General features: G+C 46.4%; 5 protein-coding genes across 6 annotated transcripts; 3 read left to right on the top strand and 2 right to left on the bottom strand.

Annotated features, from left to right (window-relative positions):
* The first annotated feature begins 11,520 nt into the window (after positions 1–11,520).
* LOC143482663 (homeobox protein Mohawk-like) lies at positions 11,521–20,701 on the top strand. 2 transcript variants are annotated; one of them, XM_076981094.1, is made up of 7 exons: positions 11,521–11,660; positions 11,882–12,153; positions 13,209–13,356; positions 13,729–13,882; positions 14,224–14,550; positions 18,327–18,357; positions 18,435–20,700. In XM_076981094.1, exons 2-7 carry the CDS (start codon positions 11,978–11,980, stop codon positions 18,625–18,627), a joined length of 1,029 nt encoding a protein of 342 aa, XP_076837209.1. In that variant the 5' UTR covers positions 11,521–11,660; positions 11,882–11,977; the 3' UTR covers positions 18,628–20,700. The 2 variants fall into 2 exon arrangements, with proteins under 2 accessions (XP_076837209.1, XP_076837210.1); XM_076981095.1 differs by having other exon boundaries at positions 11,553–11,642; positions 18,435–20,701.
* A 144-nt stretch (positions 20,702–20,845) lies between these two features.
* rab18b (RAB18B, member RAS oncogene family) lies at positions 20,846–26,855 on the bottom strand. The gene is made up of 7 exons (XM_076981096.1): positions 26,705–26,855; positions 25,628–25,683; positions 25,176–25,237; positions 24,630–24,702; positions 24,388–24,506; positions 24,206–24,272; positions 20,846–22,966 (listed from the first exon to the last, which is right to left on the bottom strand). The coding sequence occupies exons 1-7, from the start codon at positions 26,770–26,772 to the stop codon at positions 22,791–22,793; spliced, it is 621 nt and encodes a 206-aa protein (XP_076837211.1). The 5' UTR covers positions 26,773–26,855; the 3' UTR covers positions 20,846–22,790.
* Positions 26,856–28,176: 1,321 nt separating this feature from the next.
* On the top strand, positions 28,177–33,354 carry ptchd3b (patched domain containing 3b). The gene is made up of 4 exons (XM_076980866.1): positions 28,177–28,893; positions 29,338–29,459; positions 30,465–30,610; positions 30,852–33,354. The coding sequence occupies exons 1-4, from the start codon at positions 28,177–28,179 to the stop codon at positions 32,366–32,368; spliced, it is 2,502 nt and encodes an 833-aa protein (XP_076836981.1). The 3' UTR covers positions 32,369–33,354.
* On the bottom strand, positions 32,616–39,617 carry yme1l1b (YME1-like 1b). The gene is made up of 18 exons (XM_076980867.1): positions 39,439–39,617; positions 38,729–38,854; positions 38,365–38,545; positions 38,118–38,216; positions 37,899–38,008; positions 37,553–37,703; positions 37,327–37,410; positions 36,886–37,059; positions 36,582–36,734; positions 36,249–36,381; positions 36,083–36,145; positions 35,854–35,966; positions 35,532–35,687; positions 35,144–35,295; positions 34,909–35,035; positions 34,503–34,576; positions 34,176–34,262; positions 32,616–34,046 (listed from the first exon to the last, which is right to left on the bottom strand). Exons 1-18 carry the CDS (start codon positions 39,469–39,471, stop codon positions 33,903–33,905), a joined length of 2,160 nt encoding a protein of 719 aa, XP_076836982.1. The 5' UTR covers positions 39,472–39,617; the 3' UTR covers positions 32,616–33,902.
* Positions 39,618–40,238: 621 nt separating this feature from the next.
* Positions 40,239–54,757, top strand: LOC143482519 (E3 ubiquitin-protein ligase mib1-like). Its single transcript, XM_076980868.1, has 12 exons — positions 40,239–41,633; positions 41,770–41,941; positions 44,856–44,985; positions 45,810–45,914; positions 47,337–47,403; positions 47,774–47,978; positions 48,211–48,397; positions 49,015–49,159; positions 49,429–49,562; positions 51,287–51,394; positions 53,220–53,417; positions 54,413–54,757. The coding sequence occupies exons 1-12, from the start codon at positions 41,405–41,407 to the stop codon at positions 54,740–54,742; spliced, it is 2,010 nt and encodes a 669-aa protein (XP_076836983.1). The 5' UTR covers positions 40,239–41,404; the 3' UTR covers positions 54,743–54,757.
* The last annotated feature ends 14,964 nt before the right edge of the window (positions 54,758–69,721 follow it).

Here is a 69,721-nt window from a genome sequence, read left to right as displayed (position 1 = left end):
TCTCCTTTTCCTCTCAGTGTTTGTGTCTTATGTTTTGATGTTAATCACTCACAGACAAGATCTGCCTATAACAAGATGTGTTCTCAATTCTGATGAAATATGATGAGGCACAACCATTTTCAACCATCTTAACTACTGACTCCTGCATATTTCTGTAAATGTAAATGTGTTTCTTTTGCACGATATCGACTCGCTGTTTAGAAACACAGGCTGGCCGATCCATGTGGCAAGCACATTGTATCAGTGGTTTTTATTCCCCTAGTTCAAAATGCCAGATGGGTCAACGGTTCCCATCTTTCCTCAGGATCGTTACTTTTTATCTGAGGGGTGAGCTAGCTAGGAAGAGGACGGGAAGAGGCGCCTTGGACGTGATCGGCTCATCCTGAAGCCAGAGGAGGAAACAGAGTTTATTTTCTCCATTGCAGACTGTATTAACGTGGACTCACAAAGGGACGGGAGTGTCTCGGGTCATCTTGGCCCGGCGCCTAGACAACACAATGAAGGGAAATCCCAACACACCTGACTTTTACCTTTACGAAAGGCCAGAACAAATGGAATCTGAAATATATACAGAATAACTATAACTCTGGATAATAATCGTTGGCTACTGTTGATAAGTTATTAAGTTATTAGTTAAGTGTTAAATGCTTCAGAAGTTATATGGAAAGTGTAGAATATCTTGTTGTGTTTTGGTATATTGCAAATATGGTATTAGCTTTAAAAGAGATCACATTTTACTGTTGAAAGGTGGTTTGAGCGTTTCATTTTATGGCAGAGGTAATGGTAGATGCATCGGCCATCATAAGGTTTAACACGCTACCTGCCATCCCATTCAATACACTCTTCCTTGACGATGAAATGGGAGTGTCCCATAAGAGCTGGAGTTCAAAACCTTCTTCTGCAGGTTTATGCATTTATTGGTCACTCGTGTCCCATGCAGACACCGACGTCAATCCAATGTTGCCTCTGGTAATTGATTTAGAATCGCTCTGTACAAGAGAAGCTCAGAGAGAGAAACAAATAAAGTGTGTCTGGTTTTGAGAACGGAAGCGACGGGAGGACCATCGTGAACCGATGGAGATCAGGTTCCTTTTACGGGCTGATGTCATCATCCCTATGATGATGGTATCAGAACAGGCTGATACACGTTCGCTCTAAAGTGGACCGGCAGGAATATGCCCTGCTCTGACCACGGTGTGGAGTGCGGATGGGCGTAGTGCTATGTAATGTAGGGCTAGGTTTGAGGCTAACAAAGTGAAGTAAATATGTTTTAGTTAACCTCATGGGTCTTCTACCTGGGAACTTAGTCAGTTTAGTCAGAACCTAGTCAGAACCTAGTCGTGCATAGGCCAGGACAAAGAAACAATTGGAACTTTTAATGATTTTTAATTAATTTAATGACTTTTAATTATTAAGTAGAACAGACCTGCCACTAGCAGTGAGTCTGGCGAAACATCCCAGTGCTACACCGTGCCTGATTACAAATGGATAAGGTTACACCAACAATTGTGCATCGTAGCTCACCTGGTAGAGAAGCAGGAACAAGGTGCTAACCGCAGCACAGTCATGGGTTCAATCTCCACAAAGTACATGTGCTGCCACGCTGGTGAATATATGTAAGCCACTCTGGAAGAACGCACATGCCAAATAGCGTAATGTGTGTTCAAAGTCTGCGGTGAATGGAATTTTTTTCATGTGCCAGTCACTGATCGTGCAACCAAAACTGCAAATGAAAACCATTTTAACATGTGCTAAAGGCTTTAATACAGCTAGCCCCAAGACTGACTGGATGGAATGGTCTCCAATGGGCCGCACTTTCAGTTGGACAGCATATTGGGTTTGTGCTTCTTTGCCAAACCAGGCAGTGTTCCTGGACCAAGTTATTCCAGAACCTTCTCTTAAAGCCTGAAAAAGACTAGAACACCTTTGTTTTCTGAGCTCACCTAGGGTGCAGGGAACTTCATTATTATACTTATTTATCGTTGATTTTATGTTTTATTACAATACTTTCAACCACCTACTAAAAACGGCACCTATTCTTTAATGCAATTAATATTCCACTCTATAAGTATTTTCTAAGTCTGCTCTACTTAAATCTTCTGCAGACAGTTGAAACTGAGACAGACATAAAATGTAGTATAAAAGTCTTTTTTCCATCTGTCTCTACAGAGCCGTTTAAAAATATGTAATGAATAGTCATTTGTTCGATGAATGTTAAGAGTATTTTGAGTTTGCAAAATATGACACATCTAACAGACATGGCAGGGATTTCAATGTGCTCGGCACCAGAAAGCATACAATCAGTCTGTTTATATAACACAAATGAATCAATACCATAATGCCATCATCATGAAGAGGGAAAGATTTGTTTTGAAAGGACATTCAAAAAAATGTCCTCCGAAACAGGATGCTTTTATAACAGTTTTTTTTTAAAAACACTTTTCTTAAACTTGTCCCACTTTATGGTGTGTGTGTATGTGTGTGTGTGTGTGTGCGTCAACTGAATGAGGAAACAGTTCAGGAAACAGTGCATGCTAGCATTCGCTGGACATGCTATGATGTCAGCTGTGGATTAGCTAAAGCCAATTGCCCTTTACTGAGCTGAGTGATGTTCTAAAAAGGTTTTGAATACCGAGGCCGATGTCAATATTTATTATGGTATTCATTCGCAGATGGAAACAGGGGGTATGGGCCTCCACCAGGTACCAGCAGAACACCTAGTCTTTTCCATGGCATGATCAAATTGAATATATAAGCTTAAAAAAAACATTTCTCTAACCTTGTAGAGTCGAACCAAAATTCTGGCCAAATTCTGTACAAGTGTGTAATTATTCTGACAGCTGGACAGCTTCAATTAAACATTATTTATGAGAACTCTAGAAGAACACAAGTTGCTCACCAGAGGAGCGCTGATATTCTAAACATATTCGAAGCCAAATATAACAGATTCAGCATGAGTGAACCCTCCTCACAGTTGACTACGACAAATGAGACAGATTAGTTAGCCTCTCAAGGCAGGATGAAACCAACCACACCACCTGCTGGGAAGCGATACTGTAATCAATATTGCCCTCAACTGGACGGAACAGAGCGACCGTTGGCGTCATCATTCATCTTCGTAGCGGAACTACGCCACACAAGAAGAGTCGCTTTCATGCGAAAACCTCTGTTAAACTTTCATCTCGTCCCACAGACCCTTGGAACCCTGTCGTCCCTCACGGATGACTGGGTTGAGTCATGACTATTATCGCCGTGCACTCCATCCAATACTGAACAAGCGCTCGCTGGCCGACCAATCACATTCGCTGGTTTTGGATGCTAGTGATCCCACAGATAAAAATGAAAGACTTTTCTTCATGCGCAGTACTGATGCCATCACAAGCATGAGACGAGACCAGCAGTACAGCAGGAGAGGACATTCGTTCCAACCATCTGCTTTTAAACATAGTGTCAGGGAACTTTTTGATTTTCCAGAGAATCACAAGTAACTTATCGACAGCTACGAACTATCCGTACCTTTTATTTCCTTTAATGTTTGCAAATTGAACCAAAACACATTGAATCCAACTTGGACTTTGACATCTTACTAATCACCTGTCCAAAACGTGCAGACAGTGTGAGGTGGGTTAGCGTTTCATGACAAGGAGCAGGGGCTTTGTTATTTTCCTTGCACTGTAATTTACAGCAGCGTCCAATTGGTCCTCACTGGTGCAGAACTTCATGTGGCGTGCGGTATGAGCCAAAGGGCCCGCGTGTTAAATGGACCGGAACCAGGGAGAACAGTAAAGGCCATGGAGGCCTCCTGTTCACCTTTCACCTTCAGCCAAAAACTGCGATTACAAAAATGCGCAGTCCCATAGCTTGGTCTGTGTGCGTACATGCGTATGTTACATATGGGTGTTCTCAGGATGGCTGTGTGAAGTTCTTAATCGCAGTGATGGGATTAAGGCTGGCCTGAGGACAGATGTGCGACGCTCCATTGCTCAGGTCTGTGTGTTCTTATAACAGCAGAGAGTTTGGTAAAACACTTTGAAATACAATTTTCCTATCTAAAAAATGTAATTCATGATCGTTTGGAAATTATACATTTGTGACAGGATTATTTTACAAAAACAAATGCAGTAATCCAGATGTTCAAACTTTGGTTTTAAAATTAACAGCAAAATGTTGTATATCAAAGTGTATCTTTACAAATAAACTATGAAAGCAAAGCAAACTTGCTTAAATAGAAAAAAAAACAAGATGGTCACCATGTTGTTAAAAGTGGATACTTTAAGCTTAGTGTTATCGTGCACTTTAAAAAAATTAAACAAGCAGGCTCATGAGTCAGCCATTTATATGTTTCTTTGCCAAAAAAAGGCTGCAATTAATGCTTTTTTAAACATATCCCTAAAGAGGTTTATTTATTGTGGTTACAACCAGCCTGTCATTCTGCATATCCTCTTATATGAATATACTTACTCAGTGTGCTTTGGCATTGGTGTTGGCCAGAACCTGATTTCCAAAAAAAACACTCTTTAATGTGGCTGTTGTAATACAGCCATTCTAAGTGAGATGTGATTCCAAAAACATGACATTTCCTCTCCGGTGTCCTTATTGGGCATGTCCTCCCCAGACTGTAGATACAAACAGATAACATAAAAGACACTATGAGCATCATCCACCTCTATCCAGAGCAGACACCAACATCAGAAGTCCAATGGTAGACCCCAAAAAAACATCACTGCTCGCTCTCTCTCTCTCTCTCTCTCTCTGTCTGTCTAACAACTCTCCCACGTTCCAGCGTGTCAGGAGATCTCAGCGCTCAGACGATCCCATGCGAAATCGGCGAGTCCTCGGAGGAGGTGTGACTTAAGCTATGACTTCAGCGTCTTTGGTCGTCCGTGGTCTCACTGTGGGGATTTGGGGATGTTTTTTTTGCCTGTAGATTTCGAGGCGGTGAGAAAGGCCAGGCCCCACCTGGACGGTCCTCCACCAACCATTCCCCCCGTTCCCCTAAATAAATCCGATGGCCCACGCTGGCGAGGTACGGTTCTGAGCCAAATTTAGCAGTGCCAGGTGCCAACAAGTTCTTTGCAGACTGTGTTGAACCGAGCTGAAGGGCATGGAAAGTATCTTTTCTTCATGCATTACAGAGAAAGCATTTCGTTTTTATGTATTTGACGTCTCGTAATGTCATGTACCGTGACAAAGATCAAAGGCTTAGCTTTATGATTTAATTAATTAATCTGGTTAACAAAAGATCACGCTGGAATCATCTAACTTCTTACTACCGATCTCTTATTAGCACAAAACAAACACAACAGTCAGGACTTTGACTTTTACAGCAGACAAGCCTTATCTCACAATGAAAGGTGCTCTATCCTTGTACATATAAGTCTGAAGATTGCTTCTCCTGTGAGATGGATTGACTCACTAGCTGCTAAGCTAAAAAATAACTTACAAAATTCCAATGCATGTAGCCAAGTGTTAAGTTATTCCACTGTGATAGGAGATTCATTTTCCATAGCAAAATATTCTAATTTGTATGTCTGGTCTTCCATTTTGGATAGTCTTTTCTGGAGGATTATTGCTTTGGGTGTTTATTTTGGTCCACTCCACAACACTGGGAGTGTGTTTAAATCTTGAAAAACTGAGACGACATTAAAAGGCGAATGGTGTTCTTCATGCCTGTTGATCCAACAGAAGAATCATAGTCTACTGTTAGTTATTTATACCCAACTGCTTTCCATGATATTAATAACCAAATATAGTCAAAGGCAATCAATACAGCTCTTTGGCGGGTATGTTGGAGGTGCCGTTTTCTGCTTGGACGCCTACCATGCTGTGGGCTGGAGTCTGCTTCTCACACGCTCCGACGGGAGCTTGGCGAAATGACTCCCTCTGGTGCCGAAGAACCGGGCCGTCGTCATCAATCCCCTCGTCTTCCGGACAGAGTCATCATGAGCCCCCACGCCTCATTATACCCTATTGTGCCCCACTCCAAAGCCACGTGCTCCGACTACCGAATCGCAAACGACAGCAATGCGAGGCGTAATTGCAGGTGCGTCTTGTCCTGCTTCCGTTGCTAGCGCCATACATCATTAGCGAGCCTCGGTGCTCGATCGGGCCTAATGAAGAGTGCAGAAGAACTAGAGTTTTCTCGCAGGGCTCCATCTCTCTTCCGGACCGTGTGATCAATTGGCTGTGAAAGGTACAAAATTGTCTGTGGCTCGCAGACGGAAAACGGCGCGACGCTGTGGAAGAGGAAGCTAACACGCTACAGGGGATTCCGGCTTGGAGCCGTGAGTGTTCGAGGAGGTGCTAGAACGGGACCTGTGAGTTGCCGTCTTGTCAAATTTGATTATGGCGTGTGTGAACAAAAGGAACCTGGAGCGCTGTTTACAGTGGCGTACATAAGCGTTCCAAAACCTCTCAGTTGAAGGAAAGACTCAATAGAGAACCTTCTAGATTACTAGCAAGGGTTCGACTAACATGAACTGACCCACGAGGCATGGCATAGCCTGTCAGGTGAAGGGGACAAGCGGGCCAAACCGATTGGGGCCACAGAAAAGAGTGTGTCAGTAAAGCAGTTGGGTTTGGGGAAAACATATGGGAACTATTTGTTGAGTTAATGATGCATTAGTATGAGAAACTGATTGATAGCCATGTCATAATGATTTGATATAGTAACCACAGTATTTAAACACCCAAAAGGCTTTGGGGTGCACCCGTAGCACAGCACAACACATTCACCCAGTAATTAATCTAAGGGAAGTTACACTGGGCCATCGCTCTTATGAACAGGGTTGTTTTTCAGTAGTGCAAAGACGTTATGAGGAAGACGCACGAAGAGTGGGGATGCCTGGAGGAAATATTGATAGCACAGAGTGGTCGTTACATCAGTCCAGCTCTTAATTCTCCAATAATATCTTTGTCACCACCTGATTGCGGGAACAAAAACCCCATTTACTAACATTGGACTGCTAACACAAAACGTTTCCCCAGGAACGTTTCGGCTGTGTGTTAGATGGCATCGCATCGCTCCGAAGACCATGCAAAGTCAGATGATGTTTGGAGGCCAGACGACTCAAGCTGCCAAGGATTGTAACACTGGATTTGAACTGTTGTATAAATTAACTGTGCAGTGGAGGGTTTTAAAACGCGCCCTCTAAAATAACAGGCCCACCAAAAAAACTGTAATGATCTCAAATGAAACATTGCTATGTTTTCTATGGAAGTGCAATGTTCCCATTTAAAAACGCAACGGGAAAATGAGAATAGTACAGCTATGAGGAGTAATACACTGGGGTGATTTATGTCATTTCTGCAGTTTCCTATAAGTATTGCACTTTTAAACAGGGGCCTCAAGAGAATAGAATCTTTATTTTCACTATACACAAGTACATTGAAATTTTCATGGCACCTCTCAAATAGATTTAGTAGCATCAATAATGAAAAAAATAATAATTAAAAATATAAATAATAGCAGTATACAACATGCATTGTTATGGAGTAAAAATAGACACTTAAGTGTGTTTGGTCTCTTTGCTTTCCAGATCCACCATGCCACCTGTTTGGTGGAAATGGCCACACCTGTTTCTACTCAGCAGACTGACTCAAGTGTTCAAACGCGCCCTTCAGTTTTTCCTTGTCGGCTACATGGTCTTAGTGTACCATGGCTCGTGGTTAGCTATGTCGAACTGGTTTATCAGGAGTAATTTCCCAGTTATTGCTTAGTTTTGAATGTCTGCCTTTGGAAAGGACATCCACACTTGCATTGGCAATGAATCTCCAGTGTCTCCTAAACCACTTTGCACTTTTGGATCCTGCTAAGATCTTCTGCGTTGCATCTACTGTATTTCTTTTACTGCAAATAAGTTGTGTTTAAACCATTGTTAGTTGTTGTGCTGTAACGTGTTGAGGTCCTCAAAGAGACTCACCGATTAAAGAACCAATTATTAAGCCTGTTCCATTTAGTGACCGTGCCTTAAGTGGGTCAAGAGTCCTACATCACTAGCCCATGGACCAATTCACTGCCTTCATACTTTATTTAAAATTAGTACTGTCAATTCCAGGTGCCGCGATTAAAAGTCCTCACCAGGATTTTGCTCAGGCTTCCTGGATGTGTTGATTCCACTAATTTTACCTGGATTGCTAATTAGAAAATCTAGCAAGCTTGAGCAAAATCCTGGTGAGGACTTTTAATCGCGGCACCTGGAATTGACAGCACTATTTAAAATGCTTCTGCACTTTGGAGATCCTTCATTGTTCTTATACTATAAACACAGTCATATCTTTGCATGCCCAGAACGAATCCTTGACTTCAATATTAGAAAACTCATAACGACCGAAGTGGTTTCAGAGCAGATAGGTGCAGACTCAAAAAAACCAAGACCAAAAAAGTAAGGCCTATAAAACTCCTCGGGCGGTAGAGCACAGATTTACCTTACGCGCTTCTTTATTGAGCCGCTCTTCAGCTAATGAACAAAACAGCAAGGATGTGACGATGGTGCTAACATTGGTTTGTCGTTTACTGGACCCTGTGGATGATATTCGTGCTTGGGTGATTTATTCACCGAGAGAAAGCACATGACGCAAAGGAGTCTTCTGGGATCGAAAATTCTGTTAGTCGTAGAGATAGTTGATTAGTGATGTTAAAAAAAATTATGACAGCAGACAATATTCAGTTTGTTGGTCACACACATGGAAATTAAATCATGTCATCCATCCAGGCCTTTACAGCCTGATCATTTGTCTAACATTTAAAAACAACTCATTGCTTTTCAGCAAGTGTTTTCCATCATCGTTCAAATTTAATACCGTTACTTTGTACCACCTCCCTGGACATATAAACAGTCAAGTCACCGTCCACAAATGATGACTGGCACCACACACAATTGTTAGGCTGATAGGAACAGTGTGGCTTTATAGCTTTTCAGAAAGGTCCATTAATCTGTGTCTCTTTTTTTTGCCCTAACTATGTTTAATTTGACAGTCTGCTGCTGCGCGTGGCCTTGAACACACTCCGCTCGCGCAGACTTTAATCAGCTCGGCGAAACACGGCTTCGCTCCTTGTGACCTCATTCACCCGCTTTCTCTTTCTTGATTTCACTCGGCTCTGGTCTTCTCTTCTTTTCACGCTTTAAGTCTCGTGATTATGTTTACGATTCAGAGGGTCTTCCGAGCGACCTGCACCAGGCCTCGGTCCTCAAACCTCTGATTGTGCCTCTAAAAGCCAGTTTCAAATATTAAACCTGGTCTTGGATTAAACTTCCATTCCAATGGTGAATAATCACTGGAAATTATTTTTGTCTAGGTTTTCTTCATTTAGTTTGGTTTACTTTAGTGGACTGATTTACAGGTTAATTTCCATCAGGAGTGGAATTATGGTGAAGGAAGAATGTATAATATGAATTATTATGTAACATTTGTAAACAAAAAGATGCGCATTTCAGTTCCATTAAAGAAAAAAAAACTATGTCATGCTTCCACAAAGTGAAAGAGAATGCAGCATCATATAACAAGGCTAAGAATAACTTTGTTCCTATGACATGAACAGTACAAATATTTTGTGTGTCAGTACTAGTTTGACACCGTATTCTATGTCTAAACCAGTGGCAAGCTAATCCATGTGTTTGGCTAGCACCTAGAGAAAAAGTGATCTGTCTTGGCATGGTGTTTATTTAGATAAGACATGTGGAGTTGGTTATGGACTGAGGAGGACCTGAGAAAGGCGGCAGGCTGAAGGCTCTTCTTTACATGAGGCACCGACCCACCATGTGTGAACGTGCTCAGCCAAGACACCGTAGCCAATCAGATCTACAGCTGCCGCCCGAGGCACAAACTACCGGCCAAACGCTATCAACAGCCGTAATTGAAATAACACACACAAAACATACACTGATTGACTCGGCTGATTTTATTCTCTGTAGCGCTTTGAAAACGTTCTATCGAAGGTTATGATTGGATATGATTGGACACACCGGTGTGATTTATGAAACACTCAAACGTGCCAGTGTTGAAGGTGCTGATGGTCATGATGCAATACCACAAATAGCTTTTCTGTAAATATGACCCACTGAGAGACTTCATAGTGAGACCATGAATAGTCGTAGGTGTGCCATGATCATTTCACTGTGTTGCAGAACATTGTGGATGTATGATTATACATATATAAACTCTACTAATGGAAATATACAGCTTTCTTTGCTTGATGATTTATGGTCTCATAACCATATTTTCTCATACAAATCCACTTTCCCACAGCCTCAGTGAGTGAGGTTTTAGAGCTGCTTTTTAGAGCCATTCATTTTTAGACTGTGTAAAATTGGGTGTGTAGTTTTCTGATGCCCATTAGTTATAGATTATTGTATTAGTAAAATGGAAAATATTGGATAATACTACATCGGGCGAATTATAACTGTTATGCAACTGACTATATTGAATCATTATGATATACAAAATGTTGCATTTTAAATACTAAATTAGGGAGCAAAATAAAAAATGTTAATTAATCAGGTGATTTAACTAGATTTAGGAATCCACATTTCTTTCAGGGGGGGTTGTTTCTTCCTCTCCATGACCCGCGCGTGGGTGCATACAAGACATGTAAGCAGTAGGAGAAAATTTAGGGAAGAAAAAAAAAAAGATTTGATGGCATCCTCTCTCTTTCCAAAACATAGCAGAGTCTCCGAAAACATATGAGAATAAACCTGTGCCTTTTATGTGGAAAGTTTCTGGAATGTTGTACAACCTTTGAACGTGAATCCACCAACTACACTCCCACTACACTACACTTTGTGTGTCCCCCCCCACCACATACCTTTAAGTGCAACTCGCTGCTTGTAGCCAGTATCGGTGACGACGGTGGTGAAGCGAAGGGGAAGACCACCTGTGCAGCCGCGTGATCGCCTCTTTCTTCTGCAGGGAATGTGCTGTTTTAAGCTGCTATAAGTGATACTCGTTTTGATCACAAAAGCTTATTTTCCATCATAAAAGAGTGTATGTTTAAGATGTCAACCTGGCACTTACCATACCGTTTTGTTTGTTTCAATATCATATGCTATGTCTTTAATATAGGTTATTTATAAGTGTTTTAGGTAGGTTATTTGCTGCTTAGCTACTAAGGGTGTACTAAGTAATTATTCAACCAAATTGAAAACCTATATTACACCTCTATTGCTAATTAGAAAAAAATGAATCCGACATGAGAAATCAATTAAGAAATGAAACCACAAAGGCATGACTCCCTTGAGCGTCAGACTAAATATCTTAGACCAAATGTCCTGGGGAATATGACGATGTAGGTTTCTAGGATGCTGAAACGCATATCGAGTACACCAAGCGTGCGTACTGGCTTAAGGTACAAGCGTCTGCTTGAAGGCTCGCGCCATACGCCGTCAGACTTGAATCACACGCGCGTGCCTAACGCTCGTGCTCGGGCTGCACCTTTGGGAGAAGCGCGAGCTCGGTGTCGTATTCAGGTTCCGGGGCACCACACACCATCCTGGGTTGATATGCGTGAGAGTGTGTCGGGAGTGTGGCTGTAGGGGCGGTGGGGGTGTACGACAGGGAGGGGAGCTGTGAGCGCTCCACGACTCTGCAATCATCACTAGGACTTCCGATATAGATGGAACACGGTTGGAAGTTATCTCCGCTCGGTATGAAGTAGGAAAATTGTGAGAATACTTCCTTGGATATCTTTGTAGTTCCTTAAGTTTTATATTTAGATGCATTTAGCTTTTGCTGCATTTTGTGACGGCTGTTTTAATTGTAAATTATGGTGATTTAAGGGAAATCGCTCCCCTAAAGTGATATTTCACCTGCCTGTTATTGTATAGGCAAGATGCTTCTTCTTTAGTTTCTTATTTTTAAATAATATTAACCTTGTCTCCCACAGGGGCATTATAATAATCAAAATTTGGATAGTTTGTGGAGCCACAAAAATATTTTTTGGAAAAAAAAACACTTGATAACTAGAATAAAAATTATAAAGATGAGCGCAGTTGTCTTCAGTAAATTTGACGAGCACCTCAATTTTGAGGAGACCGGAAAAGATATTGAAAGGAACAGTCTGAATTATCTAGAAGTAATTGATGGACAACATCCAGATTTGCTTTCAAGTCACAAGGAGACGGATGACGGAGGTTCCCTCAAACACAGGAGGAATGGGTATGTATGGTGAATAGTTATTATGTATTTTGAATCAAATCAATGACTGCGGCCATTATCAGATTGAAATAATTTGAAACTGCATGTACATCACTTTCTTTGTATTGTAAACATCCGTGCTTATATTTTAATTGGAATTGTTTGCTGGTGTAGATTGACTGGCAACAATAAGGTGATGAAATTCGTGTAAATGTGTTTTTATTCTGCAACACGAAGATTTTACACGGGGTGTAAATATATGCACTGCTATTTGTAACTAGTCTAGCTTAGTCTCAATTTAAGTGCTACTGTTTGTGGAATTATGAACACAAACATATGCGCCGTATGTTGTAGTTATAGAAGAATGCAGTGGCCGGGGACTCTTGCTGTATAGCGACATCTGCTGGTTAAGTAAACTTTGTTTTACACGGTAGATGGTCTTGTCCTAATATTACAATCTATTAGATTGCATGCGTGGTGGGATTTAATGAGCAGAATGGTACATTTATTTCTGAACGAGATCTAGTTGTATTTTGTGTTCCTGATATTTTGAATTCTAACTGTGTTTGTGTCAAAGTTTTAAAGATTTTGTCTCTCATAATGTCTCTCATACTTTTGTTCTTCTCATTACTGTGTTATATTATTATTCTTACTTTACAATTGTTTAATAATGCTTCAACGTTTTGTGAAGACATTTGAAATTGGACATGTGCAGTCTGATTGGTTCATCAGTCCAAAGCTATTACATGTACGATATACTGCTGCTTCAGATATACTCTAACCCAATGCAGTGACTTTTTTTTACTTTTTTACAACCAATGCAGTTTTAATGGTTACTTAAAATGGTTACTTAAAATGATGTATTCGTTAATTTCTTAGATATGCTATATCCATTAAGGTCACAGGTGGGAAGAAAAGAAAAATGTCAAATGTATAACTTTACAACCTCTAAAAACATCCCTAACTTTGCAAAACAGATGTAAATGCAAAGCTGACAAACACAACAGTGCTCTAAACACCTGTGCCATGTCACTTGATGTGTGTGTGTGTGTGTGTGTGTGTGTGTGTGTGGCCAGCGGAGGGAAGGTGCGTCACAAGCGTCAGGCCCTGCAGGACATGGCGCGGCCTCTGAAGCAGTGGCTGTACAAGCACAGGGATAACCCGTACCCCAGCAAGACTGAGAAGATCCTGCTAGCACTGGGCTCACACATGACCCTGGTTCAGGTGAGCTCAGGGGAGCACGCGCACTGACACACACACACACACACATACACACACAGGCATGCATGCGTGTGCACACACAGGGAAATCCATCATTCAGGTCTTTTCTAAAAGAAGGAGTACAGAACCATATAAGCACGTTTTAGGTTGGAATAAGCCGTTTGGTTAACTTTGCAGGTCCATTGAATATCAGGTGAGCCTATTCACTGCTATGCACTTTGGTCAAATGTGTCTTAGTTTGCCACTTGGGGAAGGCCGTTTATGTCCGGCTGGTTCGGTACCGACGACGCCACTGTTAGGCTGCCACTTGCGGGACGTTTTGCCCCGGACATCCAGGGGGCGAGAAGCTGACGGTGTGGCGTGGGGGTTTTGCAGGTGTCGAACTGGTTTGCTAACGCACGCCGCAGGCTGAAGAACACCGTGCGGCAGCCGGACCTGAGCTGGGCCCTCCGGATCAAGCTGTACAACAAGTACGTCCAGGGCAACGCAGAGAGACTGAGCATCAGCAGTGATGACTCCGCTTCAGAGGGTAAGAGAGGGAGGGGGGGAGGGGAGAGGGAGGAGGAGAGGGAGGGTGTTGGAGATTAAGTTCCAGTTCCTTGAGGGTCATATAGATCCTCTCATATGTATCTCATATGGATTATCAGTTGCCTAAAAAAGCCTTCAAGATCGCAGTGGTCTTACTGGGCCGATGGTGGGTACATATTTAAGGCTTTCAGGGAGGTTAATGAGGTTGTCTATCACATCTCAGTCTTCCCTCTTCTATCCTCATCTCAGCCACCACGTATTTATGCCAAACTGAGTAACAAACGTGACTTTCCTATCATCACGGTGCTCTGGACCTAATCGCTCTTCTCCTCCGTGGCACAGATGGCGAAGGCCCTCTCCCACGGCAGCCCGGCAACTCCGTGTCCATCCGAGCAGCACAGAGAGGTCCGGGCCAGGCCGGGCGGGGCCTGGGCGTGGCGCTGGGGGCGGAAGGGGCGCCGTGCGGAGACGGCGTCGCTCCTCCCAAGTACAAAAGCAGCCTGCTGCACCGTTACCTCAACGACTCCCTGCACCACGTCATGGCCTCCGGCGAGGCTCTGGACTCACGCAGGAGGAACCACTCGGGATCCTTCAGCTCCAACGAGTACGAGGACGAGCTCGTATCGCCATCGCCGTCTGAGGTGGAGGGCAACTTCACCTACCGCACAGGTAACATGCGCCCATGGGGGCAGGGGGGGGGGGGGGGGGGGGGGGGGAGTTTGGCAAGCAGCCTGTGACCTTTGACCCCTTGAAAGGGCTCTTTGTATTCTCCCATCTTTCTCCGTTTTGTTTTTGAGTGAAGGGGAGTTCATTGTTTCTCTTGCAATTTCCATTCAGCATAGTCACAAACAGGTACTTGCATAAAATGTAAAGATTTATTTTTATTATTTCCTTAGATGTACTGTGTGAACACCAAAGCAGTTTGAGTTTGTTATCTGTAATTCCTTCATGTATTATTCATGGCTAGAAAATGCCGAACATCAGAACATCGCTTACACATTTTACAGACAGGAAGAATGAACCAAAGTCAAACAATTAAAAGTATGATGCGTTCATTCAGAATGCATTCGAGACGGTTGACTCGGGAGGGTGGAAAATTCTACCGTACCGCAGCTGAACACCTGCTAAAGCTACGGAACAGGGAACGTTCCTGTCGACCAAAAGGCCCCGAGTTTGATTCATTGTTCGCACAGTTTCCACCGCATCAGATCCTCTGTTGGTTTTGTCTCCTGGCCACTATGCGCCGTCTTAGTTGCAGAGAACGCTCCGTGTTCCGTTCCTTGGACGTGCCTGGAAGTAGAATTCTAAGCAAGAAGTTATTTCTAGTGCTCGCTTCTGAGCCAAACAAGGTAGCCAACCACAAAGTGTTGACACATTACATTTCCCTAATGAGATATAATAGAGCCATTCGTTGCAATGATGCTTGTCGCTTGATTTTAACATACTTCACGATGCATAAATTAAGGTTTACGTTTGAGGTGAATAAACTCTGCATGGTCGTTATAATTCTTCTCTACGTCTAGGCTGGACAGACTCGATCAGCCATTGGGAAATAAATGAGCAGTTTATGAGCCTGGCGTTTCAAATGGTAAAGCATTCGAAGCAGATGTATGGAAGGTTTGCAATACGTACAACGTATCAACCATTTAGGAGAGACACGTCTCATTCGGTTTACGAAATGGAGATGTTCCGAAGTAGAACTTCGAGCCGTGTCTTTAAAGCTGGTGTTCTTTTCCTACTTTTCCTACACAGGACATCTCCTTTTTCTCTTCCTGTAGGATTCCCTTGTCAGAAACTGGCCGAACGGCAGCACATCAGTCCGGGCGTTTGTGAGATGACGGATGGAGAGCCAAGTATAAGAACACTCTCTCCTCTTTGCGTTGGGCACATCGTTAACCTCTCTTATTACATTGCTTGATTCCTGAGCGCAGACCGGCTCTGGAGAATTATCTCCACGCACTGCCGCTAAGACGTTTGATTGGTGTGTCTGCTTTCGCTCTGCTTTTTAACTATCCAGCTGCTTTGCTGAGTTATATAGCAACAGACACTTCCCAGTACTTTTTCCATATATCACAACGACGTGATTGCCAGGACTGCTGTCGGTCAAATCGACGGCTCCTCCGGTGTAGCCCGCGTCCCACGCAGAAGTGAGATGTGAGAAATACTTTAGCACTTAATGAATGCTGGTGCTTGTCAGGCAACAGTAAATCCTATTGAACCTGCCAGTTGTGCGCTGCCCCGGCAAACACGGAGGCCTGGTGGTGTTCTTGCTCGGATTGCTCCGGACCTGCCGCGGTTTCATCACACAGGAATGCGAGCGAAAACATTCTAGTCAAACCGGAGTGGAAATATGGTGCGTAAGAGTCATCAAACCAAAAAAAAAGAGCCCCTGCTTCTGTTTCCGCCAAGAAGTTGCACCGCCGCAAAGTGTGGTGGTGTACAGAAGGCCCCGTCCTCGCCCCCGGGGCAGGACCCGACCCGTACTGCTGCACTGTCTTTTTATATTTTAGTGTCTGTGGATGCACAGGGTTATGGAACCTCAGCTTCAGACATGGGATTTTTGTTTAGATTTCAAAAGGCTTTTGTAGGTCTCTTGTATATTTAACATGAGTTCCTAACCTCACTATTGGCTCCTGTTTTGTAGCATTTAGTTTAGCTTTATTTTTTTACAAGCCCCAGACACTCAAATGTTCCTGAGGACCGTAATCAGTTGGAGGAGGGTGTGCTACAGGAGGGGTGGATGTAACAGGTGGTGGAGGAACTGATTCGCCCCTTGACCCAAACATTGTCTGAACACCACAGTCCTGGCGCTCAGTCTCCTGTATGAGGCCACTATTTCCCACAACCCCCCTGCACACGTGATTAACACCGTCCGCATCACTGTTGCAGGGCTCCACGTTTAGGGCCCCGTCGCCTCTGGCTGTCTCCGATGGAAAACCGTTTTCCCGACAGATACGTCTCGGAAAAGAGCCGGAGGTCGATATTCTCACACCCTTGTTGCTGCTGTTATTCCAGCCTGGGTCGTAAGTCGCGTTTGAAGCCGGCCGCAGATGTTGACAGTGGTGGGGGGGTGTGGCTGAGGGTTGGTGGGACACTTAACAAGTGCAGCTTAAGTTACTTAAGTTATTAAGTCAGAGACATGAGAAAACATGGTGTATGTTCCCTTTTGGGGGGGGGGGGGGGCAATGTGGCACAGTTTGGTTACTGGGTATGCATGTCTGAATAAGTCAGTGCTTCGTGTTTGAGATGGAATTCAGTAAGTCGGCAAAGTCAGACTAAATTTTCTGCGTTTTTATGAATGCAACCTAACTTGGCATTTGGAGACTAGTCACAATTACAACACCATGAATTAAGTATCGATGGGAGGTTAAACAACTGAATTCTGTTGATTCAAATTAAGAAATAGATTTGCTTTGCCTGCTGAGGTCCAATCAACCCAGAGTGCCAGAAGAGAAATACTCAGTAGCACACGAGAACTAAGACCGAATGATTTATTAATGCCTTATAGTAGCTTTTGGCCTAGGTGCTGTTTTAAGAAATCTGAACTGTGGATGTTTTAGGCAACGACTATTGTAAATTGCATTTGGCCTGTGAGAGGCGGCAAGCCAGCTCTTCCTTTCACGGCTCCCTGGGGACAGATTTCTGCTCACTGATCTGAAAGCTTCCACCAACGTAATGATGCTGCTCCGCCATTATAGGTCGAACATAAGCAGATCATGTGCGCGCGGCCGCCTTCCGAAACGCCGATGTGACGAGACGCGAGTATGGCATGCAACGTTTCATCTTCGTTACGCTCAGGAGCGTCTACTGATCTATTTTATGCGACGTCCTCAAATGACTTCACACCCAGTCACGAAGCTTAACATGCAAACTCGTCGGACTCGAGTGATTAACGGTTAGGCCAACTAATTTTAAGGTCTTAATGACAGACTTGGGAAGGATAAAGGAGTTTTAGAATTCATGTACGCTGTGCTTCTCGTTAACCTGAGGGACGCGCGTTTGTTGTACTGGTTTTTTATAGCACGGCAGCAGCGCTCATTTGGGAGTCTAGTAGAACAGTGTCGGGGGGACAGAGAGGGGGGAAAACGCCGCTATAATAACTTAAATGATGCGAATGGGCTGTGGTGCGCTGGAACAGAGCGCCTGTGTTCCTGACACAGCGCAGATATGGTTTTTCCATCTACCACCGCGCTGCAGAGACATAATTGCGTTTATCTTGGCCGGCGCTGGAGCGCGGTCCAACGGCCTACGGCACTCCGTTTAAGCCTCTCTCGGCGGATACGTAGCACGCACGTGCGCGAGCTGCGTCTGCCGTCTGGACGGGACGCTTGGTTAACGGGGCGAACGACGACCCGGCCTCTCTAAGTTATTCTTGGTCGACCGATGTTTTGTTTGTAACAAAAATACCAAATAACTAAATCCGTTCTTGGTTTTCTTTTTTTCAGAATCCTTGGACTGTTGCTCACATCCGTATAGGTAAGACATCTCCGTTCTTTAAACGTGTGCGATCCAATCCCCGGTTCTGGTGACTAAATCTCTCTCCTGTATTTCAGCAAAGCTCGTAAAGGAGAGGGTCGGGGAAACGACGCCACGTACTGGAAGGAGATCCATGCCGCTATGGCGCTGACTAACCTCGCCCAGAGCAAGCACAGCATCGCCACAGGAACCACCAGCTGCATCATCCAAAAATCCTCCCATATAGCAGAAATAAAGACTGTCAAAGTACCGATGGCGCCCCGTCATTAGTAGCTCAACACCTGAGACAGCTGAGTACCTAAGATGGCAGTCTGGACCACAGACTGTCGCCAAGAGTTTGGAGTCTTTGGAGACTCGATTGTGGACATCCAGTATTAGTTATGACATTTTTAAAAGAAGAAAAAGTAAGGGTATTTTATAAAAGTAGTCATGTTCATGCATTTTTTTTACCAGTGTGCCTTTGTATTAAATGAGTAATTACATAACTGTCCTGTGAAGACAGGAAAGGATTGGGTTCAGCTTTGTATGGACTAGTAATGGCGCTGAACTTCAAAGCACAACATTTCAGCAAGAAGAAAATGAACTTCATCATGAAGGAATGACCACTTTTTTTTTTTCAAAATTTGGATTCTTACATTTGCAGTATTTCTTTCATTGTCAATGACCATCGACTCCATGGTTGAAATGTAATATATTCACGTTGTACTACTTTTCTAAGTTAAATTTAATGTTGAGGCAGGATTAATGTCCCACGACGTCAATGCAATATAAAAAAAATACCGCTGTTTCTTTGTTTTGTTATACATGTATGGTCACAGCAATTTTCTTCTAAATGAAAATTTGGCATTGAATTTGCGTGTATGTAAATGAAAAGCCATACATATCCAATTGAAAACAGCCGGTTAAAAGTGCTCCACCCACACATCTTCACCACTGGAGGGCGTTTGTCCTAATGCCCCAGCCGAGACATCTGGGAGTAATCTATTCCATGTAGATCGCTGGCTGCAAGTCTGACTACAGTCACTTGCAATAGAATTGAGTCCTGACAGGCTATTCTACTGTCCTCACGACACGGCTTTGAAATACCCACCACGCCCCTCCCCAAGTCTTTTCTGTGTGTATCTTTGTAAAATGTTATTGGTGTCTATAGTGGTCAAACAGACCACTGAACTGGAGCACCCCCAGTATACACACACCACATCAGCATGGAAAAGACTAATTATTTCCACACAGAATTCACCTCTGTGTACAGTAGGTGGAAACTACAGCAGGAGCCATAATTTAGCGGGGGAAAGGATTCCGCGAAGGCACATCCAATCTGATAAAACGTAATCCCCATCATGAAACTATTAGTGCCTTTCCTACCTAAGCAACACTGACGTTAACATTTTTAGTCCCTAATGAATAAGTATGTGCATTTCAGTTATGCACTTAATGTTAGATATAGTGTGCTTCTCACCCAGAGATGGATTTGCGATATATCTCAATATTACAAATGTTTATTTTTTCAAGTTTATTTATTTTTAATATTGCTGTGAAGCTTTTATCCCAGTCAGCAATAATACCTGACAAGTGTTTGACAGCAGGCAGGAGATTATCCTAATTAGTTTAGTCTACTGTTCAACGTACTAAAACAGGACATTCTTACTCCAAATAGCTACCCACTCCACCTGAGGTTTGTCACCCATTTTGAACTATTGCACTCGGGGTTTTCAGTGTTGATCCCACCTACCCTCCATTCCAAGCACACAATATTTGCAAATTGGGAGAACTAACGAAATCTGTTCCAGCAGGTGTGTCTACACTTAATCCTGGGAAGAGGGCGATAAAACGGCTCCATAAAAAACTTCCCCGGGAGCCAAAATAACAGGACAGTCCGGCAACATTTAACTATTTCCTTTTAAACGGACAACTGTCTCACCAACAGCGATCACCATTGCCAAAACATTCCACGGAGAGTTAACATTAGACAAACAGTTCACTAAGCACGGCCTTGGTTTTGACGGTATTAACGACGGGCGATTTTTGGTGTTTTCATTCATGACACGTACAGCAAGGCGAAGAAGCCAGAATGGGTCCTCTGATGCGATGGGTGTGTGTTGCCCTCCCCCACACCCCCTCCCATGTGAGTGCAATAGCAGAGAACGCACTGGCACATAAACGGCCCCATCATCTCAGTGTTTATTGCCCCAAGATGACCGTGTTTGGAGTCTGCTCTGTGCTTACCACAAGAGCACACTCCTGTCTCACTGCAATCATCTCTGAATTAACTGCTTCAATTGGAGGCAGACCAGTCACCTGGAATTACTTTTCTTTCTATAAAACACAATATTTATATTATTTGTGTGTATGTGTGTAATATATATGTGTCACACACACACAATCTGTCATATGCATTGCATTGATGGTGTACTGTATACAATGATCTACATAATTAAATTTTATTTTGGCAACAGTGTAAAACAAATAGGAAAAAAAAAACATTAAATGGTTATCAATTACATTTTATTGCAAAAGAAATCGGTACGGCTGCTCTCAAAGATACATGTTCAAACCTGTTTTATTACAGAACGGAATATGGACTGCAACATTTGGTTCTGAGATCAAGTACGTCAGAGGAGCCAGAATCTGTATCAGCCAAGAAAACTGCTTCCCAGATAACAGCTACTTATTAAAAGAAGAGATTATATATATATATATATATATATATATATATATAGAGGAGGCTTACATTTTAGTTGCTGTATGATCCTCATGGCCTGTGTGTAGACTTTAAAAGAGGCTTCTTAACTGACACGTGTAGCTGAATCTCATCTCTTTGCTTCTCCGTCAACAGCATCTAACATTCGCAACCTTACAGTCCATAACTGATTTGAAATTAGGGTCAAGAGTGTGTGGTGACCATCGACCCCATCCAATGCTCCCCGGTACACAGAAAAGCTGGACAATCATGTCCAAAACGAAACGTCGCTACGCCTCCGATAGACGGCACGGCCGCTCTAGATGATCTGAAACTGATGACGGCACGCCGTCAGCTTTCACCAATGAGAAACTTTTTGATCAAAGTTGAGGTAAACTCTAAAGGAGCTTCATCTTCTAAACACGACTTCTCAAGCCGTCCGTATGCTCATTTACGACCGCGATACGTCTTTTCGTTGATTTTTGGACGCCGATCAGATTAGAACTGAGTGATTACTCGGTGGAAGAGCTAGAAGCTCTGAAGATACAACACCAGTTTTAATACCAAAGATAGACTCACACTATCAGACCCACAGACCCAGAGTAGTGTTGAGCAAGCCAACTGTTTAATACGACACGGCAGAAACAGTGGCGGTCGCGTTTAACAAGCAGCGGTGCTATACAAGCAAGTCCACATTAAGGAGACGGCATGATTAGGTCATCGGACAAAGACAGCGGAATGAACGGAGACGGCGAAGGAAAACATGCCATTCACGGGTGGGCAAACCTTCTAGTCGTTTGCCATGAACAGGACTGAAGATGCTTTCAAGCCTGAGGCGTTTATATAAGCAGGACTGTGATTAAGCTATAGTGGATAACTGTTATGTTCTACACACATGCTAAAATTCTGTAGAACCATGTCCATGGATTATCACTGTGCATCTTTCTAGCAAGGCAGTTAAAAAATGGCCTAATGCACTTAAAGCAAGTTCTGTAGTCATAGGACGTCTGGATCAAGTCAGGCTTGCCAGCACATAACTGTCAGTTGATCAAAGGAGAACCAGAAAGATATTTCTCCACATCAACCTTCTTTCTGAGGGAATATTTTTAATCTCTTTAAAAAAAAAAAAACCCCAGCAAAACAGGACTGTGCTTATTGCCAAGCTAAAAGTAACCAACACTGGGCAAAGTAACGTTAAAAATAAAGAGGACATATTACACAGCATCGAGTCTAAAAGGGCCAAGACACAAGGACAAAAACTCAAGGTGGTCTATCCCCCATAGGACACTTTATGGCTCTGGAGTGAGTTCAACAGGCCGATAAATATAAATACCCAAATCTACTGCCACATCTTCCTTTTCTTCTATTGGCCCTTACTCATCATGTCAAAAGCAGCTGTCTTGAGAAGCGAGTTGACTCGGTCCTCCTGCAGGGGGCACATGTGATGTAGTGACTGATATTTAAGAACCTTAGCCAGCACAGTGAGAACACTCCACATAGTACACTAGCAACGTAGGTCTACGATAAATGAGGCGAGTGTCGTATAGGAGAAGGACCCGAAGTGTGAGGACAAACACCGACTAATAGGAGCTGTGCGAATGTCAGAAGTCCTTTCCCCACCCGAGTGGTTGGGGGTAGGGGTGGGGTTGGGGGAACCTCCCCACTCGGATGGAGCTCTTGCCCGGAAATGTGGAAAACCGCAGCAATTCGTCTCCCGGGTCAGTCTTGGCGGGTGGGGCTGCGGGCGGGGCGGTCAGAGGAGGGAGCAGTAACCCCCGCAGGCTCCATGGGCCGGCCGCTGGGAGTCGTCGGCGAGCTGCACGCCGCGGCCGTGAGCGCTGCTCTCCCACAGGCCCGGCGTCTGCAGGATCTTCTCCACAAGCTCCTCGAAGGCGCACTGCACGCCGTCACGGGTCTTCGCGCTGGCCTCTGCAAACAAGGGGGACGCCAGCCTGGTTTACGGCGCGGCCTGCGCTAACGATGGTCAGACGGGACCCGTCCCGCAGCAGTCAGGATTCGGGATGCGAGACGTTTGAACAAACGCACCACGAGGGATTAATAAGTGGCTTCTGCGTCTTGTCTAAGAAGCACACGACGGTGCGGAAGCATACGGGGTAACAATTGCAATCACAAGACAGTTAAATTGATGTAGTGTGAATAGTGTAATTGACCCTCTCTTCCAAGGGTCTATTATGGGCTGTATGGAGTTTAATATGTAGCAGTAAAACATTTTGTAAATCAAACTGAACCAGAAAATGTGCTGATCATTACCCCCTAATAGAAGCCATGTGTCACTGCAGGACAGCGGTTGGTTTTTCATGTTTTGACTTTAAGTTCCAACATTATTTTTAGGTGGTTTTCCATATTTATATTGTTCAGTTATTAAAGTTTCTACTGTCTGAGTTTAAGATATTTGACAACTGACTGTTTACAACTGTATCTGTAGGTAAAGCACTGCCTATCTAAAATGTTTAAAAAACAACAACAGTTAACGTTGATCTAAAATGATTAATAACACACTTAACAATTTGACCATATAAAATTATACAAACTGACACTGGTTTTCAGAACTGGTAGTGTTTCACGATGGCATATTTGCTGGTAAAGCGTCAGATTCTCAGCAGAGACGAATCATCAGCACAAGAGAAACGAGGATGTGGAGGTACAGTGCTGATGACGTCAGAGTAGAGGGTAAAGCACACTGTCCTGTTGGCAATGACAACCAAGCAGGGGTCGGCTTACCAGTGACCTTTAGCGGCTTACGCAACATGTCCGATCAATCTGCCGCATCTTAATTCTTGGAATTTCCTCTTGACAAATTTTCAGTTTTTTAATTCACAAAGGACCGTATATTTTCTAGACCTATATTTTCCCCTGCCAGTCACAAGGAAAAGAACATTTTGATCACATTAAAAAGACACATGTTGGAAAATACAAATGCAACTGCATTCTGCCAACAGATGTAAAAAAATAAATAAATAAAAACACGCTGTACTAATCCACAGCCTCTTGTGACCAAAATCGGCCAAAGATCTTCAATATGATAAACAATTCCATTTCTAAACTAATTTGTGAATATGACAGATATCCGCAGGCGCAATTATCCCCTGGACTGAGCTCAACCCCCAAAGTCATGAGCACCGCCGGTTCTGTCAGTGAAGAACTCACCAATGAACAGCATGGAATGTTTCCGGGCAAACTTTAGGCCTTCATTCCTGTCTACCTCATGGTTGTCCTAAAGAACAAACAAACAAACAAGGCCTTTTATAAAACATTCTGATTCAAACTCACAGAAAAAGCATACTTTTATGACTGCACTGAATCACAGTTTTCTTTTTATACAAACACACCTTGTCTATTTTGTTCCCGACCAGCATTTTGACGAGGTCGTTGCGCGTGCAGTACGTCTCCAACTCATTGAGCCAGTTCCCGAGCTTCGTGAACGAGTCCCGCTTCGTGACGTCGTACACTACGCAAGACGAGCCAGTCCGTTAAAGCAGCACAGGACCACCAGCACTTAGCACACACCACACAAAGGTTTTGTGATGAAGGTTGGTGTTCGTGATGAAGGTCGGCAAGGGCGTCCGCTCACCCAAGATCACACCCTGTGCTCCTCTGTAGTAACTGGGCGTCAGAGTCCGGAACCTCTCCTGCCCGGCTGTGTCCTAAGAAAAAAAATTGATGACGTTATCTAAATGTAAAGGTGAGGCTGGTCCACGAAATGAAATGTGCTTGTGATAAAACAAGAAATCCTGGAGAGTCACATCGCTGCGTAGTGTCATGCTTTTGCCTGATTTAACTTGGGAGTGTAACCACCAAGCTATTTATGTGCTCCACCGGACATGTTAGAGCAGGGTAAACAAAAGACGACCTCAGCGCTGTGGCTCTACAGGGTCTGTCTATGACTCTCCCCATTTTCTATTTAAAAACATAAAACCTGGACAACAGTGCCACCTTGTGGAGAAAGTCAGTAGTTGCCTTTTGGGGATAAGCTTCCTGGTTCAAAGGAGATAACGTGTAAAATTAGGAGAATCCTGTTAATTTTACACTATGGCTATTAAAGACTTCTACGGCTACCACGGCCAACTAAACATGTGAACGTGTAACTAAACAAGGAGGTGAAAGACCATCTACTCACCCATATGGCCAGCTTTGCACGGTTGCCATCTACTGCTATGGTTTTCACTTTGAAGTCCACGCCTACAAACGAAGGGACTCTGCTCTCAGTCTGTCCACCTTACTGACCTCTGTGCAGCGTCGGAGCTCACGCTTCCCGTGAAAGGGAAGCTTTCAGTCTCCCGCTAAGTTTCGTGCTATTGCTCTGAACATGTGTGACTAGTCAACATTAGTACAATACTGGGCTTTGCCAACATTCTGCCCTCAAGTTCCATGTAATTACTAGACATTCACTAAACTGAAGAATTAACTTTTTTACCCCCAAAGTTGATTTGTAACCTCAATAACATGTCTGTATATGACTAAACGTATGACATGTTAACATATGACTAAAGTCTATGCTGATGTGATGCGTCAAATATGCAGGCATATCTTTACAACTACCAAAGCCCGTTCAATGCGTTTCTGACTTACCAATGGTTGCAGCTAGTTCTGGATCAAACGTGTCATCTGTGAACCTCAGGAGCAAACTAAGGGAAGAGTTTTGGACACAACACTAAAACACCTGCGAAAAACGTTTAAAACACTAGATCTACCAATCCCCACCTGGGGGGCCTTGCAAGGTTTCAAGTTTTTCCTGCTACCCGATACAACTGCAACATATTTAGAACAGTCGAAAACTGTGGGTTTTTTTTTTTTTAGAGCTGAAACCCCTTGTACTAAACTAGCGGGACAGACTCTGAATTAGTTTTTGTTTCTAGTTTGCAGTGTTTATTTCCAGCACTAATCTTCGCCTGCTCGTCTAGTTCGTCAAACCACTTATTAACATAACTTCTAAAATTAGAAGCTGCTTTGTTTCAATTCAACCTGACAGGGCAATAGATCAGGACTAAAATATTGTTTATCAAAAGATAACTGGTGTGACGAGCATAAATGATAAATAGCTTTTTTGTGCTGTTTCTTTATAACTAAATAATGTCTTGTGACATAACTGCTATCCTGTAATTTAGGTTTCATCAGACAAGTCCAGGATGCCTGACAAAAGATACAGCCACAGAATTTTACACCCAACCCCTTTAACATCATTTTAGCAATTCAAAGTATCTATATCAAGCCATGTTGTGTCTTTTTAAATAATTTCTAGCTAGCTAGCGAACATTAACAGGCAAGTTGGGAGTAACAACGTGTGTGAACAAACAGCTATTTCCCTAAGTCATCTAGCAGGCTAAGTCTGCTATCCTAGCTAACGCAAACAAGTCGATATGGCTGAACGCTCACTCGGGAAAACAATAAACGTAATCAAGTAGGAAGCCCGGTCATGGTATATTAGGTGGCGAGGAAACGTTAAACCGCCAGTGTTGAATGATTAATTGAGCCGAGCCTGGCGTCCCTCCATCACTGCTCAAATGAGAGGAAGCTCGTTAGCCTGGCTAGCTAACACCGACTATCACGAGCTAACCTCGTCTATCGTACGAATTCCTCGAGTTATGTGATTAAGATGTTCTGAAACAAACACCGTGACATCAAATACTAGACCGAACTACGAATTACCTGGACTTTCCCACGCCGCTCTCTCCGATAATTAGTATTTTTAAAGTCGTCAAGACGTCGTCGTCCATCTCGCCCCTGTTTACAGTCACAGGCTGACGTGACACTGGAGGCCGAGCTGCGCGAGCGCGGATCTGTGACGAGGCGCGTGACGCAACGCGGAGACGTCAGAGCGCAAATTAAAAACAGTTCAGTGGTATTAGAAAACATCGATCATTTAGGGTTGGTTTGGGTTTTGGGTTAGGGTCTAAAATCCTAGATGGTTCCCAAAACATCACGTCCTGCGGGGTTAGGGTTAGGGATGAGAAGTGTCAATGCTGTCAATGCTGAGAAATGTTACTAATGTTACTACTACATTAGAATTACTAAATCTCAGAACTAACTATTGACAGTAGAGCGAACTGAATGGAGATCAAATACAGCTATTTTGTAATAAAAATAAATATGAATATATGTATATATATATTCTAGTCTAGTTCTGGTTGATATTACACAAATGATACATAGTGTTAAATACGTGTGAGTTTATAAGCTAAAATACTTTATATTTATATTAAGATGTGGCAATTTATTGTTGCTGTTTCTTTTCACATTTTGCCATAGCCTGCCGAATTGACGCTGTACCCTAAATCGCTTACACTTTAAGCTAGCATAAGGACCCTTCCAGAAAGAGACAGAAAGATGTACATAAAATTCTACACAATTCTCTCGTGGGAGGCACAGTGAGCTCTGTGTATACTCTCTTCAGAATATACAGTCATTTTGTCATGAAAAACCCATTTGCTACTTAAGTCCTACTGAGTACGAGCATAAAGAAATTATCTTTGTCTTTTTCGAGTATAAGATATTTGTTCAATCTAAACATATAACAGTTTGAAAATTCCTTTGTCTTTTCTCGAAGTCTGTGTTAAATCATTTGCACCAGGCTTATATTAAGAAGAAAAGTGCTATTTTGTAGAGATAAATATCATACAGCCTCTTTTTCCTTTATTTGTCTTGTGTTGTCCCAGAGGTTGGTTATCAATTACCTGGATCAATCACCGTTTGTTCTGCTAGATAATTGCCTCAAAGTAGGGTCTACAGGAGATACCTGACCACCACATTAGAAAATTACAGCTTTTAAAAGAAGCCTGCAGCTTTGGATGAGTGTGGTCTTCTTGAAACAATCCCTAATTGTTAAAAAGGAGTTTATGGACAAAAAGGTCTATAAAGAATCTTTGTTGTCCCTTTCCAGCTCTCATTAAGCCAAATTGAGGGTGAAGAAATTTGGTTGAAAGAGGATAGCTGACTGATAGGAGGATGGGTGATGAGAAGAGAAAAAGTCATAGGATACCTGCAGGAAAAAATGGTTGCTTCTGTTCATGATTCAAATTGCCCATTCGCTATTGGTGTGTAGACCTAGAATACACTTGTACAGATTGGAAACGTCAAACGCCATTTTAGTGCTGGAGATACGTCAAGTCTTCGCAACAACAATGGTTTGCACCACAGATTGCATTGAAAAACCGATACGCTTTTGTTTAGAAAGAGTTGGTAAGTTTATTGGACTTCACCCGTGGTGGTTTGTCAGCATTCCGCTTTTTTTGTCTGCGGCCCTTGGAGGTGGATTCTGTTTATTGGAGGACAGAATATGCAACGACATTCTGCAACAATTCACACCTGTCGATGGACGCGGAAAGACAGAAAAGCGCTTCTTTGAGACGTTTTTCCCGCACAATGAAGAAATGTTTTCCAGCCAACGTTTAAACTCAGATGGAATCTACGCAGCTTTGATATTCACCTGCCGGACAAACATCCTCAGTGTGGCCGCGCTTGATGAAGTATTGCGCATAGACCACAATGTGAGGCGAATGAGCGCACAGCATGGCGCACAACAATTTCTGTACGATGACATTTGTGCTAGAGTCAATAACTCATGCTATAGCAACTTGTTACTCCATATCTTAGATTACAACGCTACAAACATAAAGATGGTTAACTTAACGTTCCCTGTGCATCATCACCCCCAGCTCGGTCGTACACCCCTCGATCATTTTGTTGGGAAGGTGGAGGTTGACAACAGAGATGTTATTCAGAGTGCCAAAGCAGTGAGACTATTTTATTATTTACAAGAAAGAAATGGGACGCTAGAAAATGTTTGGTTGACAGAATTTGTTCGTTTGATGTCCAACTCATCCACAACTTTCACACAGGTATGCCAAGCATGGGCGCAGATGGAAATTCTGAAGTGAGGGGGACCAAGCTGTACTATATATATATATATATATATATATATATATATATATATATATATATATATATATATATATATATATATATATATATATATATATGCTTGTAGATGCTAGATTTCGGATGGGGTCAATATAAATCTGGAGGGGACATGTCCCCCCCAGTCCCCAGTGCCATCTGCGCCCCTGATGCCAAGTTATGTCAGTGTGGTGTGCGAAATGTGCTTTTTTGCCTAAACAGGTGAACCTGAAGTGAAATTATTTTTAACACAATGATGCAAATAAATGCAAACTGTATTTTTGAAGTGTGGTGACATTATTATTGTCAAGCACCACACATTTAATTAATTACTTAGACAGTATAAATGTAATAATTCTTACTGGTATTTAATTTTGTTGTTTCAGGTATCCTATTTTACGTCTATATCACGGCAGCAGGAATTTGAGAAAAGCACGAAATCTGTCACGTACCTTTTTGCACTGACCTATTTTATTGCCATTATCTTCTCAGTTCTGTCGTGCATAAGGTCTGTATCACACTTTACACACGGGAATAACCTGATGTAGGGGGAGACCAGGTATGGTTGTAACATGGGGAGAGTTGTAACACCATCAGTTCCACCCATCACAGATAAGATAGGAGTCATATGATCATTTCAGTATTTACCCAATTCCTCCCTGATCCCACATGGTGAATATCAAGGCTGGAAACAGGCACATGCACATTCCATAGAGAAAAAACTGATTTTGAGGTGAGAAAGTAAATTTCTGAATCAAGACTATATTTTGTTTAGTACTTATACTATTCGAGATAAAATCATATGAATTATACTAAATTAAAATGTAGTTTCTCATAAATTGTGATGCATTTTTCCCCTGTTAATTTCAAATCACCTTGCCAATACAACTAGTTAAACAGTGGCTGACAGGGGTGAGGCACATGGTATCTGCCATGTAACACACACACACACACACACACACACAAACATTGACGTTGTTCATTATTTGACCTACATGTTCTTTACACAGGTACATTGCATTAGTGTATATTAAGCATACATATTGTTAAATACATTTGTTCTTCTACACTAATTTACACACACACACACACACACACACACACACACACACACACACACACACACACACACATGAGTAAAACAGAATGTGGATATGAGTTATGGTCAGTCACAGAGAGAGAGACATTGTCCTGGATTGTTATTTTATAAAAAAAAAATGTTTGAAGCATTTTGCATTCTTTTGTCTAATTGCTACAACTTACCCCAGCATGTGTTACAACTTTGCATTTGACATCAATCCACGAGGGCTGTGATATTTGAATTTTTAGTAAACAAATGTCTGTACTTTGTATAAAAGTTTGAGAACTATAGCTCAAAAATTCAGTGAGTTACAGGTGCTGAAGCAAAAAGTGTTACAACCATACCCGGTCTCCCCTAACTTGTAGAGGCATCTAGTTTCAGTCTGAACAAGACGAAGCTGTTAACTGTGCATCATAAAATTTCGCTCCATAGACTCGACTGTGTGAGGAATAAAGTGTGGGTAGCTTCACTCGGAGTGATCTCAACTGGTCTCGCAGTGCTGTCCAGTTTTGGGTTCCTCTTACTTCTCAATGTCCCGTTTGTTATCACCGTGGCATCGTCTCCATTCTTGATACTCGGTAAGTCGTGGCCATTAAGGAAGGACATTATTTAAATCTCAGAAACAGTTTTAGACTACTTTAGGCTGGATTGTAGGGAATAAAATGCAAGAATATGTGTTTTACGAAGTACTTGGTGGATCTGGATGATAACTCACATACGGTTATCAAGCAGTCAATTGTCCACTAGCTGGTGCTACTGGGGGAAAATACAATCACTGAAGTGCTTTTCGTCAATGACAGTGTGTCCTTGTTCTTCTAGGGATTGGTATCGATGACATGTTCATTATGATCTCCTGCTGGCAACAGACCAACGTCCAGGACAGCGTAGCAGACCGAATGGCTCGAACCTACAGGGAAGCAGCCATCCTCCTCACAGTCACCACCCTGACCGATGTGTTGGCCTTTTACCTCAGTTTCAACAACCCCTTCCCCTCTGTACAGTCCTTCTGCTTGTATGCTGGCACGGCCATCTTGTTCTGCTACCTGTATAACATCACCTTCTTTGGTGCTTGTTTGGCTCTAAATGGGAGGAGAGAGAAAGGCAACCGACATTGGTTGACCTGCATGAAGGTTCTAGAAGAATGTCCGCCAGGAGCTCACAGGGGCTTCGCCGCATGCTGTGTGGGAGGAGCCTACAACCATGAAACCAGAGCAGAGGAGGAACATCCAATGACCGTGTTCTTCAGGAAGTACTACGGACCAGTTCTGACCACAGCTTGGTCCAAAGCATCGGTGATTGTTCTCTACATCGGATACATTTCCATCAGTGTCTATGGATGCACTAGAATCAAAGAAGGCATCGACCTCAAGAATCTGGCAGTCGATCGGTCTTACTTAATCAAATACTACGAGGATCAAGCTTCGTGCTTTTCTGATTATGGACCAAACGTCATGTTGGCCGTGAACGGCACGGTCCGATATTGGGAAGAAGCTGAACGAGCTCAACTCGAATCGTGCTTCGCAGATTTCATCAGCCTTCCTTTCGTCAATGATCTGTCAACCTCTTGGCTTCACTCCTTTGAGCGGTATGCTGAAGAAAAGAGCATCGCGATTGGCTCAGAAGCCACATTCAAGGAACACCTGCATCCTTTTCTACGACAACATCCGATGCTCCGACAGGACGTCAGCATCACCAACGGTTCCATACGTGCCTCTCGAGTCTTTCTCCAGACAGTCAGCGTTGTACACAAGGAGAAAACGATGCTGCAGTCAGTGAGAAACGCAGCACAACACTGTGATTTTCCTCTGGTTGTCTACCATCCAGCATTCATATACTATGACCAGTATACCGTGATCGCAGACAACACTATTCAGACTGTTAGCGTGGCCACTCTGGTAATGTTAGTCATCTCCCTGAGCCTCATTCCCAACCCCCTGTGTGCTTTGTGGGTTGCCTTCGCCATCGCCTCCGTCGTCGTGGGAGTGGCAGGCTTCATGGCGTTGCTAGGCATCAACTTAGATTCCATCTCCATGATCAACCTGGTCATTTGCATCGGGTTCTCCGTGGACTTCTCCGCCCATATCTCCCACACGTTCGCATCCAGCACCAAAGCCGGTGGAGATGAGAAGGTTGTGGAGGCACTGTCGCACCTAGGCTATCCTATACTGCAAGGAGCACTGTCCACCATGCTGGGGGTCGTAGCACTCTCAGCTTCCGTTAGCTACATCTTTAGAACTTTTTTCACCATCATGTTTCTGGTGATTTCATTTGGGCTAATTCATGGCATTGCTTTTATCCCAGTGTTTTTAAGCTTATCTGGATTTTTCTGCAGGTGATCATTTTTCTTGCTTCTATGGCCAATGAAAAATATATTTTTTTGTGCTGACTTTTAGAGTCCTTGATAAAACAGTGAATTTGATTAATTAGAAACATGCCTTCCATTAATGTAATTCTGAAGGCATGAAGTGTCACATGGTTTACCTATCGATATACAAAAGGTATGTGTTTCATAATATCAGGAAGAGTAATAAAGTTGCTGATTGACTCATCACAAAAGTGATTTCATAAAAAAACAAGACATGGTCAGGTTTCTAGGCATAACTTATTTCACTTTTATTAATTTCAGCAAACTCACCAAGCAAACTTCAAACTAAAATCAAACTTTTTCATCTATACATCTATATACAATGATAAAATGTTCCCACATCATTTTATTGGTATGTACACAACTCGGCTTGTGTGAAGGAAGACGTACATAGTGGTGCAGTCAACTGAAATATAAACCAGCATAAATAAATGATACCAGTATATAATATAGATTGAATCAACTGTTCATAGCTTCAAGAATAAAGTGTATAATGCAGCAATAGATAAGTAACATGAAACGACCAATCAAACCTTTTAGGAGGTCTTAAGATTGTGCATGGATTGTAATGAAATTTCATCTCATTCTATAATAAAGCATAAATTGTTTATTTATTTTTCTATTTTCTCATTCCCTCACATTTTCATGACCACTCCATTTGTCCAGAATCGTGGAGGGGACCAATGGATGGATTAAGTATATTCGTCAGACCAAAGGCACAGTTATGCATTTCATTTTAAATGCCACCAATTCTTTACTGTCTTCTAGTTTGTAATGAATAAAATCCAGTTAATTCTGTGTAATGTTGATATAAGGTCCCTATCTACTGATCTAGGGAATTCTGGGCAAGTGATTCAACAGGACACTCCGGTGTCCAGATCCAAATAAAGCGAAAGCCACTTCTGAAGCAGCATGTATCGCAACCAATCAACTAAAACATGAAACATCTTAAACATATGACTGTTACACTCACCACAGTGCCTGGGCACAGTTCTTAGTCCCTCGGGTAAATGCCAAGTCCTCCATTGCGTTTTCTGAAGTCCACTGCGAGATGCGTGCTACACACATCAGCTGGGACAACTCGGAGAACCGTGGTGTAGAGGAACACGGACGTGATTACGCACTAATCGTGCAACTCAAGACTGCTTCAGGTTTGTGATTTGTGATCTGGTTTGTCTTCTCCATTATACTGCTGGTGAATGGCCATAGAACACAGATGAGAACTGATTATTGGGAAAAGCCCAACAATTCAAAACTGGCTTAAATGGAGGGAGTAGTGTGAAGATGATTTAAAAAAAAAAAAAACAATGTTGATTTCACCTCAGTCAACTGTACACACTGTAAAACACACGAGGGCTGGCTCAGAACACACGGGATGAGGTTTACGAGCACTTTTGTGAATTTAAACTCATGAAGATGTCATATTGCATTTGTACATACAGGAAACCTCCCCCCCCCCACCACCACCTTCTTGATGATCCTGCACCACGCCCTCATCTTCTCACTCATCTGCTGTCCAACGTCTTCCCCTCCAGGACCATTTGGATCTCTTTGGCGTCCAGCGTCTCGTACCTCAGCAAAGCCTCCGCCAGGTTCTTGTGCTCTTTGGCACGAGACTTCAGGAGCGTCTTAGCCCGCTCGTACGAATCCTGAGGGCCAAGTGAAGGAGGTGTGGGTTTAGGTTTAATTTACTCTTCAAGGGGAATTTTTAGTGAAATATAGTAATGAAAGGATTTCAAACTAATGGTTAAATGCTATAAATTGGATGCCAGACTTACTCTCAAAAGCGTCCTGACTTCCTGTTCAACCACTGCTTGTGTCTCTGGGCTCTGCTTGGTGAGATCACTGTACGTCATGACACCCAGCTGGACATCAAAGTAAACACACGCACACTTCAGTATTTTGAAAATGTACACAATCTCCAATGCCACATCCCTATATATCAGGGTATTAATTAGGGTAATTATTATTAGAATTAGAATTATTAGATTATTAGAATACCTACAGCTTCATAAATAGTTCTGTGAAACTCTAATGATGAATACTAATGATTATATATATTAATTTTTCACAGCCCCTGGGAGGACTCGGCGAACACCACAAACCTTTTCACTCATGCCAAACCTCGTCACCATCATTTTTGCTATTTTAGTAGCACTGTCAAAATCACTTGATGCACCTGTCAGAATAAACCAAATATAAATTAAACACAAAAAAGACCTCAAAACCATAACTACATGATTTTTACAATAATACACTTTACTACAAGTAAAAGGCAATTCCAGCATTTCAAGCATGGAGAAATAAATATGCACTTGTACTCAAAAAGCTAGCTAACTTGCTAGTTAGGGTTTTAGCCTTTGAATTAAATAGACTTCAGAGCATTTCTGTAAGTCACTCTGGACACAGGCATCTGCCATCAGCTGTAAAAGTAAAGGGATGCAGACGGTTTGCTGGCCCCCCAGAGCTGACAAAGACCCTTTTGCGGAGGGGGTCGTGGGTGGAACGTACCTGTGGTGATGTTCTCGTTACCGAAGATGAGCTCCTCGGCCACGCGGCCCCCCATGCTGACGTCCATCTGCGCCAGCAGCTGTGACCGCGTCTCGCTCCAGCGGTCATTCTCCGGCAGCATGGACACCTGGACGGGGGGAGGAGGGACGGTGGTATCTACGTTAGGGGCAGATATGTCTGCAGAGCGCTGGACCTCCAGGACTAAGGCCACACAGATGCACAGAATGTCACTCACGTGTCCCAGAGTCGGACCTCTGGGCATGATGGTGGCCTTGTTGATGGGCATGGCGTCTCTAGTGTAGTACGCGATGATGGCGTGACCGGACTCGTGATACGCCGTGATCAACTTGTTTTTGTTGTCTATCTCCGCGCTGCGGCGTTCTGGGCCTGCGTGGGCCAAAAAATAGAAGAACAAACTAAGGAAACGTGGAAAGAGGAAGACCAGAAAGCATCAATTCTAGTCCTGGAAGGTCTTAGGCTTTTCTGTTTGGTGCCGTTCCTAGATGGCATGGTGATCAATCAAGGAGAAGAACCGTTAGGGGCACTCGACCGCAGATCTTGATGGCCCCTTCAACCCCCTGTTGACCTTTGACCCACAGTTTCCTCTGTGGAGAAGATCTCACCCATCAGGATCTTGTCCTTGGCGAACTCCAGCTCCTTCATGGTCACCATGTCCTTGCCATCCACAGCTGCCTTCAGGGCAGCCTGGTTTACCAGGTTCTCCAGCTCAGCACCAGAGAAGCCCACCGTTCCTCTCGCAATGATCTCTGCCTCCACAGCTGTAGACAATGGATCGGGAGTCAGTCATTGGATTAAGGGCAATTATGCAATTACTGGCTAATCACAATTGCAGTTTGGGCCACTAGGTAATACCAGAACTCAGTCTGTTAATATTGATATAAATGTTGATTTATTACAACACAACATCAACTACGTAGCATGTACCTGGGTCTACTTTGATTTTTTTGAGGTACCACTTGAGGATCTCAGTACGTCCCTTCACGTCGGGTCTGGGGACAGTCACTTGCATGTCAAAGCGCCCTGGCCGGATCAGCGCACTGGGGACAGGGACAAACGTTGTCAGACTGGCTGCAATTTTAAGAAGTAACCTTAAACAGCATGGACTCAACGCAGAACTACAAGCGACCGTCTAAGATGCATGGAAAGACCATACTTATCCAAGGCTTCGGGGAAGTTTGTAGCACCAATGATGATTACACCCTCGTTGGGTTTAAACCTACGGATGTCACACATTTGATCAAACACACATCAGTGGTGTCCAGATTACTACGTATTAAAGAAATAAAGCCAGTGTGAATGGCGCATGCATCAAAGCTCACCCATCCATCTCAGCCAGCAGCTGATTGATTGTCTGTCTGGAATAAGGGTGCATGGGAGACTCGATCCTCTTTCCACCTACGCTGTCCAGCTCATCAATGAAGATCACACAAGGAGCATTGGCCTTGGCCTCCCCTAGTGGCAGAACAGAGAATTACCACAACAGACTACATGAGCACGCCACGTGTTTGAAGTTAAATCCTTAAGAACAGGAGTCAATTGAAACTGCTGGACAAATATGTAGCCATAGGCAATGAAGGGCTGCATTTTAATGAAAGGGACAGAGCAACAGACACACCAATGTTTTCCGCCATTAGTAGCCGGGAAAAACGTACGGAAAAGGTTCCTGATACGGCTCGCGCCAACTCCGACAAACATCTCGTCAAACTCCGATCCGGAGGCGTAGTAGAAAGGTACGTCGGCCTCCCCCGCCACCGCCCGGGCCAGCAGGGTTTTTCCCGTGCCTGGAGGCCCGACCAGAAGGATCCCTGCGGAGAAACACGTCTTTAACGAGCCGGTACAAGACCTTCATGACCGAGTGAGTCAGTAGTATCAAACAGCTTCTACACCAAGGAACTGGTGAGTGACAGTTTGTAGTTAAGGCTGTAAAGTACTTTAGAATAATGTATGCTGTCTTGCCTTTGGGGAGCTTCCCGCCCAGGACTGTGAACTTCTGGGGGTTCCTTAGGAACTCCACAACTTCCTGCAGCTCGTTCTTGGCCTCCTCCACGCCTTTGACATGTTCGAAAGTGACGTTTTTCATCTGCACAGGATCCACTGCTGAATCCAGGCCTGATGTGGTTCGGAATCGCACTGTCCAGAACGGTTAGATTACACATCAAACACCAAAGGCACTTGGCACACACACATGCACACACTTCTTGCTGCTATGATCATGGGGATTAGCAGTCAAATGGGATGTGGGGGTTATCTTTGAACTAGGATTCTAACTGTTATACTGGTCTACTACTTAAATAGGGGTCATTTCTCTTTGCTTTTCCTTTCCAAGTAGAAACAATGATGGCTTGAGGAAGAAAAGTCAAATACATAAATAGTGAAGGCTAGAACAGAAGCCTTTACCCGATAGAAACGGTGTTTTGGACAATCCATATAATCCCACCAGCAACAGGACCAGTAAAATCAGACGAGTCCTCCTCAGCGATTCTAAATATGCACAGGAAAACATTTGACAAAATAGTTTTCAAAGCCAACAAATTATGTATCTAAAGTCACCTCACAAGACTACGCCCAAACCAACAGCCTAAAGCATCATGAACAGGGACAGTGAGTATTATGCAAATGTTACCCTGTGTTCTCTGAGTCAGAGCCTGGGCTTTCAGGAATCCCTCTGCAAAGCCCGTTTTAAAGGCGTCCTGATGGGCTTCAGGGACGTTCCTGGTTTTCAGAAGCTTGTCTAAAGTCTCCACGTCTTGACCTTTGTCTCTTGTGAGAAAGCCCTGTAGAAACAAAAATAAAACATCAGAAACAGACAAGTTTATACTAAAAAAAAGCAAACAAAAAAATTATTATATTGTAATTAAATGTACCTAAAGATATATTAAAATTAATTAATTTCAACATGGGATTATACATGGCACTCATTAAAAGCACTATCTTAAACAGGAGATGAATTTCAAGCATAAAGCACATACCTTCATAAAAGACGGAGTGAATGTATCAGTGTCCACTGCACGGTCAACTCCACTCTGGAGACGCCTTGTTTTGGATTTCAGTGTCTTAAATCCTCTACTTTGAATCCACACTGAAAAAGAAAAGTCCATTAAAAAAAATGTTAAAAATGCCTATGTCGCGTGTCTGACATGAAACAAAACAAGGTACATGTCAATTATCTGTTCAAACAATGGATTTACCTGGTAAGAACCTCAGATCTGTACACACCGTCTGAAGAGGGGAAGGACTCTGTCTGCAAAACACTGGGGAACCAGCACCCATCTTAGCAAACGAGAAACCTGGAGATCACAGAAAGGCAAACCTTCATTCACACATGTCCACACGTACAGCTCATTAGGAGAACCTGCCCTACACAGGAGACTACAGGTATTAAAGTGAAGAAGAAATGCCGTTACGTTTCACGTCCAGCGCACGCACGCGTCTCACCATGTTTGTTGTGAAAGAAGGAGTTTGTCGAGAGATGAGAGGTCTTCCAGGGGTTTGATCCTGCTCTGGGAGATGGCGAGGATGACTTCTCAGTCTCAAAGGGCAACAGTCTATCCACGAGTGCATCCAGCTGACCTGCTCCTAGTTCCATCAGTCCAAGATCCCTTATGTTCCATGAAGGCTTCACAACACAAAAGCAAGAAAGATTATTAACGATACAAGACTGTGTAAGAGCAGATCTTTAATACATTAGTATTCATTAAAAAGGTACTTTGAGGTCATCAATAGAAGCAAATCAAGTGGTCCAGGCCGTGTCATATCGGTGATATTACAGTGTCTGTGCTGAAGTACTGCTGTGTATTACCTCTACGGCGTGTACGTCTTGCTCTGCGGCGCTCTCCCTGTGTGTGGGCTTGACCGAGCTGCTGCACACCACTGAACTCTTCAAGGAATGCAGGGCACTGATGAGGTGACTCAGTGGAACTGTTACCTGAGAAAGGACAGAACAAGAACCATCGCCATCCCTCAAACTTGGGTTTCTACACGTTCTGTTCTGATTTACAGTTAAATACCTAGGAGCAACGAGCCCCACTGAAAGGTCAAACATTAGTTTTATGGGCACGATCAACCCTGACAGATTAAAAGGCCCACAACCTTCTGGCTAGCAAAAAAAGCTCAATGAATGGCACAAACCAGCAAGTGAACGCAGTTAGGACAGTTAAAACAGGACAAACATCAGCAGCTCGCTTTAATTGTGTTTACACTGTCCAGCTAATCTAGTGAACTGCCATAGCTAGCTGTAATGTCGGCTACCATCACGAATGTCAGGTAAATAGGCTAATTTAGCTAGCTACCTATATAACCAGCTATACATCACCATATATTTGTGTAGATAAACAGTTAGTTAGAGAAGTAATGAAGTAATGAACATTCGCGCTTCAAGCTGTTTCACGAACGGGACCTTCAGCTTACGCTATTTATATGTTAGCATTAGCATTAGCTTGCTTAACGGTGAACGTTATGAAAACATCCGGCCAAAAGTTACACAGTTGGGTGGAGCCAGGCCGGCGTTACCTGTGGCTGTACGGTGGACGAGAGAGAAAACATTTCCGATTAAACTACAACTCTGTGCCACACATGCGAATATATTCGGCTAGCCGCGTTAATGTGAAGTAAACGTCCTCCAGCGGCGTCGTCCCCGCTAGTCTCGCGCTAGTCTCACGAGCGCGCTAACGTATTTTTTTTTCTCACGCAGCGCTGAAAAGGCGCACCTTCCGCTCACGTGACCTCTAGTGACTCCTTTTGATGAAATGTCTGACAACGACGAAGTCCACAAATTTTTAAAGCACAATTGAAAACAATATACGCATTAAAGACCTTAAAATATTAGTTGGAATGCACACATGTAAAAGATTTTGGCTAATTTATTTTAATTAGATTGATACATTTTGTTTTTAAATATTATACAGCATTTGCTCATCGGTGCAAGGGAGGTGGTGTTTGAAAATAATCACAATTATACACAATTATACTGTAATCTGTAATCTGGAACACATGTTGATGTACAGGTTTGAGATAGATTTATTGCACCTTTTGTCTGAATCGATCGATTTGTTTCACTAACGCTCTTCAACTTGAAAAAGCACTTCAGACACAACTGAATGACAGTTAAAGCGCATTCTTCTCGAATGGTCAATAAGAAAAATCCATAGCTAAGTAGCTAGCTATATAACAAATACCCCAGGTTTATTTTTTATTTACTTGTAAAACCTTTTACATCCCTCAGTATAGTTTCATCTCGTTCTCATAATTTAATATAACAGATACGTATGTGCGGTGTGTTCACTTTAATTCCCGGCGTTACGTCAGACACTTGATTGCAAACAGTCCCTCCGCCTGCTTAGACTCTGATTGACAATAATGGCGACTCGTTTTTCTCGAGTCTAACCCCAACAACACATTCCACAAGAGCAATCCCTCAAGAGCTTATTTTTCCTATTTTTTTGTGGAACCTAGCAATCGAGCTTAAGTAAACCATACATTAAGCCCGAAGTGAGCAAAATCCGTATCTGCAAAGGATCCTCGTATTGTGGTGGCGAAATTCTTGGGAAGGCACCAGCCAACAAAAGGCTCAGCAGTCGGGTCTCCTTGTTTACAGACGCTCGTGCCACTTTGTTTTCGTTAACGAAGAACGGCGACAACCTGATTCCTTGACACTTCGTGATTTATTATTATTATTTTTTTTCTTTTGCATGCATTAAGAAATCAATCCTTTCGCGAAGGGGGAACTGCCCCCCGTTTCAACATGGTCCACACTGCCGATTCGTAGCCGGAGCTGCGGCTGGGCTCCGTGCGTCCATTGTTGCAGGCGCGTCGCACGAGACGTTCGGACCCGCGTCGCGCGCACTTCGAGGCATCTGTTGAGCGTCTCGCGCCGAGTCAACTTCAACTGGATTTTGATATATTTTTTACATTTTTTTAATCCTTCATTTGACATTACATCGAATACAAATGTTATAAAATACCGTGTTAACGTCTAACTTGTATATATTTTGGGGGGTGGGGGAAAAAAAAGTACGTCGCGGCGCTAGCTAGCTCACAACTTTGGGACGGCCGTTGTGCTAAGCTAATATCGCTTGGACGGATAGCCAGCTAGCGGGGTTAGCCGAGCTAGCGCCCCCCCGTCTAGACGAGGCCGGCCGCAGACGTCGCCCTCGGCACAATTAAATACCTCGGACCTCGACGATTATATCCGTGAATTATACATGTTGTTAATAATATAACTGGCCGGTTAGCCGTATCGGATGTCGAGCTGTTGGCGGTAACGTATCTGGCTCCGTGTAACGGGCGGTGTTGTTGGCTAACGTTAGTTGGACGTCGGGGAGATTTAATCGAGCTCGCTGGGCAACTTTGTTCTTTCTTTTTCGTGTGTCGGTCCAGATGTAACGCGACGAAGTTGTAGTGAATCTCCCGACCGTGTCTATCTGAGCTGGCGTTACAGCTGGCCAAGTGTTTTTCGTCTCGAGGTTTTTGTTCGTAAATGACCACCGGCAGGAATAACCGAGTCATGATGGAAGGAGTGGGCGCCAGGGTGATTCGTGGTCCCGACTGGAAGTGGGGCAAACAGGACGGCGGAGAGGGGCACGTCGGCACCGTGAGGAGTTTCGAAAGTCCCGAGGAGGTGGTGGTGGTTTGGGATAACGGGACCGCCGCCAACTACCGCTGCTCCGGGGCGTACGACGTGAGGATACTGGACAGTGCGCCCACAGGTGAGAGTGACACGCCGGGGGGTTGCTGATCCACTCTTCCTGCCCGAACCACGACCCGTAAAGCAACTACTAAATGCCTGTCAAGCATCTGTGAAGCTAAAAGTTAGGTTAATGACAAACTCTTGGCTTCTTGAAGGCATCAAACACGACGGCACCATGTGTGACACCTGTCGGCAGCAGCCGATCATCGGCATCCGCTGGAAGTGCGCGGAGTGCACCAACTACGACCTCTGCACCACCTGCTACCACGGGGACAAACACCACCTGCGGCACCGGTTCTACCGTATCACCACCCCGGGCAGCGAGAGGTGAGGATGGTCCACGTTGATCTCAACCATCCAATTAATCCTGCGTCCATACACACTCAGTGATGCAAAGGAACTGTGGCCCATCTTTCTCGCTGGAGAATCGGAGTGCTTTATAAGGTGTTACTGTCACATGTAGGGACATGGCCATGCACCGTCATGTGTAACACTGAATCCCAGGATAAATGGGGGGAGCGCAAACCAGTAGTAATTTTTCCTAAGCTCAGAAATCTGATTGTACGCACACCTCAGAGACTTCAGTGCAGTCAGCCTCAGCTTTCAAATAAGAGCTCTACATGTTGAATTAGGACCACTGTATTCAAATTAGGACCACTGTATTCAAATTTGGACCACTGTATTCAAATTCGGTCCCAGTATTCAAATGCTGCTCAGTCCCTAAAACGCATATACCAAGCTTAGCTTGTCCATCCATTAATGAGACGCATCAGTTGGGTTGATGTGGGTTTTTAGTCCACACATTTCTGGATTGTCGACTTCTAGACAGCGTTTGCTTCAGTAGTCTGGATGCGTTGGAGGTGCCGTCTTTGATTTTGTTCATGCCTTAAACGTATGGCCGCAATTCATTACTATGTGGGTACGTGTTTAAAGTCGCTTCACTTACACACACAGACTGGTGTCCTTACGAAAACCAACTAGCTCTTTTATTAGGTGTTGCATCAAGTGCGAGTGCGAAAACACTACCGCCATAAACCACGTCCCAGTCCAAAATTCCCAACACCTGCTGGTTGTTGCAGTAGCCGTTGTACATACGACAAGGAGAATAATTTTGTTGATTTCGTAGATGTCTCTTGAAAAAAGACCAATGCTGTGTACCAGTACTACTAGTAGTTTCATATTCTTTTTTTAAGCCTCTTGCTGTTTTGCCATGGAGAGTGTGACTTGCAGATAAGCAAGGCTGCTTTTGCTTTGAACCTAGATTTCTCAAGCGCGTCTCCTTTTTGCTAGTGGAGCGAAGCCATGTCGGCAGTTTCTAGGAGACAGTGTTTCTAGGAGACACTCTTTTGCCTGCTACCCCATAGCTGATGCAGTAGCAGGTTCATGGATATGAACGCTCTGCAGGAAAGAAAAAGGAAAAAAAAAAAACCTTCTAATGTTTGGACAGTGTGTGGTGGGAGGTGTTGACTATGCGCATGTGTGTGTTTTTATGTAATCTGGGGCTACACTTTCATACATAAGAGCTGCATACTTCCTACTTTGTCCTGTTTTTGTGGAAATCTTTTATGGCATGATGAAAACATACCTATTTAATTGACAGTTGCAAGCCTTCTCTTTTTACTGGGTTGAGTAATAACCCCTTAGCCATATGGCGAGGGTGCTTTTAACGAAACAGAGAGGCCAGCAGTTGGCCGCACCGCACTCGTACCTCCCAGTCTGTCGTCACCCCTCACGGCGAGACAGGAAGCCATGGCTTTGTTCAACAGCTGCTCACCTTTCAGCCACGTTTAACTGCCCCCTTCCCCGTCGGGAGTGGATACCGCGTCACTGTGAAAACGCCGCCTCCCGCACAAAGCCTTCCAGCTGAGACGTCTACTCTAGAGGCTCTGTGTACCGCCACGGACGTTGCAGGTGGGATGGCTGAACCAGGGAGTGCACATGCTAGCCTAAAAGAGGCAAGGATTTTTGCTAAGAAAGTAAAATATGGCCAAGAGCGAGCTTGGGGAAGATGTTGAGAATGTTCTCACAGCCGCAGTCTAAGGGGGTTGGTGTGCGAGAAAGCACCTGTAAAAGTCCTGTTCTGAAACGCTAACCAGGGCTTTGCCGCATGGAGCTTATATTCAAGTCAAGTCTTGTTTAGCAGAAAAATGGATTAGAGAAATGAAACATTGTACCTCACTCTGGGGAAGGGGGTGGGGGGTGGTTGTTTGTTGATAGCTTGCTATCCCATTCGAGCGTACCATCATACACTTATGGAAAATAACACTGGCGGCTTGTCAAAGGCAAAACCTACACGAGCGTCCTTTAAAAACGCTGGTTGGGGAAGTTCGTGGGAGCCTGATTTGAGGGCCTCTGGTGTGTGATCACTTTGCATACCTTCAGAAACTTGTTTTGATGTCGTTTTTATTAATGTTCGTTCAGTCTTAAAGGCGTAGTTTAGAACAGTTGTGGGTACTCTGGCTGTTGTAGCTTTCCCTTTAATAAACATTTGTCATGGATGTTTAAATGACCACGCCCATAACTTTGTTTTTTGTTTGTTTATTTTTTCCCTTGACTTCACTTTTCACAATTTTCACTTGGGAAAATTCTTCATCATTCAAACCAGCATTTATGAGCTCAGTCATTCTGACTAATGTATTTCTCCACCCCTGACTGAAATACTGGAGGTGCTCCGTGAAGTGCTGTGAGCTAAAGTCCGCTTGCGCAGGGGAGACCCAACCCATACGTGGGCCGTCCTCCTCCGTCAGGGTGGAGCCCCTGCCGCCGGGCCCGGTGTGGCGGTGTCGGGCCAGCGAACCTCGGAGTCAGCTGAGCACGGGGGAATCGTCTGTGGCCATCTGGCAGCTCCGCTGTCTGGCTGCTGGGCTTCTGCGCGGGGGCCGCGTCCAGATGGCGTGCTAGCCAGCACTCTGGACTTCAGCTCGGGCAGAACTAAAATAGGAGAGTTTAAAAGCTAATCATTTTAGGTTAAGGCTGCAGTCAGAGTTTTGGGCTGAGTAATAAATTCATAAATGACTGGGTGTTTTTTTTTATTTTTTATTTTTTTCTTTTCTTGAAATTTCACCCATTGTTTTTCTAGGCAGAGCCTTGATGGTTATCTGGCGGTGTTTCCAGATAGTGCCACTGCATTCCAGACGTCTGAGCTCCATGCCCTCTGGGACACCCTGCAGCTGTTTGTGCTGGCGGTGTTTATCACTTCCCCTAATAACGCGCGCTCTCGTCGTCGTCGTCTTTTGCGTAGAGTACTTTTGGAGTCCCGCCGCAAGTCGAAGAAGATCACGGCGCGGGGCATCTTCGCCGGCGGACGGGTGGTGCGGGGCGTGGACTGGCAGTGGGAGGACCAGGACGGAGGCAACGGCAGAAGAGGCAAGGTACGCTCAGGCTCCGCCCACCGGACTCTTTACAGCCTCCGTGGCTTTGCCCAGGAGAGCTGGCAACTTCCATGCGATTGGCTGTCCCGCGCAGCTGAGAGGCGTGGCCGCCGATTCCTTCCAGGTTAATTCATTCTGATTATTTCACTGGTTGAAATGTCGCATGTCGGTAGGTGTTTTTATTTGTTTATTCTCCCCCATTTTCATTGGCAGCATTTGGTAAAGATTTTGGGTTGACTGCAGTGTAAGTCTGTTTTAATGGCTGCCCTGCACGGCGATGCACAGGCTGGTAAACCCAGCGGTCCAGTTTAGAGGCCAGCCTGCGCTGTTACAAGATGACTCACAGTTTGCCATTATGCTTCTGAAAGACTCAAGGCAGTGAATTTACGCAAGACGCCAAAAAGATCCAAGATCATACGTGATGCCAGCCAGTTTTTCAAAGCAAATGATGACTCCCACCCCACTGGCTGCTTTATTCTCAAGACGGCGAGTTATTTGTTTGTTTTGGAGATGCCTAGAATTTCAAGATTGTGATTATATGATTATGGTCTTTTCAGTGATTCATGTTCACGCACTCGGGCTGTAACGTAACTAGTAATTTTGAAAGCACGCTCATTGGTGTCAAAGGCGCTACGCAGCCGCATGGCTGCTCTGTTTTTGCAAGCAGATGCGTACACACACACACACGCAAACGCCTCTTGCGGCTGCTCGGAGCTGCAGCCGTGACGTGTGTGTGTGTGTGTGTGACTGCCAACGACAAACCACACAGCCACCCACACTCTTCTACCCCCCCCCCCCCCCCCCCCCCCCCCCCTTTACACCAGGTGACTGAGATCCAGGACTGGAGTGCTGCCAGCCCCCACAGCGCAGCCTATGTCCTCTGGGACAACGGCGCAAAGAACCTGTACCGTGTAGGCTTTGAGGGCATGGTGAGTAGTCCACACACACACCACACTGATGGGGGGGCTAAGTCCGGCCATTGTGTCCTCCTGCCCTGCCCACACACACACACACACACACACACACACACACATCGCATGTGCTAGCCTCCCATTGTTTAGGCATCTGGAGGCGCCATCTACATGATAAAGGAAGTCTGCTGCCTGTTCTTTCTCCGAGTGGACCTCAGAGCAGAGCTGGAGGTCAAAAGTGGTTAGGATAAAGCCACACCTCTTTAGCTCGAAGTGGTTTTCTGTGACCTCATTGGCCGAGAGCTGTTCCGCTACATCCAAATTTGAACCAATTGGTTTGCTGCATGAGTGGCAGCTTTGTTTTTTGTTATTAAAATCACTCTTGTGTTTGGAACATCTGCCACTGGGTTTATTAGGCCATGTTTGAATGGAGGATGTATAATGCAAACTCTATCATTTGGGTTAATGTGGAGGACTGATTTTTCATTTCTTTTAGATGTAATGATCTGGTCTTTCTAATGAACTGGTTATTCGTTGCCCGATTGCAAAATTGAAAGTGAGAATAGAACAACGTTGCCGTGACACTTTTAACCGTCTTAAGGTCCTGAGAAAACACTTGATCAGTTTTTTGCAGAATGCCATTCCAAATCTCTACACTCTGCTGTTGGGTGACTTGCATTTAAATATAGCTCACCAGAACTCATTTTCAGTTTATGCAAAATAATGTCTTGCTTAGTATGCAAAGTTCGCTCTCCTGAGCTTACTCGATTTTAGGCACAGCCACCGGTAAGTTTGGGGGCCCTAAGTTTGAGCAGTAGGCATTTCATGCAAAATTCGATTGGCGGAAGCCGCTGTGTTGATGAGGCGGAGGATTTGGCCTTAACGTGAGTAGTGTGAACACTGATAATTGTTCATCTATTTGGGGCTGGTTACAGTCTGCAGCAGACCAGAACAGTGCACACAGTGCCACCCGCACGTGTCGCTATGCAGTTCCGCCTGGACGAATTTACATTGTCCCTGAAATTCTGCGATCCCCGATGCAACAGAAAATAAACCCGTAAAATTAATGTTTCAACATGCACTTTATTTGGAAAAAACATTTCACCAACAAGAATGGGGTTGACCCTTCAAATAATGTTACTTATAACAAAAATATGTTGTGCCTACAAAACAAATCAGCCTTTAAAAATAAAAGAAATTAATTAAATAAATATTTCCGTAGTATTTCTACTGCTCTACCCAGCTGCCTAAAATATGAAAAAACATTTCAGTACTTTCAGTTCCATAGAAGACGAGTGTCATGTTTTCAGGGTCTGAAAGTATCAAATGATTGGGGTGTTTTATTTGTCATCTCCATAGCGCCACCTGCAGATCTGCGAGGTATTGTACGTATGAGTTTACGTACGTTTGTTTCAGTGCTGTGCTCCTTTACTTTTGCAGTCGGACCTGAAATGTGTGCAGGATGCCAAGGGAGGCCCTTTCTATCGAGACCACTGTCCAGTGTTGGGTGAGTATCAGCGCCGTCCGTGTTGGGACGGGGGGGGGGGGGTTGGGGGGGGCTACGGCTCCTCTCTTCCCAGGTGCCCCCTCCCCTCTGTTGTGAGTGCAGTCCTCCACTAGATGGCAGCACTCTGTAGAGAGAGGGGTAGAGGGTTGGTGGGGAGAGAGGGAGAGGAGGATGGGCGTCTGGGTCTCGTTTGCACTGCTGCTAAAAGTCTCGCTGGCCCTCGGCCACTGTGTGGAGGGCCTTTCGGCTGAGGTCTAAATCTAGACGGGTATCATCACTGAATCCAGCCAGCGGCGGTGGGCGTTAGCGACCATTAGCACGGGGCTAGTAAGTGTGTGCCTATGCTGACGGTGTCGCGGCGCGTCTGCAGGCGAACAGAACGGCAACAGAAACCCGGGCGGCCTTCAGATCGGCGACCTGGTCAACATCGACCTGGACCTGGAGATCGTGCAGTCGCTGCAGCACGGCCACGGGGGCTGGACCGACGGCATGTTCGAGACCCTCACCACCACCGGCACGGTGTGCGGCATCGACGAGGACCACGACATCGTCGTCCAGTACCCCAGCGGTAACAGGTGTGCCCCCCCAAAACGCTCTGAAGACAGTTACGTTTTGGCCAGCTGATTCTCCGGGAGTTAGTCTGGGTTGAATCTTAGATCCCTTCTTCTTTAGCCCCTCCCCATTTGTAACCCCTCTCCATTATTTAGCCCCTCCTCCTTTTGTCACACTGTCCTCACCCCTGTATTTGCGGCCTAGCTAACCCTCCGTAAACATGCGAACACGTCGTTTTTTTTCTGTTTCTGGCAGGTGGACGTTCAACCCGGCCGTGTTGACCAAGGCGAACGTGGCCCGCGGCGGTGGAGAGGGGGCGGCCGGGGCGGAGGGCGGCGGCTCGCAGTTCATGGTGGGAGACCTCGTCCAGATCTGCTACGACATCGACCGCATCAAGCTCCTGCAACGGGGCCACGGCGAGTGGGCGGAGGCCATGCTACCGGTAAGCCCCGCCCTCCTGCGCCGCTCCAGTGGCTGCATAGAGCAGCCGGCTCCCCCTGGTGGCTTAATTTGACCCCGCCGCTACGCCTGGCGTATCTTTTACTGTCTACATCATCCCACCTCCCTGCCATTACACAGGTGGTGCGGACGAGAGGCCGGTGGTGGGTGATGGTCCACGGTCTGTGTTCCCTCCCCTCCCTCACACACACACACACACACACACACACACACACACACACACACGCACTTTTTGTTAGCCTCCATGGGACAGGGCTTTAACAGGATTCCGATGGCTGTAGTTATGAGCAATAGAAATGAGCTATGGCCGCGCGGGCCTGGGGGCCTCTGGGTGTTCTCCTTTTAAATGAGGCTCGTCTCGTTCCTAAAAGGCGAAGCGTGGACGTATCGATTTTTCTCGGCCTCGGCCCCCGCACTCTCCCTCACCGTGTTATTGAGTGCTGTGGGTATTGTTCTCTGTTAGAGAAGCTTGTGTACCTGTGAACTTTCTAGCAATTCATTTTTAAATTTTATCATCAGTGCTCCATGTACATATCCTCAACCCTGCTGACCTTAGGTAGGGAAAGGCTCAGTAATCATCCCTGTCTCCCCCCCCCCCAGACGCTGGGTAAAGTGGGCCGTGTCCAGCAGATCTACTCCGACAGCGACCTGAAGGTGGAGGTCTGCGGCACCTCCTGGACCTACAACCCGGCCGCCGTCACCAAAGTGGCCCCGGCCGGCTCCGCCGTCAACAACGCCTCTGGAGGTAAAGCGCACGTGCGCCCCACACCTGCGTAGTCTCACGTCGGTCTCGAGAGACGAACCTGTAGTCAGTTTTGAGTGTGCGTTGGAGGCAGCCCCATTGTGTGCCCAGGGAGAGACCTTCATGGACGTTGGCACCGTTTTGGGCGGGAAGACATCTGGCGGCGTTGCTTTTCAAATACAAGCGTGTCTCGAAGCGTCTCACGTGAGGGGTGGCTTCTGTGTTCGTTCAGCTCACGTGAGCACTCAGGACGTCTGTCCCTTCGTCCTCAGAGCGCCTGTCCCAGCTGCTGAAGAAGCTGTTCGAGACGCAGGAGTCTGGGGACATCAACGAGGAGCTGGTGAAGGCCGCGGCCAACGGAGACCTGGCTAAGGTGGAGGACATCCTCAAGAGGCCCGACGTGGATGTGAGGATCTCTCTCGCTTTCTGCCTCATTTCACCCACCCCCGTGTGGCCTCCAGAACGGGTCTAGTATACTGGAGGCTTCCGTTTTCCTAACTAGTCCCGTGACGTGTTCCTTAACTTCGATCAATAGCGTGACCCGTGTCCTCCGGCACACGCGTGTAACCACAGCGATGAGAGGGAGCGTGGTGTAGCCGTCAGGTGGGAAACGATGCAGATGAGCGCTAGTTTCAGCTATGGCAGCATCACCTCTGCCTTCCTCCATGTGTCCTTGAGGGGGAACCGTGACGGACTCCCAAGAAGATAAATGACCCACTCAAGCAGCCTGGTGAGGAGCTGGTTATAGCAGTGATTGAAAATTTCCTGACCCTCCTCCCCGATGACCTATGAACCCACACAAGGTTGTGAGTGATGATTGGTCAGCCTCAAACATATATTGTTGCAAGTTTCCCTCCCGTGACACAGCATTGAGTTCATGGCACTATGATTGTCTAACATGCTGTCCATGGCGTCTACATGTAAGCTCTGATTATTTTACCAAATATCGATTTCTGAACGATTTCTGAGAATTCTTTTGTTTAAAAATTAATGTTCTACAACAAACTCAATTTTTTTTTCAGGAAATGTCAGTAGTTTATGAAATAAAAACGTCAATTTTACTCCTATACATAGAAATAGTAAAACCATAGAAACCAGTCAGTTTGCAGTGGTCACGGTTTTGCTGAACAACAAAATGTCCGTGGGCGTCGGGGCTGCGGGCGCGGGCGTGGGTGCGTGGGGAGGAAGAGGCGCTCGTGCACACGCTTCCATCTCGCTCTTTGAACCACCTGAGCAACAGCCTCACGCCAGCCAATCAGAGCGCGGCGGGTGCTGTTAGCGGCCCCGACCTTCCTGTTTTGTCTGCGTCCGGGCGTCTGCGAGGCGAGGAGCCGTCTCCGTCTGCCCCGAGAGCAGTTCCGTAGCCCACGCTCGGGGATGATATCCGAGGAGCATGTAATTGTGGGTAATGTAACGCGATCGTGGCGGTGAGTGTACCCGTTTTGTTTCTGACCCTTGGACACGGTTTCATGTGCCTGGTAGTTTGGTTGATGAGCGTAATGAGTATTTGGGAGGACCGTTTGGGTTATAAAGAGCTTCTGTGTCGGGGCTCCTGCTCCATACTGAGGGTGTGTGATGGGTTTAGTTTACCGTGCTGGTGTACAGCACCATAAATCCTCAGGGTGTGAATGGAGATGTCTGTGTGCAGACTCACGTTTGTGCAGCTCCATCAACATGCCAGTCGAGATGCCCGTTTTACCCGTGTGTGTGTGTGTGTGTGGAGGGGGGTTTGGTGCCCTTTAGATGCTTTGTAGCCGTGCCAGTTCCACTGGGACTGCAGCGCTTGTAACCCACTCATGTTCCCACAGAAGTTTTGCCCCGTCCCAGATCCACTTTCCTACCCCGCTAGGTTTTGGTGGCTCCTCTGTGCTGTTGCCAAGTCTGGCCTGCTGCCCCGCCAAGCCCCACGGGAGTGACCACTAAAAGCAGGAGGGGGGGGGGTTTGTCCAAGCGAGACGCCCGTCAGACCGGGACGTGTCCCCCCGACTGCTCCCTCTGCTCCCCGCATCAGTATTCATGCTGTCGCTCCAGCTTACCGCAGTGCTGCAGATCACGCCCACCCCGCTAGGCCACACCTCCTCCGCCAGGCCACGCTCCCCACACAAACCCATCCTGCCTTTTCTCTTCCAGGTGAACGGTCAGTGCGCCGGGCACACGGCCATGCAGGCGGCCAGCCAGAACGGTCACGTGGACGTCCTGAAGCTCCTGCTGAAGCACAACGTGGACCTGGAGGCAGAGGTAACGTGCCCCGCCCCGCTCCCACGTGACCTCCACCCAGGGCTCAGCCCTAACGCCCTTTGTCGTTCAGAAAAGTGGACACCAGAGACTCTGTGCTCGGTGACCCTAACCAGGTGCAGGTGTTTGTTTACAGCACACAGGCAGGTCTTTCTATAGACCTCTGAGGGCAGGTCACCCGAAAAACAGACGCCCTTCCGGCTGGGTTGGCTAGACTGAGCCGTACTAGTCACATTTATCTGTTAAAGAAATTGACTGCGTGAGGTCCCAGTTATTTTAAACCTCTTCCAGAGAAGATTATGTCTGGTAGCGTCTGTTGATGATCTGGAGTGATTCGGCCAGATTTCTTGCAGGTGCAAACATAACAAGAACGGCGGGTTCCATTGGCCTAGCCCAGGCTCGTCATAACTTTACTCCTAGAATACAGTTTGTACCAGCGTGTTCAACTCTGCTATAATGACGCAGTAGTAGGTGTTGGGCTCAAAGAACCAGTTACAGCGTTTAATCAATTCTCTTGTCCGGCGAGGGAAGGAGCAATGACTCTGCTGCTTATCAGCTCTGCGCTGAGAGACCGCGCCTGCTGTCATTACAAACAAGTTTCAAATACATCATTAATTTTTGACCTGTTAATGCTGCAGACCTGATATTACTTTCCCGTAATCATTAACACCCTAAAACGGTCTCTAACTGTCAGTGCTCGGCTCAGTGTTAAGGAAACACACACACACACACACACACACACACATACCCCATGCTTGGACTGTAAATCAGAGGCTTCATTTGTGAGGAGCTTATCTCCCTCTTCGCAGAGCGATGGAGTAGACGACCGTTTTTGTTCCTGCATTTCCAGCTTTCGGGGGGCTCCTTTTATTTATTTATATAAATATATATTTTTTGCAGCAAATCAGGTTTGATGTGTAACTGGTACAAGGAAATAAAAAAAAATTGATTTTCGAGAAACAAAAAAAGGAGCTTTGATTCAAAGGGCAGCTCCTGAGAGGACCGTTTCTGGTTTTTAACATTTTTTTAAAAAACTTAAGATGCGAGCCCAGGCGCCATGTCTGAGGCACATGTTGACTAAGCGCAGGAGAGTCCTGTTGACCGAGCTGCCCCGGCGTCCATATTAAGAGCAGCGGCAAACGTTAGCATGCAGCTAGCGCACCCTTTGTTTACTCGTGAGGACAGGGAGGGGCGGAGCTTAGCGGTACTGTATCCTGGGAAGGCAGACATTGATATTCCTAACATGTGACTGCTTCTTTGCTCGCAATCAAGGGGGAATATTTAATGTCCTGGCATCTGGTGGTATTTGGGAGCCAGGGAGCACCGCTGGGGGGGGGGTTGCCACGGCGAGAGACGTGCTTGCTTTGATCGCAGCCATTCAAAAGCGCCGTCAGGCTCGGCTGGAAGGGGTGACGTGACCCTGAACGTCACATCTGAGAATACGCTTAAGCGCACTCTTTACTCGGGGCGGGGATTAAACCCGGCCTGCACCGCCCTCGCTGTGTAGAAGTTCCAGAGCGTTGGGCATCGATGCAGCGTTTGTGTGACCTTGGCCGTTCTGAATCCTCCTTCAAAGCACTGATGACCCCAGACGTGACTCTTCGTCCTCTTCCTCCTCCTCCACCGCACTGTGTCCTGGGCTCACAGTGTTCTACTCAGTAACAATCACACAATGCTGGATGCTGTATTAATTACTGTTGGGTCCTAACTACTAACTGACTAGTATATGTTATATACTACTATTTATATAACTGCTGTGTCCCTGCTAACGTCCTGTTCCGCTTTGTCCTTCCCCGGCCGTCCTCCGGATCTGTCCTCTGCGTGTAAGGACAAGGACGGGGACCGGGCGGTGCACCACGCGGCGTTCGGGGACGAGGGCTCCGTCATCGAGGTGCTTCACCGTGGCGGTGCCGACCTGAACGCTCGCAACAAACGCCGGCAGACGCCCCTGCACATCGCCGTCAACAAGGGCCACCTGCAGGTGGTGAAGACCCTGCTGGACCTGGGCTGCCACCCCAGCCTGCAGGTGTGTGTGTGTGTGTGTGTGTGGGTGTGTGTGTGAGAGAGAGAGAGATCAGGGGGCATTGTGGGTAAGGGTCAAACGTGATGGCCTGGGGCCTTCTGGGTTCATAGTTATTGGTACACTACCGCCATCGCAGCTGATAACTGCGCTAAGTTGGTGCAGCCTACCGTGTGTGTGTGTGTGTGTGTGTGTGTGTGTGTGCGCGCGAATATCCCCTCTGCTCTGAGATTAATCACCGTAAGGGGCACAATGACATCAGCAAAACTCTCCCAGTATAAATATTTGCACGAACTGCCGTATCGCTCCGAAGGTCTGTAATTGAAGCTTTTTGACATTCCTTAATTCCTCCTTGCGGGTTCCGTGCGTGCGTAGCTAGCCTGTATCGGAGCGGAGCTCTCGCGAGCCCAGCGGAACTGGGGGCGGGGCTATGAAATGCTCCGTCTGATTGGGCGCCGGTGGTCTCTCTCAGCCCTGTTGTCAGTGTTGCGTTCATGCTGTAGAGTAGATAGATGTGCAGAAGTGTCTCAGCCGATGCGCAAGTTGTGCTGCTGCCATGTTTTGTGCAGTGATCATCCAAATATATATATATATATAAAATATTTACACCATGGATTCTCTGCATGTATGAAGCCTTTTAGTTGACTGTTTTCAGTACATAGTGGTACTTATTAACAGCTTTTATTTAATAATAACGACGATGAAAAAGCATTCTGATTCGTCTGCTAGCACTTCCATCCATTATCTGTACCGCTTAATCCCGCTAGTCGAGGTCACGGGGGGGCGGAGCAAATCCCAGCCAATCGGGCGAAGGCGGCGTCCACCACGGGCAGGTCGCCTGCTGCTAGTACTTGCGTATTCAAATTTAAAACATTTTCTTTCCCAGACATGCCGTATTCCCAGATATGCTAATATATGTAGGAAATTCGGAGCATCTCTAGTGTGCAGATTGTGCCTGCGTCAGTTTGGCTGAACGCTGTGCTCTCCGTGGCCCCCTGCAGGACTCTGAGGGCGACACGCCCCTGCACGATGCCATCAGCAAGAAGAGGGATGACATGCTGTCCGTGCTGCTGGAGGCTGGGGCCGACGTCACCATCACCAACAACAACGGCTTCAACGCCCTGCACCACGCCGCCCTGCGGGGGAACCCCAGGTGCGTTTCTGCCTTTCTTTCTTTCTTTCTCCATGCGTTAGTTCCTCTGCGGAGCTTCAGGTTCAATCGGAAGGCGCTGGTGTCATGTGGTGAACTTTCTATGCGGTGTTGCTGTGAGACTCATGTCGGATGTATTTGTGTGTTTGGTTTTGTAAATAGTAGTTGTTTAGTGCTGTAGTCTAGTTAGTTAGGGGCCAACGCTGCTGTGAAGGGAGAAAACACCACCCAACGTACGTAGCCAGTTGTGTCTTTGCAGCCCCGACAGTTTCTTGGTTGGACGCTCGGCACAAGTTGGAACCCTGCTGTGGAGAAAAAAAACACTTTTCTTTAGCATTTAGAGTTTTTGGAAATGTTTTGCGTGGCGTAATCACCAAGTCAGATCAAGTATAAATATCCAAGCCTCAGTAAAGCGGAAATGGATGCGTAGCCCAGTAGTGGAACTGGGGCTTTTGAGTGGAAGCGGTCCGCACCATCGGCGTGGTGGAGCAGCCCACGCTGTTCCGGGCTGTCGGTGCTGGTTTCCTGCAGCCTGAGGAGACTGGTTCCTCTCTGGTTCCTCTCTGTGATACTGAGACCACCATCGTTCCAGCACAGTAAACAGTGTGATTAATAGCTCCTGACTTGGAGCAGCCCTCCAAACGTGCCACACACACACACACACACACACACACACACACACACACACACACACACACTGCAAGCTTTGGAACTCTTGCATCTCCTCCACCCTTTCCCCCTGTTTGTGTTGGTTCCTACTGCCCTACAAATAGACCCACCAGTTTGTGCGGTACCCCAGAGTCCCGTCCTGAGATGCGCTACTGTAAGGGCCCGCAAAGCGCCTCTGAACGAAAGAGCTGCCTGACTTGTTCTAACCCCCCAGTCGTGAGTTACGGCCGTCGTGCCAACCGGAGCTCTTTTACAGCGTCTTTTGTGTCGGCCAGGTCAAATTGAGGCCATGAAACAAAAGCTGAAAATGCACAGTGGTTTTGTCTCAAGAGTGCTGCAGGCTTCTCAAGCCCCTCCCCCCTTCTCACACACACTCTCTCTCTCTCACACACACACACACACCGTTTGTAGGAGCGGCAAGACATTGCGAGTCGGCTTTGTATCGCCTCCTCCGTTTAATGAGGAGAGGCCCTGAAGGTTGTGGTCCTGAAAGTCCTGCTCCATCAGGTGGTCGCTTGTAATCGCCGCGAGGCCGCCCCAGCTTCCGTGACCTGCAGGGGTCAGCGTGGCGCTGGTGTATGTGAGCGATTGGGTCGAACGTTGTGACGCAGCGTGCGGGACGCAAGGGGGGAGTGCTGGGAGCTCTTATTGGTGAGCAGGGTGTGCTGTGCTTGAATGGGGGGCGGGACTAAGGGTGTGGTGGGGGTGGAGTCATCAAGCCACACCCACCCCCATCTCCAGCACACACACACCCCCATCTCCAGCACACACACTCAGCATTATCTGGATTTCATCTCTGCTCTGCTGCCACTGTCTGCGAGCAGCAGGACTGCTGAGCTTAGTGAGCCCGGGCGTGTCGCGATACGCTCATGTTATAACCCCTCCCCCATCACGTGCACGCTCGCTCCGTCACGTGCGTGTGCATTTCAGCCCCTCAGTCTAGCCCACCCTTTGCACCAAGCTGCATCTCGGATCTTTAAACACAATCTGGGGCGGACAACAAACACGTGGACTTGTGCTCAGACAAAAGTAAGAAAACAGGTAGCAGAGTGTGTTTGCTTTAGTTGACATTTTATTTTCAGAAAGAAAGAAACATTCAAAGAAAAGCGTTACTCTAACGCAGCTACAGAGTCAGTAATGTTTAACTTTATTTATGACATTTCTGATGCCAGCACAAAACATACTAATGCCAGCAGTGTAATGATTCACATTAAGGACCGGGGGTGTCGGAGGTGACCCACACCTCTTCCTGGTGTCATCAAAGCACAGCTACAGCTGGTTGAAGGGGACCAAATCCATTGAAGAGGTGATTTGGTTCCATTTTACCAGCTTTAGCAAAGCATTGGGGTTCACAGCATGAAGGACAAATATATACAAACACACACACCACACCACACACACACTCACTGGCTTGGGATGCCTGACCACACAGCACGTCTCCTCCGGGAGGACAGAATAGCTCTTCAACAACTTTTTTGTTTCATACGACCTTTACCCAGTAAGACTCTATATGGAAATTCATAAAACCCCCCACCCACAATCCTCACAAAACGCACACCCCGACCGTGCTCCCCGGCCTCTAGAGGGCGTGTTTCCTCACGCCTCGCCTCCCAAACGCAGAACCGAGTCGCGCAAATCGCAGCACGCTTACCGCGGCTGACTGACCGACACGGGCGCAGCGCCGCGCCGATTACGGAGTCCGAGCGAGCGCGCGCCCGCTCCGCGCGGCCCCCTTCGCCCTGACCAGTGCCGCCATCCCACTTTGCGAAGCCCCCGATAATTTTATCCAACTCGATTCAATTACGGAGAGTGGCGAGAATAGCGTAGCCCTTCTCAGACTGCTCCCATGGTGACGGTAAAACGCACAACGTTTTGGCAGACGGGGCTGACTGCAGGCACTTTTACTTACACACACACACACACACACACACACACACTAGCGCTGTCCTGGGCAAATCTCTGCTCCCCCAAATACACCAGCCTTAAGTGGGCAATGACCGGGGACGGCAGCTGAACGTTTTATAATGTCAGCGTCTGCCGCGGGTGTCGGTCATGACACGGTGGAAAGTTGGAAAGTGAGGGGTGAGGCAGAGGTGTGTGTGTGTGTGTGTGTGTGTGTGTGTGTGTGTGTTGGGTTCACAGCAAGTCTGCTGACAAGCCGACAAACCACGCAGCGTGGAAGAGCGCAGGGGACGTTGTGCGGCCGCTCCAGGCGAAGTCGGCCGCGCCCTCTCCCGGGTCCCGCGCGCCCCCTATCGGGCCAGCGCGGAGCGGGTCAGGCAGGACGTCGACTCCTCGTACCTCCACAACCCAGATTTGGCGTGGCGGGCCGATGCTGCCGCTGCACCTCGGCCGTGTTTACCCTCATAAATCACGCGCGGACCCACGTCACAATGTGGAGCACAACGTAAAGTTTGGAGTTGAGGAAGTAGGTTAGGAATCTCAGCTCCTCCTCTACATCAGTGTGAAATGAAGTAGGAGCAGCACCCGCCTAGGGGTGTGTGTGTGTATGTGTGTGTGTGTGTATGTATATATATATATATATATATAACACACAATATAATATTACACACAATATACACACACACACTTGCCAGCAGACTTATAAATTTTTTTTATAAATATATATATATATATATATATAAATAAAATTTTAACACGTAGCAATTTATCTATGGCTTAAAAAAATCTTTTTATCAAGAAACCCTACTCATGTCACTTGAAGCGCCCCAGGCGTTGGGCATTGCAGTGCTACAGTTACTGGGAGCAGAAGCAGTTGGTGACTGTGTGTGCGTTTGGCCGGGAACAGACACACACCCACCCCACAACCCTCCTCTTATTTCCACTGAAACGGCCCGGCCACCCCCAGCATTGTCGCTTTTCCATGCCCTAATCTGGCCACACAACGGAGGGCCCGGTCCAGGGGCGGGGGAGGGGACTCCGGCTACAGCAGCTACAATCGCCTCAGCAATTCCTTTCATCAGTCCTGACCTCAGGACACAAAAACGTAACACTGTGCCCAAGTCACTGGCCCCTCACCCACTTTTTAAATTTTTTTTATTTTGGTTTAAACCCACCCCTGAAAGGAGCTTTGGAAGAGATTATGGTATTAATGGTTGGGCCTGCTACTCGTACTCCTGCGCCTCTACAGAAGTTGCTAAGTTTTTACTGGAAACTATTCAAGTTGCGTAATGCACCAAACCAGATGAAATGAGGTCCTGTTCCAGAGGCCCTGTGCTGTGGTCAGTTCCCCCCCCCCCCCCCCCCCCCCCCCCCCAAACTAGCATTAAAAGCAACTTATCTTTCCAGGTAGCTCGTTCCTATACATCACACACACACACACATGCACATTCATACACACGTGCTCATTTTGTTTGTTGAGCTCTGCTATACTCCCATTGCTGTATTGGTGGACCTACTGTACTCCGTGCTAGCGGTCTGTCTGCTGCAGTGAGCGTGTGCTATTCCCACTGCTTTATTATGGAGGGTCATAGTCCGCTGAGGTCACAGAACAGGAACGCTAAACTTCCTACACACTCCATGCTGCAGTAATCCCCAGTGCCCGCGCGCCTGAAGCTCTAGAACCCCCCCCACCCCCCATCCGCACCACCCGCTCCAGATTCCTGCCCTCCCCCGTAACGAAGGGCGTCGGTGTACAGGGCGGAGGATCAACGCCCCTCCTAATGTTGAGGATCAGCACCACACCAGGAATACATACTTCTTTACATTCCATAGTTGTCATGTTCATATGGACACACAAAGAAGTATGTACACCAAGCAGGCAAACCCACGCCGGCTGTGTCCTTACCTCATCCGGCCTGGGCTGGGTCAACGTTTAACCGGGTGGAGATTTGCGAGAGACTAACCTTTTCAGCGTTCTCTGGTTGTCCGGCACTTTAGTCTTTTTGTTTGTGCGTTTTTTTTTGTTTTTTCCTCCCCTCTTAGTTTTTCCTCCTCCTCACACCATACTGCAGAATGCAGTGGTACGGTGGTACGTGCTATAACATAAGGTGACTTTCAAGCGTGCTTTAAGAACGGCGGCGCGTGTTCGCATGCAGACCAGCCGTGGCAGAACCGGCTGGCAAATCCTCCCCCCCCCCCCCACCCCCGCCAGCACACGTCAGACGTGTGTCCGGGTCCGTCCAGCGTCCGTCTGCTCCACTGACCCTTGCTGTCCTCCAGAGGACCGGGAGAGTCCACAGGGAATACGGAAGAGAGTGACGGTCTGTTGCTAACACAGGAGATAAACATTTTTTAAAAAGAGAGAGAGGGGGGGGGGGTCAGTCCCGGTCTTTTTTTATCCCTGGATCGGAGAGAGAGAGAGATGGAGAAAAGGGTAAAAAGAAAAGTACAGCCAGGATGCCCGACAGAGCTGAGGTGACGCTCCTTCCACCGGCGCACTGCCGTCTGTGGACGCTCTCTGTACCGTCCGGCCCATAGGCAGCGCTTTAAGATGAATACCCCTCCAGGATTCCATTTGTTTGTTTGTTTTTAACGCTCCTTCTCGTCCGCTCACGCCTCGTAACTTTGCCGCTGAACGTATCGCCGCGGGCAACCCCGACGACCGCCTCCCCCCTCCCCTCCCCTCCCTCCCCCGCCGACCGTATTTCAGGCCGTCCGCTGATGTTTGAAAACAAGGCTGATCCAAGTGGAACAGGAAGCCATTGTGAGGGGGATCTGGGCTTTGGGCGCACGCCCCGGGCCAGAGGTCACGTGCAAGAGCTAATGCCCACTCAGCAGTCACGAAACGGTCTGGAAGTGCTGGCAGGGGGACGGATCCCAAACCAAACACCTCCCTTTTCTTCCTTCAGGCTTTTGTGGCCCGTCGGGGCCGTTCCGAGCCTCTTCTGCGCGTTTCGGCGGCGCTGTTCGCCGGCTGCACGTCCCGCAGGGCTGGAGATCGATCGCCTTCGGTGCAGTGGTGTGAAATGGGCAGTAGCCCTCTAATGAAGCTTACCCCCCCCACCCTCCAGTGGTATCAGGCACCCAGCTGAGAGTGGACGGCGGGGGTGGAAAAATAGCAGCTCGCTCAGATGTGCTATTCTGGGCCCTGGTGGAAATCCTGGCTGGAGTTGTGCAGCGGAGAGTCCTGCCGCCCGGTGACGTCAGGGTCCCGGGAAGGGCTTGTAATTAGGAAGGGTCCCGCGCCGGTCCCGTCCCGGATCGCCACGTCCCGTTTAGGAAATGTTGCGGCGGCCCGAGAGGTCTGCGGAGCGGTTGCTGGAGGTCTCGCTCCGGCTGAAGGCCGCATGGCGGTGCAGGACGGCGGGCGGGTGGAGGGGGGGGGGTGTTACTGCAGTGCTCTGCCCTGCCCATGTCTTCCGCTAAGATAGCATGCATAGAACTGGCTGGTGAAAGTAGGCTGTTCTCCTGGGTGTCATGGGTTCAGCGAGTGACAAACATATCCAGAAGCCATACTGCCGCCCCCCCCCCCCCCCCCCCCAGAGAATTAATACACCACCACAGCTATTTTCTGTCAGTCCGCTTCTCCACCCCCACCCCCCACCCCCGCTGCCCGACTTGCCTGAACGTCACGTCCCACCACGATGTAAGTGGCCCTCCGTCAACAGCTGTCCGGGTAGCGTACACCCACTCCCCGCACTGAAACTCCAAACAAGGCTCTAAAAATTACAGTATAAAAAAAATAAAAATATTCAACCACCCACAAGTGAGGATGTCGCAAAAAGACAACGCAAGGTGCTGTGGGTGTCCCAACGCAGAACTGTACTCCCTTTGGTGCCGTGTGGAAGAGTCTTTGCCAGAGGTCCAAGCTGTTGAGGTGGGGGGGGGGGGGGGGGGGGAGGAAGAGGTAGGGGGGGTTTGGGAGGGGGAAAAACCAAATGAAAGAAAGCCCCCGACGTGCTCCAGATCTGAGTGAGCTCCAGTTAACAAGTCTGTCATTAGATAGCAGTAGCGCGGGTAGCCATGAGGGGCTAACGTGCCCGAGAATACTGTGCTGCAGCAGCCTTCTGCCTGGGTAGCACTAAAACTGCGGAGAGGGGGGGGGGGGGGAGAGAGACAGAGAGGGGGAAGAGAGAGAGAGAGAGAGAGAGAGAGAGAGAGAGCGCGCAGCAGGGAGGGAGCAGGCAAGCGGGCATGTCCATGTGGATAGTAGCAACTTTCTCCAGGTTCCGTCTTCACCTGCAGTTCCTGTGAGGGATTGTTCCTGTCGGTGGGTGGAGGAGGAGGGGGGGGTGGAGCTGAGCGGCGGGTGGGTGCGTGGAGGAGAGCCCCCTCGTGTTCCCTGAGACGATGCCGGTGCACTTCTTCCCATAGCGCTGATGCAGCCCAGTAAAATCCACTCCCCCTCTCCGTGCGTGCCGCACACACACACACACACACACACACACACACCGGCTGACGAGCCATGCGGTTTCTTACCCAGCATATCCGGGGAGAGAGAGAGGGGGGGGGGGGAGACAGATACTGAGGAAGAGCGAGTGAGAGAGAAGGGGAGAGAGAGTGAGTAGGAGAACGAGGAGAGAGAGCGGAGGGGGGAAAGACGTCAATGCGGACTGTCCGGCGTGGCGGGGGTAAAAGCTGGTCCCGCGGGAGGCGGGGACGGGGCGCGTATATTACCTGTCAGCGCCGCTCCTCCGCGCCGGGAGCCGTAACGACCTCTCCGACGCTCTCCGCAGCAGCCATCGCGTGCTGACTCGCTGAATCAGCTGCTCTGAACAGGGGGTTGGGTGGAGAGCGAGAGAGGGAGGGAGGGAGGGAGGAGCGGGTGGGGGGAGTTGAGCACGTGTGAGGGAGGGAGGGAAGGAGGGAGTGCAGGGGAGCTAGAGCACGAACAGCACCCTTACCTTTAGGGGCGGAGAGGCGTCACGCGGACACTGCCGGTGCTCCTCGAAGAACAGAAGATGCCCGGGTGGTGGTGGGGGGCGGGGGCATGGCCGCCGCGTCTGCCCGTCGGCCCCTCTGGCCGTGCCCGTGCTCGGCAGTGGCTCGGGGACGCTAACGTATCCGCTTCCGTCCAACTCCGAAGTCTCAGTGACTCAGACGCATTCCCTGCCGTTACCGAGAGGTAAAAAAAAAAAAATCAAAAAAGCAAACCAAAAAAAAAAAACAAAAAACCTAAAGTAGAATTTGAGGGTCTGTCTTTTTAAAGGTAGCGCGTACGAGATGCACACTACTTAGTATTCGAGGTTGAGCTCTCTGTCCTGCGGATGACTCTTCTGTTTCATTTATTTATTTATTTTTTTGTTTCGATCTTGTGGGAAAATCGGATCGGAGGTGTACAGGGGAAACTGGCCTGTAAGGAAAGTGTCCCTTTCCCTGAGCGCCTAGTGTGGGTTTTGCCTTGCATGGGGCCCAAGGTCAAGTACCATCACACTAGGCTGTGGAGGACGGGGGGGTTTGTGGCCGAGCGCCGTCGCACTTTTGCAGCGAGCTGCATGCCGCTCTAGGCCCTTTACGGCCGGGGAAGCATTCGAAAAACGCTCGCATCAGTCACCAGCCAGCGCTCCTGCGTCTCCCTCACCTCCCTTTGACCATATTTAGTCAACCAGTGCAAAAAATAATCCCCCACCCCCACCCCTAGCTTTCCCCTCCCTGCTACCCCGCACACACACACACACACACACACACACACACACACACAAGCACAAGCTCCGGGAAGCCTCCCATCCAGCGCTCTGCCTATCGATTGAGCGTCCTGCCAGGCGAGCTGCTAGCCTGCGCTAGTGCAGGACCCGCTCGCCTGTCTGCAATTCGCTGCTCTATTTTTAGTACTGCCAAATAAAGTGGTCTCTCCCGGTCCTGCTTCTGTACACCCCCCCCAACCCCCCCAACCCCTCCATCCCACCCTACGTTTTTTTATGTGCATCTTTTGACCCCCACCCCCTCCCCACACTGTCTTTCGGTCCACTTTTAAATAGTGCTGGAACACACTGCATATGGCGCAGCAGATCTTCCCTCTATAGTTAGTAACAGGCGTGGATGGGTGTGAAAAGAGTGAGAAAGAATAGAAAGGGCGGTCGACAGGGGGTCGAAAGGGGCGTGTGGAGGGCTCAAGTGGGTGAAGCTTGCAGGCGTGGCGGGGGTGTTGCGATGGTGTCTTAAGATCAAGACAGCGGTGCACATCAGACCTGTTACCCCCCCCCCCCCCCCCCCCATCTTTCCCATCCCTCCCTGACTCAGAACCAGCCTGCAGTTCATCTGCGCCCGAGGACGCACGCAAACGTTGCCTCGGGGCTTCAGGTTCCCTCGCTCCATTACGAGCTTTCCTTCACTTTCCCACCGTCACGTTCCGGCTCTCTGAAATATCGGATTAATTAGGAAGTCCTAATGGAGCGTGATTGCGGCTGGGTCTTCGCCAGCCGCGACCTCCGTGCCGCCTTCCTGCTGCGGTGCTCAGCTGTTGTAATAGCCATTCCCTCCACCCCCCTCCCCCCTCACCAACACACCCATCAGCTCACGCTCGCCAAGGTAATGGAACTGCTAAGGGCGCTAGCTAATGTTTCAAAGTAATGTTTTCTTACCATTTAGTGTAATGTCCCTTTTTAAATAATAATAGGCACCCTTGAGGGGAAAATTGACCTAAGATTAATCTCGCACATCCTTTGGTGCGCTCTGTAATATTACATCATTATCTTTTTTCTTGCTCTTTATTTATACGCTTGTTTACTTGAATGTTATAACTAAATGCAGATTTAATACATGTTCTGTTCTCATGTTTGCTAAGGACGCTGTACCTCGAAGACCCTTTAAGATGATCTAGTTCTAGCATCTGTTCACTAAGTACACAGTGTGCATTTAATCAAGTGGTGGTGGTTGTTTTATTGATGCTCCTTATGGTTCAGAGACAACTTATTTTATTCTCAGGCCAATTCTTCTTGTCTTGTGTGAAGTGCAGTTCAATTAATGCACAGTCAGCTGAATATATTGCCATTCAATTGTTCTGTATTTACGGGGCTTGGAAGAATTGACCGTTTGCCAGGTGTAATGCACTCCGCCTGCTATTGCATGTCCTCGAGACCCAACCCACCACTAAACGTGGCTTTCGAAACTGCTTTATGTTCACCAGCCTTGGCTATTTAAACCAAATGTTTGCTATTTTGCCCTTTTAAACTAATTAGCTTAGTCATGGGAATGCCATCGTTGGCCAACACCAAATGCCAGAGCTGTTGTAATAAAATTGTGCATTTTGTTTGTGTGGAACACACAACACGCATAAGCATGTCTAGCAAGTATAGTAGTGCTTTGTGAGGAAGTAATTAAAAACAGGATTGCATTGGTCTCTCTTGTGGACTAGCGATAAAGACTTTAAGATGCAAAGACATAGCTTAGAAGTAATCTGTCAGTCTAGCTAGCACTTATTTTATATGCCAGGACATGTTTTTTACATTATGTTTATTAGCTTACATCCTATTTAATTTAACGTAATTGATTAAGCTGAATGTTTAGCCAAGCTGCTAATCAGTTCAGTGTCTATGAACCAACATGTATTCATGTTAAACGTAACCTTACATATTATCATATGTATCGTTATGGTCTCGATGTTAGCATTTAGCTTGATATTACGACGAGTGTAGCATACCAGATGAGGACAGTACTTCTCATTGGGCATTCGCTGGTTCAAGCCCCAGTGATGCCACGCCTATCTATCCCAGGAGTCCAAGACAGCAAACTGGCACTGCTCTCAGGATGGGAGGGACTGCCTCTCTCGTGTCATTCACTATCCAATCGCGGACGTCTGTTCGTGGTTGCTGGTGAGGACAGCGCGTGTTACCCTCCAAGTGTTGGGCTGCCCTTTGCTTGAAAAGATCGACGTTCCTGTCGTCACGTTTCCTAGGAAGTGCCGTACCTTCCACAGTTCGTATCTGGCGGTTAGCTAGCTGGGTGGGAAAAAAAACGTAACCTAAATAAATTTTTAAAATACATACAGTTGTGATCAAATTTATTCAACCCCCACTGAAATAAAGTGTTTTGGCCAGTTTGACATTGATTTTGATCATTTCAGTCATCTTATTTACAATTATATCAAAGAGGCACTTATAAATTAGACAAACATAACATAATATTTATGATGGAATAACCACAAATGTCTTTACTGTGCTCACATCATTATCAGTTTTATTCAACCCCCTAGTGACATTATTTTTTAGTACTTAGTACAACATCCTTTTCCAGTTATGACAGCTTTCAAGCGTGAAGCATAGCTTGACACAAGTGTCTTGCAGCGACCTATGGGTATCTTAGCCCATTCTTCATGGGCAAAAGCCTCCAGTTCAGTCACATTCTTAGGCTTGCACACTGCAACTGCCTTCTTTAGGTCCCACCAGAGGTTCTCAATTGGATTTAAGTCTGGTGATTGCGATGGCCACTCTAGAATGTTCCAGCCTTTCATGTTCAACCATGCTCTAGTGGACTTGGATGTGTGCTTCGGATCATTGTCCTGTTGGAAGGTCCAACGTCTCCCAAGCCGCAGGTTTGTGACTGACTCCATCACATTTTCCTCCAAGATCTCCTGGTACTGAAGGGAATTCATGGTACCCTGCACACGTTGAAGCTTTCCTGTACCATTAGAAGCAAAACAGCCCCAAAGCATAATTGACCCCCCGCCATGCTTCACAGTAGGCAAGGTGTTCTTTTGTTCATAAGCCTGGTTCTTCCTTCTCCAAACATAGCGCTGGTCCATTGTCCCAAACAGTTCTAATTTAGTTTCATCTGACCACAGTACACTGTCCCAAAACCTTTGTGGCTTGTCCACATGACTTTTGGCATACTGCAGTCGACTTTTCTTGTTCTTTGGAGTCAGCAAGGGGGTGCGTCTGGGCGTTCTGGCATGGAGGTCTTCGTTATGCAGTGCGCGCCTTATTGTCTGAGCTGAAACTTCAGTGCCCACATCTGACAGGTCTTTTTTCAGTTCCTTAGCAGTCACGCGGGGATTTTTCTCCACATTACGCTTCAGGTAGCGCACAGCAGTCGCGGTCAGGATCTTCTTTCTGCCACGACCAGGTAACGTTTCCACTGTGCCCTTTAACTTGAACTTGCGAATGATACTTCCGATAGTGTCTCTTGGAATATTTAACAACTTCGCAATCTTTTTATATCCATTGCCATTCTTGTGAAGAGCAATAACCTCTTCTCTTGTCTTCTGGGACCATTCTCTTGCCTTCACCATGCTTGGAAACACACCAGTAGATGTCTAGAAGGAGCTGAGTATCACAGTCCTTTTAAATCTGCCTAATTGGTGCTTATCATGCTTGATTGCTGCTCGTTGACATCCACAGATGTTTTCAATACCTGATGGAAAACACTGGAATGAACCTCTGTTCTTAGGAGTGGTAGTCGTAAAGGGGTTGAATAATTGTGTCAATGAAGAAATCACAAAAAGGCCATTTTTAATACTTTGACAAAAAAAATTGATGCTATCTTAGTTGCATTTAGTTCTTTAACAAGTCCTTGTAAGATTTCATTATGAACACAATTACAAATGTGCACTGAATTCCATAAAACCCTTCGCAGCATTGGGGGTTGAATAAATTTGATCACAACTGTACAAAATATTTTGTAGGAATTACAGCAAGGGTGGTCTCCCTTGGGTATTATAGGTGATGGTCTAATTTAACTTTCAGTCTTTATTTTCGTTTAAAGGTTTTGCTGTATCAAAAGGGCCTATTAACATATTTGGTTTTTGGTAGTATATTTTATAGAGTCTTTTTTCGTTGATCCATTCATTTTGGCTGATGAAGTTGGCAGGCGCTCAGATGTTAATGGTTCATACAATGGAGAACTCCACATATTGCCCTTCCCCCCGCTATTTTGTTGCTGACACGGCCAAACAGATGGGCGAGATTTTAACTAGCTAAGATGGTTCGATCAAGGTCCAGTCCCATTTCTTGTTTTCGAGTCTGTCCCCTTAAAATTGAGTTGCAATGGGTTAGTGGGTGAAATCTCCCCTTACGCAATGAGACAGCCCTTCAAGTACCCGATACATAGTCAGTAGTCTTCAATTTCATGCATCGACTGGTCACCAAATAAAAAAAGAACACTGCTTCATTACTAGCGATCCTCTGTGGGCAACCCTGCCAGATGGCATTGATGTTGGAGGAGCAGTAAAGTTCAGCACCCTCGCTGCTGGACGTTAGTTAAGTTTTGGGCGGTATATGCCTTTAAAATGCCAGCCGTGTGACATGAAAATGAAAGGGAATTCGTTTAGGAGAATGCAATGGCTTTCATAATTGGTATGTTGATATTAATGGAGAAAACGCTTGCATTTGTGGGTTTCATTGGCTAAATGCACCGTCATCTTGTTGGTGATTGGGGACATTTCTCATACTACTTGGATTGGAGTGTGCCTCAGGAAAAGCTTTGATTGGAGCACCATGTAGTACGTCTCCCTTTATATCAAAAGGAATCGGGACACTAGGTGTGAACACCTAGAAATGGAGGGGTAGGGTTGAGGGACAGAGGTAAGGGGTGAAATGGGATTGGGCCCTAATTCATCCATTTAGCTTAAGTGACTAGAAGCATTCTGTCTGGTTTCTCTCCAGCCTGCTCAATGGGGCATGCAAATGACCTGCTTGGAATTATGGGACTTTGGTGCATTCACAAAACACAAGCAGATTTGCTGTGCTGCATTCACGGATAGTACCTCTCTGATTTTTAAAACATGCCTGATAAGTGTCTTTGTAACAAAGGCTCTTCTCCAACCCTTCAATACCTCTTTGGCTTGCAAACGGTCGTGATTTGTGACCGTTTCAAACAGGGCTTTTAATGCCCGTGACCCTCAGGCCGGTGAAAGACAAATAACCGGCTTAATGTTATTGCTTGCGGATTCTTTTTGGCACAGCTCTTGATTCCAAGTTGACACTACACTTTCGAAGTCTCGGAATCACACAGCTCACTTCGCAGGAAAAAAAAATGCGTGGCCCGTTCTGTTGACACAGTTCTGCGTGCTACACAGGCCCGCACACTAAAGCTTTCAAATGAAGAGATCCCCGACGAAGTGCACATGATCGCAAATATCTTCCATGAATATGCATGGCAACTGTAGCTGTGTCATGTCAAGATGGAGTCTGAACAGTTGTATATAGTGATCGTGGCTGCAGCAGTCTGTGCCGAGAAATCGATTAAACCTAAATCGTGGGGAAAAGAAGCGTTTGAGACGTGATCATGGACTGTATATTCTTGAAAAAGAGCTGGATCTCATTGCTACTCATTACTTATTGCTGAGGTCCTCAAAATACGACATTTGGCAAGATTCATCACGGCAAAATTTCGAATGCTTGGCAGACATCGTAGAGTCTGCAGAGTGGGGGAAAATCACATCACTGAACTGCTCATACTACTCGAGTCATGGCAGGCATGGCGGAGATTTCAGCGAGTCCACAATTTGCCTGCCACTGCAAAAACGCCGCTAGAATTGTGTTGCGTGCACCCGACTGTTCACTTGCATTCCTGCAGCCAACGTACATAAGGTCAAGTTTAGCAACGGTGCTGTAAGACAAAGGAAATGCACTCAGCAGTCAAAGTCTTTCATGTCTCCGCCTCACCGACATGAGACGAGCAGCAAGAACCTTTTAATAAGTGCTGGATTTGTTGATCCATTAAAATTAATTTATTGGTCCATTCATTTAGTCTTTAGTTCCCAACTCTCTACTTCCACTCTAACTGCGCTGTAAAGTTCACTGCACGCAGTCGCTTGGGATGGTGCTGGCTTGGTACACTTGGGGTCTGGAAACCAACCTCCCTTTCCTCCATCTCCCACCCCGCCCTCCTCCTGTGAGGCCAAAGCTGTTGAGCAGCAGGTGGAGGATAAATGAATTAGCGGGCCACTGGCCACCCAGTCCCCGGGCCACTGGCCACCCAGTCCCCGGGCCACCGTTCAGCCCCTTTGCGCCTCTATCCGCCCTCCATTTTCACCTCAAAGCTCCAGTTGACGTGTTGGCGTTAGTTTGTGTGTGTGTGTGTGTGTGTGTGTGTGTGTGTGTGTGTGTGTGTGTGGAGTAATGGGGGATGGGCGTTGTAAATGCATCTTCAGTATCTTAATCATGGAACTTCACACTATTGACGTTTCCTAGTTGTGCTGGGGGTTTGAATTGGCAGTTGCTTTTGTGGTGCTTGTTCTGTAAAGAAAATCATCCTCATCACAGAAATAATAGAAAACGGCTTCATCTTTCAAATATAGTTTGTGATTTAAACCATTTCTTGGCTGCCAGGAGTGCTGTAGCTTTACAACTGTTATTCTTATATTAATATTTCACAGTCCAGCAATGATCTTAAACAATGACCCCTGACCATCCAAAACGGAGCAGGGAGATTTGTGGTATAAACGTCATGACCCCCCCCCCCCCCCCACCACTAGGGCACGGGGCCGAACGGTTCACCCGGTCTGCCAGTGGGCGGTCCGGCCCCCCCGGTGCCCAATCGCAGAGTGTGCGCTTTGTTTTGGGGACTGTCAGCCAATGGCACGGTTCCCAATGTCTCTGCAGCCAGTTTTGCCGTGCCAGGAGGAACGGCTGAAAGACGGAGGGTTTGATCG

This window comes from Brachyhypopomus gauderio, chromosome 19, assembly GCF_052324685.1.
Source record: "Brachyhypopomus gauderio isolate BG-103 chromosome 19, BGAUD_0.2, whole genome shotgun sequence".
In the NCBI taxonomy this organism is placed as follows: domain Eukaryota; kingdom Metazoa; phylum Chordata; class Actinopteri; order Gymnotiformes; family Hypopomidae; genus Brachyhypopomus; species Brachyhypopomus gauderio.
The sequence above is the reverse complement of the archived record's forward strand: the minus strand, read 5'-3'. Positions and strand labels throughout refer to the sequence as shown.

Excerpts from the sequence above, each read along its gene's own strand:
- LOC143482663 (XM_076981095.1), top strand. The coding sequence starts at position 11,978 with ATGAGCGCAGTTGTCTTCAGTAAATTTGACGAGCACCTCAATTTTGAG. Across the intron at positions 13,883-14,223 it reads TGATGACTCCGCTTCAGAGG|ATGGCGAAGGCCCTCTCCCA; the intron begins GTAAGAGAGGGA and ends TCCGTGGCACAG. Across the intron at positions 14,551-18,326 it reads CAACTTCACCTACCGCACAG|AATCCTTGGACTGTTGCTCA; the intron begins GTAACATGCGCC and ends TCTTTTTTTCAG.
- rab18b (XM_076981096.1), bottom strand. The coding sequence starts at position 26,772 with ATGGACGACGACGTCTTGACGACTTTAAAAATACTAATTATCGGAGAG. Across the intron at positions 25,238-25,627 it reads AGAACTAGCTGCAACCATTG|GCGTGGACTTCAAAGTGAAA; the intron begins GTAAGTCAGAAA and ends CTTCGTTTGTAG. Across the intron at positions 24,703-25,175 it reads GTGCAAAGCTGGCCATATGG|GACACAGCCGGGCAGGAGAG; the intron begins GTGAGTAGATGG and ends TTTTTTTCTTAG.
- yme1l1b (XM_076980867.1), bottom strand. The coding sequence starts at position 39,471 with ATGTTTTCTCTCTCGTCCACCGTACAGCCACAG. Across the intron at positions 38,217-38,364 it reads CTTCTTTCACAACAAACATG|GTTTCTCGTTTGCTAAGATG; the intron begins GTGAGACGCGTG and ends TGTGATCTCCAG. Across the intron at positions 34,263-34,502 it reads GGTTTGGCATGAGTGAAAAG|CTGGGTGTCATGACGTACAG; the intron begins GTTTGTGGTGTT and ends TTTGATGTCCAG.
- LOC143482519 (XM_076980868.1), top strand. The coding sequence starts at position 41,405 with ATGACCACCGGCAGGAATAACCGAGTCATGATGGAAGGAGTGGGCGCC. Across the intron at positions 47,979-48,210 it reads CAGTACCCCAGCGGTAACAG|GTGGACGTTCAACCCGGCCG; the intron begins GTGTGCCCCCCC and ends TGTTTCTGGCAG. Across the intron at positions 51,395-53,219 it reads ACGTGGACCTGGAGGCAGAG|GACAAGGACGGGGACCGGGC; the intron begins GTAACGTGCCCC and ends TCTGCGTGTAAG.
- ptchd3b (XM_076980866.1), top strand. The coding sequence starts at position 28,177 with ATGGTTTGCACCACAGATTGCATTGAAAAACCGATACGCTTTTGTTTA. Across the intron at positions 29,460-30,464 it reads TCAGTTCTGTCGTGCATAAG|ACTCGACTGTGTGAGGAATA; the intron begins GTCTGTATCACA and ends TTCGCTCCATAG. Across the intron at positions 30,611-30,851 it reads GTCTCCATTCTTGATACTCG|GGATTGGTATCGATGACATG; the intron begins GTAAGTCGTGGC and ends TTGTTCTTCTAG.